At 44.0% G+C, this 72,089-nt stretch overlaps 2 protein-coding genes across 3 annotated transcripts; one reads left to right on the plus strand and one right to left on the minus strand.

Moving 5' to 3' along the window:
- Positions 1-6,442: 6,442 nt before the first annotated feature.
- Positions 6,443-31,317, minus strand: ZNF512 (zinc finger protein 512). Of its 2 annotated transcripts, none has more exons than XM_070735012.1 (14): positions 31,074-31,317; positions 28,174-28,292; positions 25,935-26,027; positions 25,633-25,716; positions 19,613-19,737; positions 17,070-17,156; positions 15,964-16,062; positions 14,628-14,795; positions 13,506-13,700; positions 10,673-10,774; positions 10,204-10,266; positions 8,847-8,945; positions 7,910-8,229; positions 6,443-6,703 (listed from the first exon to the last, which is right to left on the minus strand). In XM_070735012.1, the coding sequence occupies exons 2-13, from the start codon at positions 28,223-28,225 to the stop codon at positions 7,942-7,944; spliced, it is 1,455 nt and encodes a 484-aa protein (XP_070591113.1). In that variant the 5' UTR covers positions 28,226-28,292; positions 31,074-31,317; the 3' UTR covers positions 6,443-6,703; positions 7,910-7,941. The 2 variants fall into 2 exon arrangements, with proteins under 2 accessions (XP_070591113.1, XP_070591112.1); XM_070735011.1 differs by having other exon boundaries at positions 30,846-31,099.
- Positions 31,318-31,831: 514 nt separating this feature from the next.
- Positions 31,832-55,289, plus strand: GPN1 (GPN-loop GTPase 1). The gene is made up of 14 exons (XM_070735013.1): positions 31,832-32,429; positions 32,552-32,645; positions 34,734-34,773; positions 34,979-35,045; positions 36,427-36,464; positions 38,341-38,419; positions 38,515-38,609; positions 39,142-39,187; positions 39,688-39,834; positions 41,522-41,604; positions 43,729-43,768; positions 44,270-44,363; positions 54,156-54,272; positions 54,885-55,289. The coding sequence occupies exons 1-14, from the start codon at positions 32,331-32,333 to the stop codon at positions 54,968-54,970; spliced, it is 1,125 nt and encodes a 374-aa protein (XP_070591114.1). The 5' UTR covers positions 31,832-32,330; the 3' UTR covers positions 54,971-55,289.
- Positions 55,290-72,089: the final 16,800 nt, after the last annotated feature.

Genomic DNA, 72,089 nt, shown 5'->3' on the forward strand with positions numbered 1-72,089 from the left:
GGGTCCCCAAACTTGGCAATTTTAAGACCTGTGGACTTCAACTCCCAGAATTCTCCAGCCAGTTATGCTGGCTAGAGAATTCTGGGAGTTTAAGTCCACAAGTCTTAAAGTTGCCAAGTTTGAAGACCTCTGCTCTGGAGGTTGAAACGGGCCTGTTTTCCAACTTCTGGTGGGCCCAGTAGGCTCGTGTTTTGCCCTCCCCAGGCTCCAAAGGCTTCCCTGGAGCCAGGGGAGGGTAAAAATGCCCTCCTCCTGGAGGCTTTCTGGAGGCCAAAAATGCCCTCACAGAGCCTCTGTGCGAGCCTCTGTGCGAGCCAAAACTCAGCTGGCTAGCACACACATGCACATTGAAGCTGAGCTAGAGCAATGGCTCATGTGGCAGCAGATATGGCTATGATATATAGCAGTGTTTCCCAACCTTGGCAACTTGAAGATATTTGGACTTCAACTCCCAGAATTCCCCAGCCAGCATTCGCTGGCTGGGGAATTCTGGGAGTTGAAGTCCAAATATCTTCAAGTTGCCAAGGTTGGGAAACACTGATATATAGAATGTAAAGCATGCTCATGCTGAGTCATTGGGTGTGAACTGCAATGTGATTGGGCCAGAGCATTATAATATGCAGATCAACTTCACTAGTCTCTTGTTGGTCTTGTTGGTTTGTTCGTCATTGTTGAGCATTTGCTGTTGATGGTGGGGGCTGGAGCAGTTTGAGCGTTAGATAGAATAGAATAGAATTCTTTATTGGCCAAGTGTGATTGGACACACAAGGAATTTGTCTTGGTGCATATGCTCTCAGTGTACATTAAAAAAAATATAGATTTGTCAAAAAACATGTGGTACAACACTTGATGATTGTCATAGGGATCAAATAAGCAATGAAGGAACAATTAACATTAATAAAAATCTTAGGATACAAGCAACACGTTACAGTCATACAGTGATAAGTGGGAGGTAAAGGACGATAGGAATTATGAGAAAAACTATTAGAAATAGAAGTGCAGATTTAGTAAAAAGTTTGACAGTGTTGAGGGAATTATTTGTTTAGTAGAATCATGGCATTCGGGAAAAAACTGTTCTTGTGTCTAGTTGTCTTATTGTGCAGTGCTCTATAGCAACGTTTTGAGGATAGGAGTTGAAACAGTTTGTGTCCAGGATGTGAAGGGTCAGTGAGATATTGAGTAGAACTGAGATAGTGATACAAAGAAACCTGGATAGGTTTGAAATTTAAGATTTATTAGATTTGTATGCTGCCCCTCTCCGAAGATTCAGGGCAGCTCACAACAACAATACAATACATAGAATACAAATCCAATAAAGTTAAAAACGAAATTTAAAACCCATAGATATTAAAAGCAATCATACTGCACAATCACATCGTTCTCATATATTACAGTCAGGAAAAAGATGGTGGTGGGGGAAGAGATAGTTATTCCCCCCATGCCTGGTGACATAGATAGGTCTTCAACGTCTTGTGGAAGGCGGGAAGGGTAGGGGCAATTCGAATCTCCGGGGGGAGTTGATTCCAGAGGGCCGGGGCCGCCACAGAGAAGGCTCTTCCCTTGGGTCCCGCCAAACGGCATTGTTTAGTCGATGAAACCTGGAGAAGGCCAACTCTGTGGGACCTGATTGGCTGCTGGGATTCGTGCGGCAGAAGGCGGTCCCGGAGGTATTCTGGTCCGATGCCATGTAGGGCTCCTTTAGTATACTTTAATATTTACTTGTAACCTGGATTGATTGATTTTCTAGTTGTAAGTAAGCTGAATATAGCTGTTGTACAGTTCCTGTATATTGAAGACTGAAGATATTTTCCACTGAAGAGTAAATTACTCTTTTATACAAACGTGTCTTCATTCATTTATCTGGTTCATTAACAGCCATAGTATACAGTATTCTGGTATTTTATCTAGTTCTCCTGCATTACTCTACTTATATAAATCTGGACATGAAATGCAAAGGCCAGAGACACTATACTGTATTCAGCCAAGACAGCCAAACAAGACACTTGAACACTTAAGAGAGGGGCTGGCACAGCATTCATTCGTTGGTGTGGTTTGGATTATTTTTGGAAGGAAAAATGATCTTGTAAATCCCTGCAGTAATCCAATTAGAAAGTGACCAAAAGGCGATTGTATGATTCCATGGGGAAATAACTTTGGTTGCAATATAATGCTTGATCAATAGGAAAAAAATGTGGACAAATGAAGTTTCTATTGAACTGCAGTCTAAAAGAAAACAGTTTGAAAATGATGCATCATTAGTACTTAATGCCTAAGAAATGCTCAAAGATTTCTAAAGAAATTTCAAATGTATTTGTAAAAATACATTTTCTACCATCTCTAGTAGACCTATGACAAAACAAAGAAATATTGAGACTAGATCTTTAATTCAGAAGTTTATTAAAACAAATAAAAAACTGAAACCAGAAGTCCTTGATAAAGAATTTGGGGTGGGGTCTGGAACTGTGTTACTATCATATATATGTTGACAGCAGCAAGATTTTTATTTACATGAAGATGGAAAGATCTATCAATTCCCACAATGAAAGGACAAATAGTAAATAAGTGATGGAATTTGTTCTGTCGGGCTCTCTGGTAGACTCCTCCCAAAAATTCACAGGTACAAATTTCAGACACACACACGTTTGAGAATTCAAAACAATGTTCTTTATAATGAAAATTCACTTAAACTAAGCCCTCTTTTGTTATAGCAAAGAGCACTCGTCTCCAAACAAACTGGTAATTTGTACAAGTCCCTTATCAGTTCTGTGATACTTATCTTGCAGCTGTGAAGCAATTCAGAGTCCTTCTTCTTTCACAAAGTGAAACACACTTTGCTCTGGTTTAGTTTCAAAGCGGAGAAAAATCAGCACCCAAAAAGTCAAAGTCAGTAAAGCAGTCACGAAACACAACGATCAGATAATCCTCCACGATGGCCAAACCCACAGGCTGCTATTTATAGCAGCCTCACTAATTACCACAGCCCCACCCAACCACAGGTGGCCTCATTTTCTTTGATAATAATATCTCAGTTGTTGTTGCCTATGCATCGCTCTCCGCATGCGTGGCTGTATCATTAACTCTTGTTCTGAATCCAAGGAGGAACTAGATAATTGATCTCCTTCTGAGCTGTCTGCCACACTCTCCTCCCTGTCACTCATGTCTTCTTGGTCAGAGGAGCCTTCATCAGCAGATTCCATCGGGGGCAAAACAGGCCTGCAGCATGTCTCCCCCACATCCACACTCCTTGGGGCAGGAGCTGGGCCAGAGCTAACCACAACAGAATTGAGATGGCAAAATTGACAATAGAATAGAATAGAATTGGAGGCAACTAATTTGACTAGTTAAAAAGAATAATTTATTTAATTTTGTTTCCATTTGGAAGCCACTTCTGGACTTTACTCTTAAAACAGAAAATAATGAAATTTCAATTTTAAGTTTTGACTTTGTTGTTATAGAAATGGTTTGAATTAATTGAGGTTATTACTTTTTTTTAATAATAAACACTGATAAAAAAATCAAAGAAAGTGATTGGAATGTGGATCACCACCCCCATTCATAACTGCTAAGTGAAACCAGCCTTCTCATTCCCTCACTTAAGAAAAATGAGAGACTACCAAACATTCTCCAGGCATATAACCAGGAGAGCATTGCAAATCTCCTCAAATTTATCCTTTCTCTATGATTGGTGGATCATTGCTTTTCATCTCTCCGGTCAAATAGCATATATGCAAATATCTCAATTTCAGAAACCTGCCCTCCAAAACAGTATCTCAGCTGATATTAACTCAATAAAAGACTAGAAAAGGCATTGACACAGCATATGGTGTGTGGCATCAACTTAGGCTTTCCAAATGTAGCATATTGATGAGAGCTTCTATTATACACTTTTTAAAAAATGGATTCATTCAGAAATCAAGTTAAGCATGTGTGAATATGAGAGGGCATCAAATTCTTCTTTCCCATCATCATAGAAATCATTTTCAAAATGGAATTCTTCTGAGTATTGACACTGATTTGTGTAGCCTGCTTATACTAATAGATTTAATAGCTCTTTGTGTTTACATCATTTAATGTTTAACTTGTTCATTTATGTTGTCTGATTATTTTCTTTTCCCGGGGCTAATAAAATGTTAATACGAACCAATTGGCCTTGACTGAATACTTTGCCCAAGAGAATTTGTTCTACTGCATGACTCTACAGAAGTTTCGCAGTGCCAGAGAAAGACTCAGGATTCAAAGGGAAGGACAGGTTAATATATAAAGGCTGAGGATAAAGCCGAAATAGCAGTCTTGTTCTGGACTGTTTTACAGAAAGGGGAAAGTAATGCCAGGCCTACTGAGGTTAATGCTTTCCTGACATTTTAACCATCCCAAATGATCTTCCCAATGCCCAGAACGTGTTTTCGAACTCCTTGAGGCTCAATCCTTATCTGCAAGTGGTCCTGAATAAAAACCTAAGAGTTACAATGATCAGTCAGAGAAATCATCCCATTGTATGCTCCCTTGAGAAGCTCTATTAGCATTACCGCATGTGATGGGGGACCGTAACAGAGTCTGCCAATTATGATTGCAGGTTGTGTCGATTATTAAGTGAAACGCTTGCGTGATCGCCTCACTTTATGACCCTGCTTTTGCCATTGGAGTTGTTAAACAACTGTTACTGTGAAGGTTGTTAGGAGGAGCATGGGGTGCCTCAGAGGTAGGGAAACGCCAGAGAGGCCTAGTGCATCTTTCCACTTGAAATGGAGCCTGCTTCCAAAATGGCGCCCACTTCCAAGTTGGTACCACACATGCTGTGGATTGGCTGCTTCCCGAAGATCTATAGGAAAAATAACTGATCCATATTAAGAGGGATGGAGGGTGGGACCCAAAGAGGTGGCAACAGAATAGAGTTCCTAAAAAGGCTCAATTAATCATTCGGGAAATGAGCGAGATCATCCAGGGGCATGGGGTGAGGTCATAGTTCCCTCTAAGCTGAGCAGTGAGCAATCGCTCACTTAAAAATCATCATCAACTCAGAGTTTTCCAAACCTGCCCAGAAGCTGAGAGGGAAATTTTATTATTATTTCTGTGCTGCCCAGTCCCGAAGGGACTGCCGCTCAGACACTATACTTTTCCGCCCACCCCCCAAAAAATTAGAGGGAACACTGGGTGAGGTATCATCAGTATGCAGATGATAGATACCCAGTTGTACATCTCCACCCCATGTCCAGTCGGTGAAGCAGTGGAAGTGATGTGCCAGTGCCTGGACGCTGTTAAGGTCTGGGTGGGTGTCAACAGACTCAAACTCAACCCTGATAAGATGGAGTGACTGTGGGTTCTGCCTGCCAGGGACAACTCCATCTGTCCATCCATTACCCTGGGGGGGGGGGAGAATCACTAACCCCCTCAGAGAAGGTCTGCAACTTGGGTGTCCTCCTCGATCCACAGCTTACATTAGAGAACCATCTTTCAGCTGTGGCGAGGGGGGCATTTGCCCAGGTTCGCCTGGTGCACCAGTTGCGACCCTATCTGGACCGGGACTCACTGCTCACAGTCACTCATGCCCTCCTCACTTCGAGGTTCGACTACTGTAATGCTCTCTACATGGGCTACCTTTGAAGAGTGTTCGGAAACTACAGATCGTGCAGAATGCAGCTGCGAGAGCAGTCATGGGCTTTCCCAAATATGCCCATGTTACACCAACACTCCGCAGTCTGCATTGGTTGCCGATCAGTTTCCGGTCACAATTCAAAGTGTTGGTTATGACCTATAAAGCCCTTCATGGCATCGGACGAGAATATCTCTGAGACCGCCTTCTGCCGCACAAATCCCAGTGACCGGTTAGGTCTCACAAAGTTGGCCTTCCCCGGGTCCCATCAATGAAATGTTGTCTGGCAGGACCCAGGGGAAGAGCCTTCTCTGTGGCCGCACTGACCCTCTGGAATCAACTTCCCCCAGAGATTAGGATTGCCACCACTCTCCTTGCCTTTTGCAAACTCCTTAAAACCCACCTCTGTCGGCAGACATGGGGAAATTGATTCCCCCTGGACCATTTTTGTTTTATGCATGGTTTGTGTGAGATGTATGATTGCTTTTTATATGAAGGGGTTTTAAATTCTTTTAAATATTGGAATTGTACTGTTTTTATTTTTGTGAGCTGCCCCGAGTCTTCAGAGAGGAGCGGCATACAAATCTAATTAATAATAATAATAATAATAATAATAATAATAATAATAATAATAAATACTTTTGCACAATATAAGGGGACTTAATTTAGCCATAAGCAAGGCCAGATCAATTTGATTTAAATGTAATTTCTTGCTAGAGGAGTCCAGCCGATTGTGAAGGTTCCCTACTGTTGTGCTAAATTCACTGGAAGGAATTTAATTCTTGTTTGCTTTTTATTATATAATAACGCTAAATGATAATTTTGACACTAAAAAAAACCTCCACACACAACTAGAGTGATTAGTAAGTTTATTTCTTTATGTGTATAATATTTCATAAGCATATGTTGCAACTTAATCCTATTCAAGCGCTTGGCTCAGTATGTAACAGTATATAACAGATCTTGTTTTACTGCGACTGGAACAGTGGAATTTCAGGAAAGTCTTCTTACTCAAGCTGTTAACCAGTTCTTCTCCCAGATACTCTCCTCTCCATCTTCACTGAACTTGCAAGAGGTGAATTCAAGCCAACAATTTCTTCCCTTTCCTGTTTCCTGTGAATTAAGAAACACGTCTTTCTTATTTTCAAGTGAAAAAAGCTATAGCTGCAGTCACTTTTACGGTCCTTTAAAAAGAAAATGTGGACTGTTTGCTATGGAAAAATCTTATATCTGTACCAATTTACTGATATCTGTTGTTTCTTAGTGAAGATGGAAAATCCCCCCTTTCCCCTTTCCAAAATGGGAAAGTACTTTCCAGCATTTTGGAATTGCAGATGCTGAAACATTTCAAGGGGGGGGGGGAGCCTCCAATAGTTGAAGTCAGGATTTGGGGAGCAATTTGAGATCAACTGACTCCCAAGTACTGTGTCTCTGCTAGATTCTTACATATTGCATTTGAGAATTTAATATGTTTTCTCCTCTAGCACGCAATGGAATGTCTCTGAAAAACCAGGGAAAATTTTATATTTCCAAACAGCCAGAATTCCTCTAGAACAGCATTTTTCAATCTTGGCAATTTTAAGAAGGGTGGACGTTAACTCTCAAAATTCTTCAGGCACCAAGTCCATATCTCTTAAAGCTAGCTAACTAGTAACTAGCAGGGTTATTAATACAGTGGTACCTCTACTTACGAACTTAATTCGTTCCGTGACCAGGTTCTTAGGTAGAAAAGTTTGTAAGAAGAAGCAATTTTTCCCATAGGAATCAATGTAAAAGCAAATAATGTGTGTGATTGGGGAAACCACAGGGAGGGTGGAGGCCCCGTTTCCTCCCAGGAGATTCCTAGAGAGGCCCCAGGAAGGCTTCTCTCTGCCATTTCCAGCCCCGTTTCCTCCCAGGAGATTCCTAGAGTAGCCTCACGGATGCTTGGGTTTGTAAGTGGAAAACTTACTTAGTTTTATAATGTTTTAGTTTTAGCAAATGTTTGATTTTTTTTATCCCTTTGTATCTATTTATATGGTATTTTTATTATTGTTGTAAACCGCCCTGAGTCCTTTGGGATTGAGCGACATAGAAGTCAAATAAATGAATGAATGAATGAATGAATAAATAAATAAATAAATGGTTCTTGAGAAGAGGCAAAAAAATCTTGAACACCCGGTTCTTATCTAGAAAAGTTCGTAAACAGAGACGTTTGTAGGTAGAGGTACCACTGTATTTCGATTTCACTGCTCAAACTGATCCCCTCTCTCTTCTCTCTTCCTATTTCCAACTTTTGCTAAATACATGCTCCCTAAGTATAAGATACTCCCGCTGTACCTGTCCTGCAAAGCAGACGTTCCCGCAAGAGGCTATTTCTTCGCCCTCCGGTGGCTGTATTTCAAAGGGAGAGAATCCTCTTCTTCCAGGCTCCTAGCATCGCAGTCTGCCATCTTAGAATGGCTGACTTTGCCCCCCTGCCGTTGGTTCTGATCTGGTCCTAGCCTTGGCGACTTCTTTGCGGTGGAGTTCCGCAGCTTCTTCTTACGGCTCCGACTGGAGGCGTGCTTCTTGCGTTGCCTTTTTTGCTCCGCCTCCTTTTGCTGCATCTTCACCAGTTTTTCAAAGCTCTTGGTGGGGTTTGTGTTATCAAACCAATCCTGAAGGGAAGAGGCACAATACAAATGCTGGGCACACAATTGATGACACTGACTCTCAGCACAGGAAACATAGAAACATAGAAGTCTGACGGCAGAAAAAGACCTCCTGGTCCATCTAGTCTGCCCTTATGCTATTTTCTGTATTTTATCTTAGGATGGATATATGTTTATCCCAGGCTTGTTTAAATTCAGTTACTGTGGATTTATCAACCACGTCTGCTGGAAGTTTGTTCCAAGGATGTACTACTCTTTCAGTAAAATAATATTTTCTCATGTTGCTTTTGATCTTTCCCCCAACTAACTTCAGATTGTGCCCCCTTGTTCTTGTGTTCACTTTCCTATTAAAAACACTTCCCTCCTGGACCTTATTTAAGCATTTAACATATTTAAATGTTTCGATCACGTCCCCCCTTTTCCTTCTGTCCTCCAGACTATACAGATTGAGTTCATTAAGTCTTTCCTGATACGTTTTATGTTTAAGACCTTCCACCATTCTTGTAGCCCGTCTGAATATTTGTCCCTCTCCCACCCGTGAAGAGTAGGCAGGAATAAAAAGGCCTAAAACCATGGATTGTGTAAACACACGCAGGTCCATGCTTTTGAGGCTGGGTCCTCACCTCGGAGTGCACGGTGTTTATATGGTATTTGACCCCACTCTCAGAGACAAACTCCTTCTCACAAATCAAACACTTGTACTTCCCAGCCACAAACTCGCCCTGTAATTAAGGAAAAAGACAAAATCGTGACCATTCCCAGCACTGATGGTGAACATTAAGGAAAAGAAGTGAAAATTAGCAAAGAGGTTTTGCTTTGGGGAATTTTGTCATACGGTGGTCCCTTGTTTTTCGCGGGGGATGCGTTCCGTGGAGTAGAGGAAAGATATTTTTAAATGTATTTAACAAGTATTTGGACTTTTAAAACCCACCCTTTGCATTAAACAATCATTCTATAATGTTTCTCAGCTGGAACTACTGTACATGTGATATCCTACCAGTTTCTTTAATAGAGTACAGTAGTACTCTAGAAGAATTTTATGAATTTTTAATGGATTTAAAATTTTCAAATGGATTTAAGCCCCCTCTGAAAACTCATGAAGTAGCATATCCGCAAAACATGAACCGCAAAGTAGCAAGGGATTACTGTATTGTGGCTTTCCTCTTGATGCTGACCACATCAAAAGTATCACAAACCTTTTTTATTCATGGAGAAATGAGAGTGAAACGGTCTGGAGGAAAAACAAAATGTTCTTTCTGTCCTCAAATGCTTTCCACAAACTAAGTGAGGGAGCCATGCAGGTATCACTTAAAGGGGGCAAAGCCTTACATGCAAAATATGAATCTTTTGGAGAGGACCAGCTCCCACCAGAGATTAGAATTGCCCCCACCCTCCTCGCCTTTCGTAAGCTCCTTAAAACCCACCTCTGCCGTCAGGCATGGGGGAACTGAGATATTCCTTCCCCCTAGGCCTTACAATTTATGCATGGTATGTTTGCGTGTATGTTTGGTATTATAATAAGGGTTTTTTAGTTGTTTTAGTATTGGATTGCTACATGCTGTTTTCATCATTGTTGTTAGCCCCGCTGAGTCTACGGAGAGGGGCGGCATACAAATCCAATAAATAAATAAATAAGGACCGATCTGTCAGAATTTTTTTTTTTAATTATTTGTTTCGTCAAGTATGTATTGGTGGTATACAAAGATATAACAATGATACATGATACCACTAAGAGAGAAACATTAGGACCAGAAGGCAGGCTGGTACACTTATGCACACCCCTTACTGACCTCTTAGGAATCGGGAGATAGTCTAATGTTAGTGGATAGCATAAGGGTAAAGGTTTAGGGGTTAGGTGATGATACTACAGAGTGTGGTAGTGAGGTGGAATTGACTGTTTGCCTAAGTTCCCCTGCTTCCTAGGACTTTTTTTGACAACAACTGAGAAGGCCTCCATGCAGCTTTTCAACTGATACATACCAGGGTGCAATTGCCCAGATGGGCCTTAAGACCAGAGATGCTGCCGTAGACACACTCACAACCCTTGAGAGAAACAAAACAGAAATAAGGTCGCTATGTAAAGGCCGAGTGATCTAGGCTGATAACTATAAGGAAAAAGGATTTCACACAAGCTATAACAACCACACTCATGCATTCATCAGTTGGTGTGCTTTTGGGAAAGAGGCTTTCCTTTGTGCCTGTAGAGGATATATGACAAAAAGACAGATATAAAACATTCACAGATCTTCAGACTGTGCAACAGAGTCCAAGGAGCACTTCACAGATTTGTCTTATATAATGGACCAAGTTTGGAAATAGGATGAAACTGCCCCACTTAATCAGGATCATATTTCTAATGAAACTAGGATGGGGAAAAGAACTAGTTTTAGCTGCAAACCCTACTCCTTGCTCACCAAATCCAATCTTACCTGGCGGGGGCTATAGTTACCTGGTTGGGGCAATGGACCCGTCTGTAAGTCTTTATTTCTGACCTCCACTTGCACAGAACCTCCTGGCTCACAGCAGGCATCCCCGGTCGCGTATATTTCAGCTGAGACAGGAGAACAGAACAAAAGCAAAGACTAGAGTTCAGAAGCTGGTAAGGTCATCTCTGTGTATTCTTTTTAAATGAAACTTCTCTTTCTACTTATAATTTTCGAGCCAATCATCCTCTCCTAAAGAGCTTTGATGTCAGGCAAGATCAATACCTAATCAAGTTCACACATACTGTACATTCAGGCAGATGGCTCCCAATTTGCCAGCAACTATACATATTAGGGCTAGCGTTAGGGTTAGAAAAATCTAACATAAAAGACAGAACCTGTTAGCAAGGCTAAAGTCAACTGGAATGGGTTATTGATCACATGTCAAGGATGCCCAACTTGTAAAAAGACTCTGGGTAGTTTACAATTAAAAAAAAAGCATTTCAAAAAATCATGAGTCTTGGGAATGATGCACAAAGTCCTTCCAATGATAGATTCTAATCATAAATATTATCCCAAATAGCCTTGCATGTCCCACAGAAAGCATGGCAAACATTACATCAAGACATAAGAGCTGTTTTTGTACATATAATTTAAACAAAGCATGGCTTGCACTAACTCATTTTTTATTTAATAATTTAACAATCTTCCATCTGCCTCTATTTAGTTCAGGTCTAGTTGCTGAGGATTATACAGCAAATCGATAGTGTCTCTGTTTCTCTCCACGTACGCAACATTCCAAGAAGGATGTAATATCTTTGTGAGTGACATGGGGGAAGGTTTGGTAGGGAAGGTTTGCCTATTTGCCGATGACTCTAAAGTTTGCAATAGGGTTGATATTCCTGGAGGCGTCTGTAATATGGCAAATGATTTAGCTTTACTAGATAAGTGGTCAAAGCAATGGAAACTGCAGTTTAATGTTTCCAAATGTAAAATAATGCACTTGGGCAAAAGGAATCCTCAATCTGAGTATTGTATTGGCAGTTCTGTGCTAGCAAAAACTTCAGAAGAGAAGGACAGTCACAAAATGGGTGAACAGTGTGGTCAGGCAGTAGGGAAAGCAAGTAGAATGCTTGGCTGCATAGTTAGAGGTATAACAAGCAGGAAGTGGGAGATTGTGATCCCGTTGTACAGAGCGCTGGTGAGACCACACATTTGGAATACTGTGTGGTCTCACCAGTGCTCTGTACAACGGGATCACAATCTCCCCCTTCACAATTCTGGAGACCTCACCTACAAAAAGATATTGATAAAATTGAACGGGTCCAAAGATGGGCTACAAAAATGGAAGGTCAAGCATAAAACCTATCAGGAAAGACTTAATGAACTCAATCTGCATAGTCTGGAGGACAGAAGGGAAAAGGGGTGCATGATCTAAACATTTAAATATGTTAAATCGTTAAATAAGGTTCAGGAGAGAAGTGTTTTTAATAAAAAAGTGAACACAAGAACAAGGGGCACAATCTGAGGTTGGTTGGGGGAAAGATTAGAAGTAACGTGAGAAAATATTATTTTACTGAAAAAGTAGTAGATGCTTAGAACAAAGTTCCAGCAGACGGGGTTGGTAAATCCACAGTAACTGAATTTAAACATCCCTGGGATAAACATATATCCATCCTAAGATAAAATACAGGAAATAGTATAAGGACCACGAGGTCTTTTTCTGCCATCAATCTTCTATGTTTCTATATAAATAAATCAGCTCGGATACCCAAGTCATGAACAAAATTTGGGATGATTTTGTAATCTCAAAAACAAGGCAAATTATACCTCGAGAACTGCAAATATCCCTCTCATTTTGGAAAGGCTCAATCATTGTCTGAGGGAATAAGGAAAGGTAGCTCTTCCCAGAACTTTATATACAGTCATAGCTAGTAACAGAGCTGTTACCATGGATGCTCCACTGATCTGAAGTAACAAAGCTGCAATAAAACTAATGTATTTTTCAGAATATAAAATGCACCGGGGTATAAGATGAGCATATATTTTAGAGGTGGAAAACAAGGAAAAAAGTATTCTGAACCAAATGGTGTAGAAACATATTATTTAATAAAATACCAGGGTAGCAGAATACTTTTTACAAACATGTATACTGTACTTATAACCATGCACACCTTTTATTTCAAAGCTGACAGCTTTAAGACTTGTGGACTTCAACTCCCAGAATTCCTCCTCCAGTCATGCTAGATGTGGTAATTACAAGGCAAAACCACCCATGTTTATGTGAAAAACGGGCCATTTTTTGCCTGGTTTGTTTGCAATAACGGGGTGGGCAAAGGTCTTGGAAGTCTGCAGAGAGCTCCTGGGGACTGGCAAAATTCCATTTTTGCAAAATAAGAGCCATTTTTCAGCTGGTTTTGGGTTTTTTTTTTGCAAAAATGAAGTGGGCAAAGGATCTGGGAAGCCTGCAGAGAACTCCTGGGTGCTGGGGAATGGCAAATGCTCCCATTTCTGTGAAAAGCAGGCCAGTTTTTGCCATCCCCCAGCACTTCTGAGCTCTCTGCAGGCTTCCCAGATCCTCTGTCCATCCCAGTTTTGCAAGAAACTGGTCCATTTTTTGCAAAAATGGGATGCATGGGCGGGGCTTCGGAACAGCAAAATTGGCGGTATTTGATGTATAAGATGCACCAATATTTCCACTCTCTTTTAGGGGGAAATGGTGCGTATTCCAAAATATATGGTTTGTGCCCCAAGCACCGATTTGCTCCTCTCAGTTAGTATTTTTACTTGTGATATTTCATTTCTTAGCTACCCAGACCTTGGACATTTCCCTCTTTACAGAACATGCAAATCCTGTACCTTCCGATCATCAGGAACAAGATCCTGCAAGACCTTCCTCTTTGGCCATTCTTTTACAAGTTCTTCATTAGCCAATTCATGCAGGTAGTAGGCAGCCACCTTAGCGGACTTCCTCTGGATTCTGCCTATGCTGCTTGATTCCATGCTTGGGTCCTTCAGAGGAGTCGTCCTGCTGTCTTCATGGAGAAATGACACCTGAGAGGAAAAGCCAAGGTAACATTTTTTTCAGTCACTGACTGTTTACACTATTCAAAGACCTGGAATTGGTTAAAGGAAAGAGCAACAAAGAAATAAATAAAAATTCAAGCAAAGCAACACGTCGAATAAGATAATTCAAAAATTAATACTATGTGAAAGAAGTAAAATTCTCTGATCGAACACCTAAAAAGTGGGGAAACTTGTATTTCCCCAAATGTTGTATGTGTATGTTTCTGTGTATGTCTTTTCTTTTTATGTTATATTTGAAAAAAAATAAAAATAATAAAAAACAAACAAACAAAGACCTGGGAAGAGAATTGAACAATAAGAATGTTCTCTTTCTTTCTTTCTTTCTTTCTTTCTTTCTTTCTTTCTTTCTTCTTTCCTTCCCTTCTTTTTCTTTCTTTTTCTTTCTCTCTCTCTCTTTCTTATTTTTAAAATTTCTATGCTGCCCATTCCCGAAGCAATCTGGGTGGCTTACAACAATAAATTATTGATATTATTTATTATTTTTTTGGATTTATATGCCGCCTCTTTCCAAAGACACAAGATGGCAGGAATTATTATAGAACAGGAGGCCCGCGGACAGGAAGTATCTCATGCAGGCCACGCCTAACCCAGCTCCACAAAAGGGAAAAAATGTCGCGATACATCACGCGATGGCAACGTGAGGTGGCGAGTGTTATAGAATCTGAAATACTGTGCCACAAGAGCATTTCTGAATATTGTTGTGGGCCTCGGGTTTTTCCTCCCCATGTCACAATTATCTTGTGCCCTAGGATGTCCTTTTTAGGGGGGGGGGAAGAAAGATTTGAAATCCTTGTGATGACTTGTGAAGGCGAAGAAGACAAGAGACAAGATTTAAAGGCTGCTCAGAAGCTTATCTGTTTCCCCTCCCCAGGTTCAGCACCCAAAGAAACTTACAGGTCCATGCTCGGATTTCAAGTGGTAAACAAGGCCTGCCTTGGACCGATATGCCTTATTGCAGTGGTGGCATTTTAAAGCCATCTTCTCCAGTTCGGCAGCTGCTTTGCCACATTTCTGTGTGTGGTAGAGATACCCCATTATGCTGGTGAAGCTGCCTGTACATCCCTGTAGAAGCAGGGCAGAGAAAAACAGTGGTCAATTCCTGAGACTTGAACCGGGGGAGGGGGGGAGAGAAGGGAGGGAGGGAGGGAGAAACAGATGCATTATTTTTTTTCCTACATATGGTCAGAAATTCAGAAGACAAGTCTAATCCACTGGCCCACCACTCCCCAAGAACAGGCAAAGGTACTCTTCTTGGGACTTGGAAAAGTCCATCTGGACAACTTGGAAAAGTCCATCAGAGCTGTAAAGATGTATTATTCTAATGTATTATCTCATTCTGACCATATTATTGTATATAAGCTGGTGTGCCCTAACCAGAACTTCAAAAGACAAAGATAGCATGGTTTGGGATGTGTGAGGGAAATACCGTATTTTTCCTAGTACAGTGGTACCTCTACCTAAGAACACCTCTACTTACAAACTTTTCTAGATAAGAACCGGGTGTTCAAGATTTTTTTGCCTCTTCTCAAGAACCATTTTCCACTTACAAATCCGAGCCTCCGAAACTGTAACCAGAAAAGGCAGGGAGAAGCCTCCTTGGGGCCTCTCTATGAATCCCCTGGCAGGAAACAGGGCCGGAAAAGGTGGGGAGAAGCCTTCATTGGGCCTCTCTAGGAATCTCCTGGAAGGAAACAGGGCTGGAAAAGGTGGGGAGAAGCCTCTGTGGGGCCTCTCTAGCAATCTCCTAGGAGGAAACAGGGCTGGAAAAGGAATCTCCTGGAAGGAAACAGGGCTGGAGAAGCCTCTGTGGGGCCTCTCTAGGAATCTCCTGGGAGAAAACAGGGCCGGAAAAGGTGGGGAGAATCCTCAGTGGGGCCTCTCTAGTAATCTCCTGAGAGGAAATAGGGCCTCCACCCTCCCTGTGGTTTCCCCAATTATATGCATTATTTTCTTTTACATTGATTCCTATGGGAAAAATGGCTTCTTCTTACAAACTTTTCTACTTAAGAACCTGGTCACGGAACGAATTAAGTTCGTAGAGGTACCACTGTACCGCGTACCTTTCTGAGTATAAGACACACTCCCCCCCCCCAATAAGAGGGTGAAAATTTGGGTGTGTCTTATACCCTGAATGTAGCCCCGCCCACCAGCCACCATCCTTTGCCCTCTGCCTCCCAGCAATTTACCTCCTTGCAGTAAACAGCAAACAGCCTTAGTAGCTGAAGCTCACCTCTCTTGTGCACTTGAGCTTCCCCATGCGCTTCAGGACTCTCCGCAAACACTCTCGCTCGCTCTGCTTATCCAACTGGCTGGCTTCCTTCCTAATGGGCTGCACAAAAGCAGAGAACAGAAAAACGAACCCAAGGCTATTATCCGCAGCATATCCAAGGAGGTTTAGCTTGGAAAGAACCAAGGAGACAGGCAATGGGAATTTAAAATCCTGCTCGTCAGTCACAGGGGGAACTTGGATTTCAGTCCATTCTCCCAACTGAGCTCCGTGAAGAATTTCTGGTTTCTGAGTGCCGCTGAGGCATGGGACCTGTCAGGGGTTTCCGAACAAAGCACTGAGCTATTATTTTAACAATGCAACCAGTTGCTGCATAGGGGGTCACACCCAACTTCCAAGTGTTAGGTAGCCTAAATGTTTACATAGAAACATAGAAGTCTGACGGCAGAAAAAGACCTCATGGTCCATCTAGTCTGCCCTTATACTATTTCCTGTATTTTATCTTAGGATAGATATATGTTTATCCTAGGCATGTTTAAATTCAGTTACTGTGGATTTATCAACCACGTCTGCTGGAAGTTTGTTCCAAGGATCTACTACTCTTTCAGTAAAATAATATTTTCTCATGTTGCTTTTGATCTTTCCCCCAACTAACCTCAGATTGTGCCCCCTTGTTCTTGTGTTCACTTTCCTATTAAAAACACTTCCCTCCTGGACCTTATTTAACCCTTTAATATATTTAAATGTTTCGATCATGTCCCCCCTTTTCCTTCTGTCCTCCAGACTATACAGATTGAGTTCATTAAGTCTTTCCTGATACGTTTAAGCGGTTTATCCTGGGAGCCACCAAGATCCTTCCTAGACAAGACTTTTTATAGATATATGGATATATAGATATTTGATTTTGTAGATTTTCACGGGTATAGGTATGTAGGTCTTGGCATATTCGTGTCTTTTTGTCATCTTCAGGCTGGTGAGCACAAAGCCAAAAGCACTAGCTAAAGATGAGGAGTGGGTCCTTGTCGAAATGTCACCAGGATTTACATGGGAAAAGACCCAAACATGCCAAGACCTACATATATAAAATATATATATATTTTGCATCATACCAGGCTGTTGTGATCTGCCATGATGTGATACTTCATTCCTGCAAGAGATCGCAGCTGTTTCCCACAGTGTTGACATGTGAACATTTCCTAGGAATAGAAAGTGTTAAGACAGCCAAGAGATTAAGCTGCAATGGTTATGTGCTATCCCAGCTCTCCTTCCATTCAATGTTACTGTACAATGTGTCCGATCTTAGCGTTATAGTATCCTCGTTCAATATCAGGGATCTCTAATCTTGGCAACTTTAAACCTGTCGGATTTCAACTCCCAGCTTTGTTAGCTGGGGAATTCTGGGAGTTGAAGTCAGCCAGGCTTAAAGTTACCAAGGTTGGAGACCCCTGTTCTATACAATTTAGGGGAGTTTCACCTAAAACAACATTCTCGCACACATGTACACATTTGCAAAATATGGATTTCGAACTAAAGGGTAAATACAGTGATACTTCGTCTTACAAACCCCTCATCATACAAACTTTTTGAGATACAAACCCGGGGTTTAAGTTTTTTTGCCTCTTCTTCCAAACTATTTTCACCTTACAAACCCAAGCCGCCGCCACTGGGATGCCCCGCCTCTGGATTTCTGTTGCCAGCGAAGCGCTCGTTTTTGCGCTGCTGGGATTCCCCTGAGGCTCCCCTCCATGGGAAACACCACCTCTGGACTTCCGTGTTTTTGCAATGCTGCAGGGGAATCCCAGCAGCGCAAAAACGGGCGCTTCGCTGGCAATGGAAATCCGGAGGTGGGGTTTCCCAGCGAGGGGAGCCTCAGAGAAATTGCAGCATCAGAAAAACACGGAAGTCCAGAGGTGGGGTTTCGAGGACTTCCGTGTTTTTGCGATGCTGCAATTTGGGAAACCCCACCTCCGGACTTCCATTGCCAGCGAAGTACCAGTTTATGTGATGCTGGGATTCCCCTGCTGGGATTTCCCTGCAGCATCACAAAAAAACACAGAAATCTGGAGGTGGGGTTTCCCATGGAAGGGAGCCTCGGGGGAATCCCAGCTGCGCAAAAAAGGGCGCTTCAGCTGGCAAAAGGGGTGAGTTTTGGACTTGCACGCATTAATCGCTTTTCCATTGATTCCTATGGGAAACATTGTTTCATCTTACAAACATTTCACCTTACAAACCTCATCTCGGAACCAATTAAGTTTGTAAGACAAGGTATCACTGTACCACTAAATAAAGAAACAGTACATAAAGGGAATGGGTGGGAATTCCAGTCTTACATTTGCATTGTTGAATCTGAACTAATGATGTCTCAGCAGGGAATATTCCACTCAATATGCACTAACAATAAAGTAGAATTTCACTTTGGAGAACCACATTTAAAATAAAGCTGAAAATCTAATACCGTTAAGCATGTTTATCATGCGATGGCACTTTTTTACACTGTGCAGTTATGGTAAAAAGAATACTTTAAAACTGAAAATAAGCAATCCAAACAATCAACTTTTGGATCTCTTCCACATGAGGAAATACATCTTTTGTATATTTTAGTGTGATAAAAAATCAATAAAGAGGAAAGGGCACACCAGAAACACATATACAGTGTTCCCTCGATTTTTGTGGGTTCGAACTTCACGAAAAGTCTATACCATGGTTTTTCAAAAATATTAATTAAAAAATACTTTGCAATTTTTTCCCCCTATAACAAGGTTTTTCCCACCCAATGACATCATATGTCATCGCAAAACTTTCATCCGCCTTTAATAAATATTTTTTTGAATAAACTTTAATAAATAAACATGGTGAGTAATAATCGAAATGGTTGCTCAGGGAATGGGAAATTGCAATTTAGGGGTTTAAAGTGTTAAGGGAAGGCTTGTGATACTGTTCATAGCCAAAAATAGTGTATTTACTTCCGCATCTCTACTTCGTGGAAATTCGACTTTCGCGGGCGGTCTCGGAACGCATCCCCCGCGAAAACTGAGGGAACACTGTAAGGTTAAAATTCTAATGTATGATCTCTTTCTGACCATTTCATTGTATATAAGCTGGTGTGCCCTACCAGAACTTCAAAAGACAAAGGAAGCATGGTTTGGGATGTGTAAGGGAAATACCATATTTTTGGAGTATAAGACGCACTCCCCCCATAAGTGAGTGACAATTTGGGTGCGTCTTATTACACTGAATGTAGCCCCACCCTCCAGCCACCAACGTTAGGCTTCTGCCTCCCAGCAACTTACCTCCTTGCAGTAAACAGGAAGTTTCAGTTTCAGCAAAGCCTGATTGGTACACGCAGGAGAGGCCTCCTGACCACCACCAGCTGTTTCAGATTGTAGGGAGGCAGATCCCCCCTCCCTTGTGCTAATCAGGCTGTTCTGAAACTGAAAGCAAAACTGAAACAGGCTGGAGGCAAATTGCTGGGGGGCAGAGGTAGATTTTTTTCCTAATTTTTCTTCTCCAAAAAGAGTAGGTGCATCTTATAGTCTGAAAAATACGGTTAACTGTCTGAACACCCAGACTAAAGATGAAATGTTGAAAGGGTTGGACCTTCTTTGGATGCCCTAACGGAATTCACAAGGACATGTATTCCCCATCTCCTCACCTGGTGGCAATTTGCCATATGCTTTTTCAATCCTTCCACCGTCTTCCTCACTACACACCGGCAGATTGGGCAAGTGACACGGCCCTTGTCCAGAATCTCCAAGTACCACTGCTCTTCTAAGCTTCCTGCCAGAGCACAGGATGGTGATGATTCAACATTTTAATCTTCTCTGTAGGTAACCCAACTGGGCCTTCCTTTTGAAGAGTGACAAGGTCAGAACAGAACCACCAAAACGGCAGGCTTATAGCACCTCCAGCATAATAAAAATGGTGGGCGCGGGGGGGCAGAGGGGGCAATTCAATTTAGAGAAGTGGCAAGGGGGGGAGATATGAATACAAAATCAGGCATAGGTGCAAAAGCCTGGAAGATTGAGGAAAGGCAAAGGAAGCATATATTCATTATGCCTGAATGAACTACTTCCTGTTTAGAGGCAGAGTACTTCTACTTTTCAGCCACTGCAGAGGGACAAAGTTCATGTCCTGCTTATGGAAGCATAACCATAATAACCAAAATAATTTTTTTACAGAGTATATTTGCCGAAACAAGAAAACAAAAGAATATAAGGAAGGTGTTTGATATAATGTTTTTGTAAATATATTTATTGTGATGTGTATTTATGTATTTGTTTGGTTTCTCTTATGTTTTCTTTTTTGTGTTTTGTCTTTTTGTATGTCTATATTTTTTTTTAATTAAATTTCAATAAAAAATTTTTTTTTTTAAAGGAAGCAGAGCCAATGCATTTTGGATGATCTCAGAAGTGATCTAGATCAAACCTTGATGAATACAGGAGCATTATTAAAGGAGAAGCCAGCCAGTTTTTGTCAAATAAATTCCAGTAAGACAACCCAGTGTCTCCCAATGTGTTCATCTATCAAACAAGAATTTGGTAAAGCATTATTGACATTAAATACATTATTGGTATGTCTTTTGTCTAAGCCAGCTACAGAAGTGCTCAGAAGTGAGGTTATTCTCTCAGAAAGATTTGGGCTGCAATTTGCTATGTAAAGGAATAGGTTCTAATGCAGTGTTTCCCAACCTTGGCAGCTTGGAGCTATCTGGACTTCAACTCCCAGAATTCCCCAGCCAGCGAATGCTGGCTGGGTAATTCTGGGAGTTGAAGTCCAGATAGCTTCAAGTTGCCAAGGTTGGGAAACACTGTTCTAATGAATGTCAGAGAAAATTTGTATTGGCTCTGTTTGCCTCTAGGGCAGGGGTGTCAAAGTCAAGACCCGGAAGCTGGATTCGGTCCACTGGATGCCTAGATCTCGCCTAGGGGGCCACTCTGGAAAGAGCAAAGGACCAGTCGCGGTGTCACTGCCAGTGAAAACCCGGTCACTGTCGGTCTGCAACTCCCACCGTTGTTAGGGAAGACACAACCGGCTTTCCACAGCAGTCTCTTCTGTCCAGTCCGGATGTTTCAATTACAGGAATCACCACCAAAGCTCCGTTTTCAGCTGCAACAGGCTCTGTTCCAGGGTGGCGCCGTGGTTAGACTGCAGCACTGCAGGCTATTTCAGTTAACTGATAGCTGTAGTTCAGCAGTTCAAATCTCACCACCGGCTCAAGGTTGACTCAGCCTTCCATCCCTCCGAGGTGAGTAAAATGAGGACCCGGATTGTTGGGGGCAATATCCTGATTCTGTAAACCGCTTAGGGAGGGCTGCAAAAGCACTATGAAGCAGTATATAAGTCTAAATGCTATTGCAACCCTTTGTCAGAGAAAACGGAGTTTGGGGGGGTCACTATTTTACTGGCAGAGTACTTAGACCAACACAGGGTCCCCCAGCATGAGTGATGTTGAGCTGGCCCTGCCCCACCCTGCCCACTTGGCTCCCCGAGATCAAACACAACCCTGATACAGCCCTCAATGAAATCAAGTTTGATACTCTAGGGCAGTGATGGCGAACCCTATGGCACGGGTGCCAAAGGTGGCACGCAGAGCCTTATCTGCTGGCACGTGAGCCATTGCCTTAGCTCAGCTCCAACGTGCATGTGTGTGCTGACCAGCTGATTTTTTGGCTCACAGAGGCTCTGGAGGGCATTTCTGGCTTCCAGAGAGCCTCCTGGAGGATGGGGGAGGGCATTTTTACCCTCCCCCGGCTCCAGGGAGCATGGGGAGGGTGAAATATGAGCCTACTGGACCCAGCAGAAGTTGGGAAATTGTCTGTTTCCAGCCTCCAGGGGAGTGGGGGAGCTTTTTTCACCCTCCCCAGGCACCGAATTATGTGTGTGGGCACTTGCGCATTCGTGATAGCACGCATGCACGCTCTTTCGGCACCCAAGGGAAAAAAAGTTTTGCCATAACTGCTCTAGGGCATCTTTCTTTCCTAAAAATTGCTGTGCCATTATCTGCAAAAATAGTTTTGTCTGAAAATGTCCCAAAGGTGCTTTTTTTTTAAAAAAAAGGCAACTGGACTTTCTTGCTTTTTCTTGGAGATGATGATGATGATGATTATTATTATTATTATTATTATTTATTAGATTTGTATGCCGCCCCTCTCCAATAACAAAGACAATGTAAGAACAAATCTAATAATTTAAAAAACACTAAAACCCCCATTATTAAAAGCAAGCATACACACAAACATACCATGTATAAACTGTATAGCAGTGATTTTCAACCTTTTTTGAGCCGCGGCACATTTTTTACATTTACAAAATCCTGGGGCACACCACCAACCAAAATGACACAAATCTAATAAATAAATAAATAAATAAATAAATAAATAAATAAATAAATAAATAAATACATACATACATACATACATACATACATACATACATACATACATACATAAATAACCCCCTCATATATACAATCCCATGTAACATCCCCTTATAAATACAGTCAATCATCAATCATCCCTCCTGAAATTTATACCACTGTCTCATTTATGGGTACTTCTCCTGTCTTTCCCCCTTTTCTCTCTCATGTTTCTCATTTCTCTCTCTTCCTCCCTTTTCCCCTCATTCCTTCTCCCTCTCACTTCTCCTCCTTTTCCATCCCTGTCTCTCTCTCCCCCTTATGTGTGTGTGTGTATACACACTCCAACCATTTCCAAAACCAGTTGAGGGCTGGGTTTTTTTTCTCTTTTATCCTTTTCAAAAACAGGTGTGGGCTGGGGTTTTTTTCTTATTATTTGGATGCTTTTTACCATATGCTTCAAGAATCACCCCTCTCTCTCTCTTTTGTTTCACTCTCCTCTTATTCTCTGCCTCAATCATTTTCTCATTTCTCCTTTTTTCTCCCCTTTTTGTTCTCATTTCTCTCACTCTCCTTTTCTCTCCCTATCTGTCTTGCTTTCTCTCTCTCTTGCTATCTTTTTCTCTCTCTTGTTCTCTTATTTTCTCTCTCTCTCTCTTGTTCTTTCTCTCTCTCATGCTTTCTCTCTCTTGTTCTTTCTCTCTCTGTTGCTCTCTCTCTCTTATTTTCTCTCTCTCTCTTTCCTTTCTCTCATTCCCTTTCTCTCTATCCTTTCTATCTCTCACTCTTTCCTTCTCTCCCTCCCTTTCTCTTTCCATTCCCTCTTTCTCTCTATCCTTTCTATCTCTCACTCTTTCCTTCTCCCCCTCTCTTTCTCTCTCTTTCCTTTCTCTCATTCCCTTTCTCTCTATCCTTTCTATCTCTCACTTTTTCTTTCTCTCCCTCCCTTTCTCTCTCTTTCCTTTCTCTCATTCCATCTTTGTCTCCTGGGGCTGACTGCGCCTGCCCTGCACCCCCCACCGCGGAGGGAAAGCATTTGGCATCGGCACCGCCAACCCCCCCCCTCCACAAGCAGCAAAAGCCTCTGCGACTGAGCCGGAAGGCAAACGGCGCACCCCGCCGCTTAGGCTTTTGCTGCTCGGGGGGGGGGGAGGATTTTCTCCTCCCCGCCCCCCCTGGCAGCCAAACGTCGCTGGTGCAGGAAAGCAGCGTGTTAAAAGGCGCGCTGCTTTCACGGAAAACAAACCCGGCTTTCCTGGCAACGGAGGATGACAAGCAGGACGAAGCGGGGTGGAGCAACGCGAGGCTCAAGCAGGCAGCTTCCGCGCGTTTCTTTCAGCGGAAGAGGAGGAGAGGGAGCGGATCGGGCGGGCGGGGGCAGCGCCTTCTACTGCCGGCGCCTCCCCGCCCCCGCCCCCCCCCAGGCAGGCAGGGGAATGGGGACTGCGCGCCCATGGAAAAGGGCACGCAGGGGGGGTATTTTGGGGTGCGCGGGTAGCGGCGGCGGCGGGCAATAGCCGGGGGGGCGGCTTCTGCAAGTGGGAGCTCCAGGGCTGAAGCCTCAGCCCTGGAGCTCCCACTTGCAGGAGCCACCTCGCGGCACACCTGGCCATGTCTCGCGGCACACTAGTGTGCCGCGGCACACCGGTTGAAAAACACTGCTGTATAGGCCCGGGGGAGATGTCTCAGTTTCCCCATGCCTGACGGCAGAGATGGGTCTTAAGAACTTTACGAAAGGCAAGGAGGGTGGGGGCAGTTCTGATCTCTGGGGGGAACTGGTTCCAGAGGGTCGGGACCACCACAGAGAAGGCTCTTCCCCTGGGTCCCGCCAGATGACATTGTTTCGTCGACGGGACCCGGAGAAGGCCAACTCTGTGGGACCTAACCAGTCGCTGGGATTCGTGCGGCAGAAGGCAGTCCCGGAGATATTCTGGTCCGATGTTTCAACTTCTCCGAGAGCCTCCTTCAGTTCTAAGTGGGAAAGGAAGGGTTTACACTCTTTTTCAATCAGCTGGTTCTTAACACTGTGAGAGTTATTGAAATCACTTGGGGGTTCACCTGTGTTTCCAGGGTACCTGAATAAGAGGGCAAATGAGTATGGAAGCGACTTTGGGAATGCATTGTGAACAAGAGATTTTGTACAAGTCTGCACAAGCCTCACTGCATCACACTGCATCTACCACACTGCGCTTGGGACTTTTGCCTTTGGAGTGGACAACCTCTTTTCTCGTAGCGAAAGGAAAAAGAGAAAGAACAAAAACTCATCCACGCAGCATTCAAAACATGCGGCTATCCCAACTGGGCATTTGTCAAAGCCACAAAAAGATCTAGTAGGAGCTCTTCCACTACGGACAGAGAAGAGAAGCAACTTTGTCATTTCATTCCATTGGAAGAGCATCATAAATCCTTCCTTTCTCACCAGTTAGTTAGAATCGAAGAAGCTACTTGGAGGAGAAATGAAATGCCTTCAAGAAAAATCAAGGAAGTCTAGTTGCTGTTTGAAAAAAAGCTCCTTTGGGACAACCATGACTTGAATGATGGAGAATCTCCATAGACCTTTGCCTGAAAACCACTAGGTATTATTATTATTATTATTATTAATATTAATATTATTATTTAGATTTGTATGCTGCCATTCTCTGAAGACTCGGAGAGGTAGGATATCTCTTCTTATAGAATTTTGAATTTTGTAGTATCTCTAGTATTGTATTTATATAGATGACTATTTATTTATTTTATTTATTTATTAGATTTGTATGCCGCCCCTCTCCATAGACTCGGGGCGGCTCACAACAAAATAAAACAGTTCATAACAAATCTAATAATTTACAATTTAAAATATTTAAAAAACCCCATTATTAAGCAGACATACATACAAACATACCATACATAAATTGCATAGGCCAGGGGGAGATATCTCAATTCCCCCATGCCTGACGACAAAGGTGGGTTTTGAGGAGTTTACGAAAGGCAAGGAGGGTAGGGGCAGTTCTAATCTCTGGGGGGAGCTGGTTCCAGAGAGTCGGGGCCGCCACAGAGAAGGCTCTTCCCCTGGGGCCCGCCAACCGACATTGTTTAGTTGACGGGACCCGGAGAAGGCCCACTCTGACTATACTGCCAAAGGTTTAGTAATAATATCTTTTTTGGGCTGCACATGTAAAATGCCTCCTTTTTCAATTCTGCTGGAAAATGGAAAGATGTATGAGCTTTTTCCAATACTGTTAAGTTCTAAATTCTGATAGCTCTTAACTGTTATTTCTACAATGCTTGTATATTCTTTCTTACCATGATTTTTTAAATGGGATTCTGCATCTTACCTGCCGCATATGTTGACGGTTCTGACTTTCTAGAGCACTTTTTAGACTTTGGGCTAGGTTGTTTTTCCACTGACTGTCTTTTTCCTGGGAGAAAGGCAAGCAATTGTGAGATTTTTCATTTACACCTGAGAAAAACTCAACTAAATACTGAACATCCTCCAAATCAGCGTTAGGGAAAGATAGAAGAAACAGCAAAAGTAGCATCCAGAGACTGGATCAACTGAGAATCCATCAAAGGAAACAAATATATGGGGTTTCCTAATCTATGCCAAACAGAAAACTGGGGATACTACTCGACTCACCAGAAACTTTTTGCTTCTTTTTGGGAAGTTGTTTGTAATCCTCGTCATCATCTTGTTCCATCTTATGCTTTGCCTTGGAATGGGAATCACCAGCTTGAGAGAGATAGCAAGAGAGCTTTTTTATGTTTATAGGTTTTAAAAAGCAAATACAGGTTCAAAACATATGCAACTAGAGCCTAAATGATTTTGTGTATCTGTGTGCATTCAAGTCAATGCTGACTTTTGATGACTCCTTGAACTAGTCCCTATAGCTTCCTTGGCAATATTTTTTAATTTTTTTAATTGACACTTCCTCCTTTGCTATGGGTAAGAGAAAGTAACTAGTACAAAATCACCTAGGTGAAATCATGGCCAAGATGGGCATAGAATTTACAGAGCTAACCCTAACTTCAACCATTATACTAAACCAACTCTTCTAATAAAAACATTATTTATTTATTTGTTTGTTTGTTTGTTTGTTTATTTATTTAGTTATTTATTTAATTTGATTTGTATGCCGCCCCTCTCCGAAGACTCGGGGCAGCTAACAACAATAAAAAGACAATGTAAACAAATCTAATATTAAAAATAATCTTAAAAAAACCCCAATTTAAAGAACCACTCATACAGACAAGCATACCATGGATAAATTCTATAAGCCTAGGGGGAAGGGAAATTTCAATTCCCCCATGCCTGACAACAGAGGTGGGTTTTAAGGAGCTTGCGAAAGGCAAGGAGGGTGGGGGCAACTCTGATATCTGGGGGGAGCTGTTTCCAGAGGGTCGGGGCCGCCACAGAGAAGGCTCTTCTCCTGGGTCCCGCCAAACGACATTGCTTAGTCGACGGGACCCGGAGAAGGCCAACTTTGTGGGACCTAACTGGTCGCTGGGATTCATGCGGCAGAAGGTGGTCCCGGAGATATTCTGGTCCGATGCCATGAAGGGCTTTATAGGTCATAACCAACACTTTGAATTGTGACCGGAAATTGATCGGCAACCAATGCAGACTGCGGAGTCTTGGTGTAACATGGACATACCTTGGGAAGCACAGGTATTGTCCCAGACAGGTGGACAAGTAAATATTAATCAAATAATATCTACATTTTGTAGTTGTTTACCTAGCCTCTCTTAAAAAGATTGAATTTAACACAAAAATAAGATGAACTACAAAGTAGCTATGCAAAATGCCAAGAAGAAACAATCTTATTAATCTGAGCTCATGACTTCAAGTTTGTGTCAATTAGTTAGCCAGCTAAAGTATCCATCGCTGCAGTTACATTGTAAATAATATTTTTAGGCGTAGACAATTTTATTTTGCTTCCTTTCCTTTTCCCTTTAAGAATAGAATAGAATTATTTTATTGGCTGTGTGATTGGACACACAAGGGATTTGCCTTTGGTGCGTATGCTCTCAGTGTACATAAAAGAAAATATAGATTTGCCAAGAATCATGTGGTACAACACTTAATAATTATCAGAGGGGTCAAATAAGCAAAGAAACAATATCTTAAGGATACAAACAACAAGTTGCAGTCATACAGTCATAAGTGGGAGGAAATGGTGATAGGAATGATGAGAAAAAAATAGTAGTAATAATAGTGCAAAGTCAGTAAATAGTTTGACAGTGTTGACAGAATTAGTTGTTTAGCAGAGTGATGGCATTGGGAAAATCAGACTCTTGATTCATAATTAATTGCTAAGTTAAAAAGAAGCAGTGACAGAATATGTCATTTGCACTCACAGACAAAGAATGCTATGCAGTATCTATTTCTACATGGGATTATTATACATGAACATGATTTTAACAAATCATTTGAGACTTACAACTCTCTAATCAAGAGAGAGCAGAAAAACATGATATACAGTATTACAAATGGAGAAATGTCTTTCTAATTCTAAGGAGAGACCCACCAAATATATTTGTTGTTATTATTGTTATTGCTGTCCTTGTCATTATCATTCTAATTTACCACCAGATTCTCCCAAACATCCCCAATGGTTTACAACTGTGTTTCCCAACCTTGGCAACTTGAAGATATCTGGACTTCAACTCCCAGAATTCCCCAGCCAGCGAATGCTGGCTGGGGAATTCTGGGAGTTGAAGTCCAAATATCTTCAAGTTGCCAAGGTTGGGAAATACTGGTTTACAATATATCCAATAAAAACATAAAATCAGTACACATTAAACATACATACATAAAATTCAAAACTCCATTATGCCCACACTATTAAGTTCTTTTTGCCTTCAAAGCTCATTCATACCTTTCTTCTCCTCTTCCATAACAGCCTTGACAGAAGGCTTCATCCCTTTCATCTCAAATCAGTACCTGGCCCATAAATGGCTTCATTATGTGCAAGGCCTGTCCCTCTAATTGCTGGCTCTGAGAAAAGGAGAAAGCATCACTATTCATATAGTACTTCATCAAACCATATATAAATCTGGCAGATGCCATTTACACAAGCTAAGCTTCATTACTTTTAATATGAGGTCTGCTTTTTTGGTGTTCTACTGAGTAAGCAAACTAAGCCTATGTGGTCAACTTGTGGTTCAATTTATCATCCAAGCTCAGAAAATGGTTTAATTCAATTGCAGCCAAAGGGTCAAAACAACTTCAGATGATAATCAGTATGTTTATTATTGGAAAGAGGATTTAAGCTGAAATTATAAGAAGCTGCGTTCTCCAATCTTTTACTAGTTCCTTGGTGACTACAAACACCTTTCCATCCTGCCCCACCATCAAATGAAATAACTGGTTTCTAACCAAATAGCACCTTGAATTGGAGCTGAAGTTAAATAAATGAAGTTCCTTCAGAACATGATTACTGATGTAATCCTTGAACTGAGAGAGGCCTTTTAACTTCAGAGTCCCAGCCAGTAGTCAACAGACATAAATTTAATTTAATTTAATTAATTTGACTTCTATGCTGTCCAACCTCAATGGGACTCAGGGCGCCTTACAACAGCAAATAGTACATACAATAAACAAAGTCAAATATTAAACCATCTGGTTATATGTATGTGCATGTACAATTTTACACATTTTTTAAAAACAATGTATTTTATTGGCAATTTTGGAAGGGCATGGAACCTGAGCTTTGGTAGTTATAAACCGATTGGTTTCATTAATTATTATTGGTTTCATAATTCATTAATTATGCTTTTTCTATTTTTTTTTTACTGTACAAAGGCATGTAATTATTGGTTATCTTAAATTTTAATGATTTTTATCGATTAATTAATTAATTAAATTATTTTTCAACTGGCTACATGCTGGAAGGCAAACTATGAAAATTATCATTAGAATTTAGGAAGGTAGACTCAGCCTTCCATCCTTTTGAGGTCAGTAAAATGAGGACCTAGATTGTTGGTGGTGGGCAATATGCTGACTCTGTAAAAAAATTAGACAGGGCTATATAGCACTATGAAGCGGTATATAAGTCTAAGTGCTATTGCTGTATTACTAATAATACCGGTAAAATGAAAGCGTTCTTAAGCTATCTAGTCTCCACCTGAACACATCCAATGATTGATTCATTTATTCTATGCCAGTGTTTCTCAACCTCAGTAGTTTGAAGATGGGTGGACTTCAACTCCCCAAATCCCCCTGCTGGTGGGAGAATTCTGGGAGTTGAAGTCCACCCATTTTCAAGGTGCCGAGGTTGAGAAACACTACTCTATGCACATTACCTAAAATTTCAAAAGCTACATGTAATAGAAGAACCACTCTGATGCTCTGGTTAATACATGAGGATGGAAATGGGAAGACCATGGATTTTAATTCCACCTAAGGCACAAAGCCATCTGGGATAACCTTGGGTCAGTCCCACTCTCTGAGCCCTAGGAAAGAAGCAAAGGTAGTCCTTGACTTGACAAACACAATTGAGCCCAAAAATTCTGTTGCCAAATGAGATGTTTGTTAAGTGAGCTTTGCCCCATTTTTACAATCTTTCTTGCCACACTTGTTAAGCCAGGGGTAGGCAAAGTTGGCTCTTCTATGATTTGTGGACTTCAACTCCCAGAATTCCTTAGTTAGCATGATTGGCTCAGGAATTCTGGGAGTTGAAGTCCACAAGTCATAGAAGAGCCAACTTTGCCTACCCCTGAGTTAAATGAATTCACTACAATTCCTAAGTTAGTAACCCGGTTGTTAAGTGAACCCAGCTTCCCCATCATCAACTTTTGCCTGTCAGAAGGTCACAAAAGGCAATCCCATGACTCCGAGACACAGTAACCGTCATTAATACGAAGCAGATGCCAAGCGTCTGAATTTTGGATCACAATGACCATCTGCAAAAATCAAAATTGTGACTAATTACTATAATGGTCAATGGTGGCGGGGGGAGGGAGGGCGCAGTGGTTAGAGCGCTGTAGTTCAGCAGTTCAAATCTCACCACCAGCTCAAGTTTGACTCAGCCTTCCATCCTTCCGAGGTGGGTAAAATGAGGACCCAGATTGTTGGGGGCAAGAGGCTGATTCTGCAAACCGCTTAGAAGGGGCTGTAAAAGCACTATGAAGCTGTATATAAGTTTAAATGCTATTATAAGTCTAAAAGGCTAGCCGATTGCTATAAATACGAAGCAGGTGCCAAGCGTCCGAATATCAGATCACAATGATCGATCTGCAAAAGTCGACCCAGTAACCGATGGCTATGAAGTCCTATTGTCCGGTTGCCGTCGTCACTAAGCGAACGGTTGCAAACCGAGGACGACCCGCAATCGCAACCCACTTTCCGGAAAAAACCTCGCTGCAAAAATGAAATAAAATAAAAATGCAGGCGCCCACCCCACCCTCCAAGAACCAAAACCGATCCGAAAGCACAAAATAACGCCGTGTAAATTAATTCGTTATTTAAGATTCCCGAAACTGCCGAAAATTTCGACAGCAAGGCTAATGATTCGGGTTAAAATAGGAAGGTTAGACGTTACCAACGCACCCAGCGAGCGTCGCTAACCGAAGAAGATCGGGGGGGAAACCACCGCGGAAATGGACGGTTCCAGGGCGGAACGAGTGGGCGGCCGGTTGAACTGCGCAATCTTCCGCTCCCCAAAACGGGCCACGAGCGTCGCTCTTTCTTAACGGACCCCCCCTCCGCCCCCACCCCGGTTTAAGGGGACGGGGGAGCTCCGATCTCCTTCCCGGCAGCCATCCGGGTGTGACTCACCTTTGCGACGGGTTTGTTTTTTCCCCTGCGCGGGCGATCCAGGCGCGGGATCCCGCGATCAAGGAAACGGGGGTGGGAGGTGGGGGCGGGAATCGGAAGCTATAGAGAAGCCACGCAAAAGGAGGCGGTCCTTGAAAAACAGCACCCAGCCCAGCCGAGTCCTCCTACCCCCCTCCCTTCGAGTCCTCGGAGGAAGCGGAAAGAAGAGAGGCGGTTGTTTCCCCTTCCTGGTTGCCTAGGGGACGCAAAGTTTCCCTTTACGCAGAGCACGTCGCTGTGCCCCGCCCCCTCGTTATTCTCGCTACCCGCTAAGAACGTCATTTCTCTTTTGTCAGAATGGGGGTTCTTAACGAGTCCGTGACGACGGCTCATTTTAGAATGGGCCCACTCTAATTATCGCAGCTCTATGCTTTGAAAAGGAGGGGCGGGTCAAAGTTCATCGGGGAATACTGTGTACGGGGGTGGTGTGTGTGTGGAGATGGCCCTTTGATGACTTTGTGGGACTTCAACTCCCAGAATTCATTGAACCAGCCATATGAATTCTGGGAGTTGAAGTTTCCACAAGTCAATAATTAGGGCAGTCCTCGTCGTCCTCTCCCGGTTTCTTCGGAGAGGGGCTGCATGCAAATCTAATGAATTATTATTATTAATAATAATAATTATCATCATTATTACTATTATTATTATTTTTCTCTGTATTAAAGTGTTGTAATACAGAGAAAAAGGCGGAACAGACGTTAATATCTCATCTCGGTGAAGAACGAATGCGTAGCAAGACTCAGGCCGGTGCCGGTATCAGGATGGCACCTTTGAAAAATGTTCTCTAAGGCAGTGTTTCCCAACCTTGGCAACTTGGAGATACAGTATTTGGACGTCAACTCCCAGAATTCGCCAGCCAGCATTCGCTGGCTAGGGGGTTCTGGGAGTTGAAGTCCAAATATCTCCAAGTTGCCAAGGTTGGGAAATACTGCTCTAAGGGACGGTTACAGGGGTAGAAGAACAATATGGCGGCGTGGTTTGTTCGGCAGCCTAATTTTGCGAGAGGAGAAGCCCTTTCGGTTTGAGGAAAACGTTTCGAATAATTCCCATGCCTCACCACTAGAGGCGATGTCTACGGAGTCGTTCTTTTCCAACTTATATTTTTTTCATCCTTCGTATCTCTATGGTCAAAAGCTCGGCTTCCTTTCCATTTTTTTTCTTTTTAACCAAGAGGAAAAAGCCCCGGAAGTCAAAGAAAACAGATGAGACGGCGGCAAAATGGCAGCTGCCGGCGAGGCAGCGAGTTCTGCATCCGGAGCCCCAATATGCGTCCTGGTGCTGGGAATGGCTGGCTCTGGCAAGACGGCGCTGGTGCAGGTGCGGGCGGAGCGGGAAGCAAGGGGGGGATCGGGCCGGGGGGAAGGAGGCCCTTTAAGAGGGCTGCTTGATCCCCTTTGCTGGCTTCATTTTGGACTGACCTGCGGTTTGTTTTCCCATAGAGACTGAATGCCTACCTACATAGTAAGAATTCTCCCCCGTATGTCATCAATCTGGATCCCGCGGTTTACGAGCTGCCTTTCCAGGCCAATATCGGTGAGTACATACGGTGGTGGTCTTGCGTTGCTTTGCCAGAATTTATTTTCTTCAGGAAAAAAATATGAGAGCATTTATTCGTTTCGCTATAAAGGACAAACATGTAAGGTCTTTGGTTCAGCATAAAATTTGGGGACTGCAGATATGCAAGCAATTGCACAGTGTTGTAAGCTGCTACGTGTTTAGGATATACAGAGGAAAACGTGGAAGTGGCAGATATTTTTATTTATTTGATTGATTGATTGATTGATTGATTGATTGATTGATTGATTGATTGCTTGATTGATTTTGTCCAATACACAATGAGGGTTTTAGTGGGTATACACATAGTAAAATACATGATGATGGTTTTAGAGGATATACTAGCAGTAAAATATATCTAAGAAAGAATAGAAAAGAAATTATAGGAATAGAACATATCAATGAAAGAATAGAAGAAGAGATATAGGAATAGAAGAAAGGTATAGGAGATATAGAACAATAGGACAGGGGATGGAAGGCACTCTAGTGCACTTGTACTTGCCCCTTCCTGACCTCTTAGGAATCTGGATAGGTAACTGTGGATAATCCAAGGGTAAAGTGTTGGGGATTTGGGGATGACACTATTGAGTCCGGTAATGAGTTCCATGCTTCGACAACTCGGTTACTAAAGTCATATTTTTTACAGTCAAGTTTGGAGCGGTTAATATTATGTTTAAATCTGTTGTGTGCTCTTGTGTTGTTGTGGTTGAAGCTGAAGTAGTCGCCGACAGGCAGGATGTTGCAGCATATGATCTTGTGGGTAATACTTAGATCTTGTTTAAGGCGTCTTAGTTCTAGGCTTTCTAGGCCGAGGATTGAAAGTCTAGTCTCGTAGGGTATTCTGTTTCAAGTGATATACACATTAGATATACAGCTAATGACCCAGAGATATAAATAATATTGCATATAATAAGACCAGATAGCTTAAGTATGTAAATATTATTTACTTTTATCGAATATCGTAGTCAGTAACAATCCTAGACATTCACAAATACATCTATCTTCTCAATTCATGTACATACACAATCTAACATGAGAACACATAGTTCTTACTACACATAGTAGTTCCTACAACAATTCTCCCCCAAGAGAGATGGTGCTAGCTCCCTCTTATGGCTTACTGCATCACCAGTTCTTAAAGCAACAATGTATTAAATCCTTAAACATACATTGCTGGTTTGCTTTACATATTGTAACACACAACTAGTTATGCACATGGTTGCTCCTTTGCTTTCCCTTAGCTCAATGCTTCTCAAATATTTATTATTTTATTTTATTTTAATTAAATGTATAGGCTGCCCAACTCCTTCCGGACTCTGGGTGGCTCACAATATCTAAAAAACAATATAAAAGACAGTTTAAAACCCATAAAAACCTTTCATTTATTTTTTTGGCTGGATCTAAGTGGTGCCGCATTGATCAACAGCCTCAGGCCTGCCGGCAAAGCCAGGTCTTCACAGCTTTCTGGAAGGCCAGTAGGGTGGGGGCAGTATGGATCTCAGGAGGTAGCTGGTTCCAGAGAGCTGGAGCTACCACAGAGAAGGCCCTCTTCCGCGGCCCTGCCAACCGACACTGCTTAGCCAACGGGACCCGGAGAAGGCTAACCCTGTGGGCCCTTATCGGTTGCTGGGAGCTATGCAGCAGAAGGCAGTCCTGAAGATAGTTGGCCCTTTGTGGGTCTTTATAGGTGATAACCAATACCTTGAATTGTGTCCGAGACTGGCTCCCAGTGCAGTTCACGGACAGTTGGTATGATGTGGGTGTACTTAGGTGCACCCACAACAGCTCACACAGCTGCATTCTGCTATTGGAAATCTCTGTGTTTAAATTATTATTTCCATATTTACCTGAGATGAAATTACCTAGACAGTCTTAAGGAAATATTAGAGCTGCACTTAAGATGATGAACTTGAGAAAGTAGAAAAAATTGAGGAGGGCGTTGCATTTAAATGTTAATTAAATTCTGTTTCAAGCGGAATATTAAACCAACAATGTTATGTTCCCTTTTAAATTTGTTTTAAAATCAGGCTTTGTATAATTTTCATCCTCTCTGTTTTCCTTTTTAAGATATCCGGGACACAGTGAATTACAAAGAAGTCATGAAGCAGTATCCTTGCCTTATTTGGCTATTCCTTCAAAATGTAGCCTTATCACTTTTTATTTACATGTGTGTATATTGATGGATGTACCTGCTGTTCCATTCATGCCTGACTATGTAGTATAGCTTTCTATTGATCTCTTGTGGGATTGCACTGGGGAATATGCTGACCCAGTGAATTGGATTTCTTCAAATTTTCCTGACCTAGCTCCAGATATGCACTGGGCCCAAATGGTGGCATTGTTACATCTCTCAATCTTTTTGCTACAAGATTTGACCAGGTATGTGTTTTGCTTAACTGATTTTGCTAGTATACAGTATATCATATGGGTAAGATGATGAATATTCTTTTCTGAAAATTTCAGCATTTTTGGCAGAGTTTAGCAATAGCAAAGCCTTCCCATTGAGCTTTGCAGCGCACTCTAACCAGTTTACAGAGTCAGCTTTATTGCCCACAACAATCTGCTTCATAAGACAACAACTTTTGAACCAAGGTATCTTCAAATGGGCTCACTTACAAAATGTGTCCAAAATCTGAAACTAATGATTCCTGTGGAATTGAAATTTGGCAAATTTTATAAAACTCTGATGACCCAAGGTACGGCAAAGAGATAACACACACAGCTGGCAGTTCAGTCCACCATTTTATTGCTCCATATCTCCCCAAATACTGCCACGTTTCTAACAAGTCCCAGAGTAAAGTGAGAACAAACACACCCACCCACCCCACCCACATACACAAACCTCAAGCAGCCTCTGGCTTCAGCTAGCCCAGCCCAGCGCAATCTGCACCCCGGCTGCATGGCAATAAATCCCCAGTGTATATGGATGTATATGGCAAAACATGAGCCAATCAAGGAGTTCAGGGAGCAAAACTTCCAGATAGTTATGCCAACAAGGAATGCAAGGACTCTTCGCAAGTTCAAATATTGGCACACAACATTTCAGGAGCTCAGTGTTTGCTGCTGACAAATGCCCTTCCTTAAGTCTTATTCCCCAGGCGTGCCTGATGAACTTGGGCGTGGCACTCTCTGAGCCTTGCACCAGGTAGATCTTGTGTCTGAGCTCTGCCTCTCCTCCCTGCCCAACTAAGTCTGGGAGAAAGCCTCAGACGGGGAAACAGGGCGCATGCAGGGCGGGTCGTTTTGGTTGTGGTGGAATTTCCTGTCGGAGAGCATTGGTAGTTTGCAGAAGTAGTTAGTTGGGCACTGGTCATTGGCAGAAGGCAAAGCGGGGTCTGTCCATCGCTTCGACTGGTGGGTGAAAAAGTCTTCCTGGTGTTGCTTGTCTGTTTAAATAAATCATTGGGAAGAGAGTACATGGCTGTCTCTCTTCCCCACTCCCCCTGTTGCCACACTTAAACACACACACACCATCTTCCATTCCAACTGGAGCATTACACAACTCTGCCGCTTTGGCAGACAATGCCGAACAGAGGCGGTGGCAGTGGTGGCTTCGAAACTGTCCCCGGGTTGTCGTAACAACGAAACATCATACGTCGGGGACGACGTAACCAGGGGACTACCTGTATATCTCATTGCTCCAGCTTCAAAATTGAATGTCACTATAGATATTTTGTGAAACTAAGAGCCCCTTTCAGTAGCTCTTCTGCACACTTTTATTTCTGTATGCAAACTGTATTTTCTCTTGAATTTTTATCAGGTCATGAAGTTCATTGAAAAAAGACAGACGGCATCCCAGTGAGTCAATGATAAATCTGATGTTGGGTGGAAGTGGGTGACACTGGGAGGACCTTTTTTAAGAAGGGACATACATGGCATCCCTTATTTTAAGTAGACCTGCCTTGCATAGAAAAAGTTACCTTTTTTCCTTTATAGATCTTATTAACATTGTTAACGTTAACATTGCACTGGAGTATAAGACGCACCTTAGTTTTCGGGGAGGAAAATAGGGGAAAGAATCTGCTTACCAGGTATTCATCTGGCTAGTGTCCTTACTCTGGTCAGCTTCAGCGCATTATTTTATCCCCTGGTTAAGGGCTTTAAAAAACCTTATTTGGAGAGAGTAACAATGAAAGAACTTGCAAGCCACTAAGAGCTGGGAACATCATTAGCACCTGAAAAGAAACATTTGGAGCAAGTAGAGCCATGAAAAAAAATCCGCAAAGACTTAGGGCTTGGAAAACATTCTTTGCAGAGAGTAACAATGAAAGAGCTTGCAAGCCGGAAAGAGCTGTGAACATCGTTAGCACCTGGTTAGGTCTGGAAAGAAACTTAGAGCAATGAAAAAAATCCTGCAAAGACTTAGGGCTTGGAAAACATTATTCGTAGAGAGAAATGAAAGAGCCTGCGTTAAAATCTGGGAAGATCGTTAGCAGCTAGTTAGGGCTAAAAAAAATAGCTACATTCACAGTATAGGACACACCCAAATCATCAGCCTCTTTGACAGAGGAAAAAGATGTATCTTATACTCCAAAAATACGGTATGCCTCATCTCTCCTAAGACAGTGGTCTTGGACTAGAATGATCATGAGTGTCTGTGAGACTTGTCATGCCCCCGCCACTGCCTTGTAGAGCAGGACTCTGCAAGACTTGTGATGTTGCATGCATGAAGGGCAGCAGGGCCCCAGCTGTGCTGTGGCAGTCCTGTAGTTCGTGCATGCAATGGCACAAGAAGCCTTGCAGAGTCCTTCTCCGCAAGGTGGTTGTGGCAGGCCAGATGCTCGGCCGGCACCAAGAACAGGAAGAAGAGAGAGCGGTGATGGGACATACAGCCTCAGGCTCGCCGCCTATTACACCCCCAAAATAATACCACCATCACCAATAATAAGGTCAAGGCCATATTTTGGGATTCAAAAAAATATAAGGCCATGTCTTATTTTGGGGGAAACACGGTAATTAAACCTGGACTCTGCTCTGTGGGTAGTACCTCTGTCTTGAATTTCAGAGACCGCACTGGATAAGTACACACTGCTGTCTGACTCCTGTGTGTGCAATCTGAATAAAATATCTTCTGTATAAACAACACATGGCACATATTACCCCATGTGGACATGCCCAGAAGCGAGAAACTTTTGGGCTATGATTCAAAATGGGTTAAAAGAAACATTAAATTACGATTTAGAATTAAAACCTGAAATATATTTACTGTATTAGGAATCATTAGAGGGCAACATAAAAAAGAAAATGTATATCTAATAATCCACACACTCGCAGGGGCAAGACTGAACTTTGTACAAAACTGGAAAAAAGAAAACATACTAACAGAACAAATGGTAATTAGAAAAATACTAGAATGTGCAAAAATGAATAAAATCACACTGGAATTGCAGAATATATAGGAGAATGAATACTGTACCATATGGGGGGAAATTTACAAATGGATAGAGGAGAAAACAGAAACCAAACAACTAAGTAAATTAAAGGGGGAAATGTATAAACAAATGTAAAAGCAACCTCATTTTATATCTGTAAATGCTTTTGTAATTTTGTGTATTGTCTATTTTCTGTCTTTGCTTTTGTCTATGTTTTTATGTTTCAAAAAATTAATAAATTATTTTTAAAATGTCTTCTGTATATTCTGAGTGTTTTAGAGAACAAATCTTTTATCTTGCAGGTATGTCCTAATTGATACACCTGGACAGATTGAAGTATTTACTTGGTCTGCCTCTGGCACTATCATCACAGAAGCTCTGGTTAGTGACTTCTATTCATCTGATGTTGGGGCTTAATTAAGGATGGGGGAAACATGCTTTGCTTCATTAACAAAACTCCTCCTATGTCTATTTAGGCTTCCTCTTTCCCATCGGTGGTGGTTTATGTGATGGACACGTCTCGCAGCACTAATCCTGTCACCTTCATGTCTAACATGCTGTATGCTTGCAGGTAGGAGGCACTTTCCCTACAATTTGTCTTTTTCTTTGTGGGATAAAGGTCTGTCTTTTTTTTTATTCTAATGTAGTTCTTGTTCTCCCAGACTTTTTATTTACACTCAGCAACTGCTTTCCCAGCACTGACGTTTACTGTATTAAATTGGTTTATATCTGGTTTCCTAAACAAAAATGTAAATCACCTTACAATAGATGATTTAGAAAAAGTATATTATAAATTTAAAAGCCAGGGGAAATCCAAGCATCCATACCAGGAAAGCTGACTTTATAGGAGGAAGGATATTGTGGGATATAATTTTGGAGGATGGAGATGGCAATAATTATGTCTGTACTGCAGTTACTTCCTTAGCTATCTTTCCTTTGTCTTTTGCTGTCCATAACCTTTTCTTTTATAATTTTTTTTCTTGTTTGCTTACGTTTCTGTAGTTTTGAATGGTGTGTAAAATTCTCTTTCAGTAAAAATATTTTTAAAAAACTGTTTCATACCTGTACCATCGGTTCATCTCTAATCTCCATTCTTTTTTCAGCATCCTATACAAAACAAAGCTCCCATTCATAGTGGTCATGAACAAGGTGAGTGGAGTCTTCCAAAGTCCTCATTATATGCTGGATGTCAATGAGACCATCTGTTAATATTAAACCAACACTGTCTTTCTCCCCTACCTTCTTGTTCCTCTTTAAAAAAAAAAAGTGAAGGCTATCTATTCAAACTCGACTCCTGATGAGGTTGTGGCGATGTCTCTAGTTTTGGCAGCATAATACATGTACTATACCAGGGGTTCCCAAACTTGGCAACTTTAAGACTTGTGGACTCCAACCCCCAGAATTCTGGAAGTTGAAGTCCAAAAGTCTTGAAAGTTGCCAAGCTTGAAGACCTCTGTGCTGCAGCCTTGTTGCACAATTGAATGGGGATGGGGGTGGGTGGGATCTTTATTTCCAATTTTAATTGTAGCTATGGGATTTCTAGGTTGTCTCCCATTGAAATATTCACCAGATTCTGGCATAGAAGCTGTTTCTATGTTTTGCTCAAATGTATACTGAGGTACCCTATCTATTTTTCTTTTTCAACTCAGACAGACATCATTGACCACAGCTTCGCACTTGAATGGATGCAGGACTTTGAAGCTTTTCAAGATGCCCTCAGTCAGGAAACCAGCTATGCCAGTAATTTAACTCGGTCGATGAGTCTTGTTTTAGATGAGTTCTACAACTCACTTCAGGTGGGTGTTCTCTCTTGGGCTGCAAAGGGTGTAGTAAGTTATGTATGCAGGCGGTTTTGCTAAAATGTTATTGTGTAATGCAGTTTTTGGTGCTGAATGGGAAGAGACAGGTCGAAATTAAGCAAGTCAAGCAAGGCAGAATTTTACATTTTATTTAAATCCACATTTCTAAAGCTGCCCAATTTATGAACAACTTTCTAACAGAAATGGTTGCAGACAAATGCAATATATGCATATTTGAATGAAAGAGAGAATAAAGAAGTACTAAGAGAAGAGACAGAATTAGAGAAAATTCTAAGAAATAAACATGATAATGTAAGGTCACAGGCAGGTAATATATATATACGATGTTAACGCAGGCAGATGGGTGTGTAATTCAAGCATTAACTAGTTGGTGGCAAAGTGAACTTCGAATAGATGTACAAGAGGTGAAGAATATAGTGGAGAATATAAGGAAAATTAAGAATACAAGGGTTAAAGAAATGAAAAGGAAAATATTACATAAGTGGTATTATACACCTGTACAACTTGCGCACATTTCTAAGAATGCTAAGGCACTCTGTTGGCATGGATGTCTGCATTGGTTGCCGATCAGTTTCTGGTCACAATTCAAAGTGTTGGTTATGACCTATAAAGCCCTTCATGGCACCAGACCAGATTATCTCAGGGACCGCCTTCTGCTGCACGAATCCCAGCGACCAGTTAGGTCCCACAGAGTTGCCCTTCTCCGGGTCCCGTAAACTAAACAATGTCGTTTGGCGGGACCCAGGGGAAATGCCTTCTCTGTGGCGGCCATGGCCCTTTGGAACCAACTCCCCCCAGAGATTAGAATTTCCCCCACCCTCCTTGCCTTTCGTAAGCTCCTTAAAACCCACCTCTGCCATCAGGCATGGGGGAACTGAGATATTCTTTTCCCCTAAGCCTTACAATTTACGCATGGTATGTTTGTATGTATGTTTTTTGGTTTTATAATAAGGTTTTTTTTAGTTGTTTAGTATTGGATTGTTACATGCTGTTTTTTGTCACTGTTGTTAGCCACCCCGAGTCTGCGGAGAGGGGCGGCATACAAATCCAATAAATGAATGAATGAATGAATGAATGAATGAATGTAAGGAGAGAGGGTTTTTATGCATATGTTTTGGGAGTTGTCCGGTAGTACAGAAATTTTGGAAAGAGATGCAAGATGAGATTAATAGGATGCTGAATATAAAATGGGTGATTACAAAGGAGATGGCATTATTAATAATGAGGAGGGACATGGGCGAGTTTAGAGAAATTAAAGAAGCAGCTATAGAAAGCACCCAAGCGGTAATTGTTTTAGGTTGGAAGGATGCAACAAAATGGACATTACAAAATGGTGGAACACATTCAATGTGAAATTATGGAAATTAAAATGAATACGATCGATGAAAATAAACTGGAAAAACTGATGGGGAGATGGGACAGAGTCAGAGGTTTTATGGCTAGTAGAATTCGAGACCGAGCCATAAATAATAAATTGGAATCACTCTACACTTTGTAAATACGTTGATGTTCCTGGTTGTAAAAAAATATAAACTAGTACACCCTCACTTGGTGGAGGGTCTGAATTAATGTTGTTGGGTGGCGGGAGCACATTTCACTGTGCACTGTTTTGTGTTGTGTGTATTCTTTATATTACAGAAATCAATAAAAAATTCTCTTGCAGGTGGTGGGTGTTTCTGCTGTACAAGGAACAGGCATGGATGCATTTTTTGAACATTTATCCAAAGCTGTTGATGAATATGAAAAGTGAGTCTTTTTCAGGAAAGGAAAGAAAATAGCAAGAGCAACCCGGCATGCTATGCATTATCTTTAGGGGTATCTGAGGTTTGGGACAAACTGAATTTGAGTTTGTAAGATACTTTTACAAAAGGCAACTTTTTTCTTGAAGACATTTCACTTCTCATCCAAGAAGCTTCATTGGTTCTGGCAGGATGGTGTGTGGGGAAGTGGAAGGATTAGCTCTGAAAGGATGGGGAAGGGGGAAATTGAAGGGCCGCTCCAAATCTAATAAATAATAATAATAATAATAAAAATCTAATTAATAATAATAATAATTATTATTATTGTTATTATTCTATTTCTTTGCAGTCATCTGGTCATTAGTACTCTCTGAGAGCCATTGAGGCCACTTGGGGTTTTATCTGTGCCCTTAGGTCACCTGAATGGGAATTTACACTCTGCAGACCTCAAAAGAATTTGAGGTTGCCTAGAAATTCTAGAGAGAGAGTCCATTTTGTTTATTGATTAAAACATCAAGCTAGAAACGGGGAGATTGTGGAGTTGTAGTTCTATTTTAGGCACAAAAGCATCTGGATGGTCTTGGGCCAGTCAAATTGTGTCAGCCCTAAGAAGGAGGCAATGGCAAACCATTTCCAAAAAAATAGTCACCCGGACTCATGCTGACTCAACGGCATTAAAATAAAGAAAGAGTGAGTTTAGACAGTTGTACCCTGTGGATATACAGTCAAACCTCGTCTTACGAACCTAATTGGTTCCAGGGGGAGGTTCGTAAGACGAAAGGTTCGTAAGACGAAACATTGTTTCCCATAGGAAACAATGTAAAGTCAATTAATCCGTGCAACCAAAAAAAACCCCCGCAAAAAAAACCGCTGCCGCCCGGCTGTCACCTTGTTTTAAAAGGTGACAGCCGGGCGGCGGGGCTTCCCAGCACCCTCCCCCCAACCCCGAACTTTTGCCGAACTTTCGGGGTTGGGGGGTGCTGGGAAGCCATGCGGCTGTTTTAAAAGGTCACAGCCGGGCTGGGGGGCTTCCAGCTGTCTCCCGAAGCCGAACTTTTGCCGAACCTCCGGGTTCGGGGTTGGGGGGGTGCTGGGAAGCCCCCCAGCGCGGCTGTGACCTTTTAAAACAGCCACGCGGCTTCCCAGCTGTCTCCGAATGCCGAACGGGGAAGTTCGGTTTTGGCTTTCGGCTTCGGGAGACAGCTGGGAAGCCGCGCGGCTGTTTTAAAAGGTCACAGCCGCGCTGGGGGGCTTCCCAGCACCCCCCCGAACCCCGAACCTTTGCCGAACAGCCACGCAGCTTCCCAGCTGTCTCCCGAAGCCGAACGCCAAAGCCGAACTTCCACGTTCGGCATTCGGAGACAGTTGGGAAGCCGCGCGGCTATTTTAAAAGGTCACAGCCACGCTGGGGGGCTTCCCAGCAACCTCCCGAACCGAACCCGGGGTTCAGAAAAATTTTGTCTCTTCTTACGAACTTTTTTCGAGTTACAAACCGGCGTTCGGGAGGCTGCTGGGAAGCCCCGCCGCCCGGCTGTCACCTTTTAAAACAGCCGCGCGGCTTCCCAGCTGTCTCCGAACGCCAGTTCGTAACTCGAAAAAAGTTCGTAAGAAGAGGCAAAATTTTTCTGAACCCCGGGTTCGTATCACGAGTTGTTCGTAAGACGAGGGGTTCGTATCTTGAGGTACCACTGTATTAGATTTCACAACAATCTTCAGAAATCAATTATTTGCTCTTTCTATTAGAGACCCCAACTGTTGAGCAGTTCCATATCACATTTTTTGATGTATTGAAGAGTAGACAGAGCTGATGGGTTTTCACGGGGCACCCCCAAATAATTTTTGGTGCAAATATTAGGCTTATAGGAAAAAAATTCTCTCTTTCTATAGCATTAAATAAAACTGAGTACACATACTGATTACTTGTAACAGTGATGTCTGTTCAGTACTGCGAGAAGAACTTTATTGTGTGAAATGGTTTTTAATGGTTTGTAAGCTGTCTAGAGTTCCCACCAGACAAAATGGGCAGTGTATATGTTTAACAAATAAATACATTATTGATTTTATATACATATATATAGATATAGATAAATAGATAGATATAGATATACACATACATTTTTTCCTCTTGCAGAGAATATCGACCAGAATATGAGCGCCTAAGAAAGCAATTGGTAAGTACATGCATATACTTTGATGCTCTGAGCTGTATGGATAAAAGTCCACCCAATTGCATAGCAATAGCGATAGTGCTTAGACTTAGACTTATATACTGCTTCACAGTGCTTTACCTCCCTCTCTAAGCGGTTTGCTTACTTTGCTCCCCCAAAACTAAGGTGCATCTTATACTCCGCTGTATCTTATAGTCCGAAAAATACGGTATGTGTTTCTTGCCATTTCTGACAACTTCATCATTCAAAATATCTTCCTTCTTAGTTTTAGTCCATAAGGCAGGGTTGAATTTCTGTTCATTTTTTGCCTCTCTTGAAAGGGGATGGGCTATAATTAAAACTAAAGATCCTCTGAAGGGTCAAGAGAATTTTATGGAAATTAAGAAGCTTGGAGATAATCTGAAAACTGCATTCATGTCATATTAAGTTCCAGCGCGAGAGCAAATTGAGATACAAATGCATGGGGGAAAACATGTCCTTGGAACGCTCTCTCTTCATTTACAGGAAAAAACTCAGAAGCAGCAGCAGGAAGAACAACTGAAAAATTTACGGAGAGATATGGGGCCTGTTGCTATGGAGAACAGCCCAGCAGTTTCAGGTACATGAGAACCTGAGTGGTTCCCAACCTTTCTCAAGCCGTGACCCCTTAATACAGTTCCTCATGTTGTGGTGACCTCCAACCATAAGTCTAGCACCAATTCTCCCAACAGAGCTTTACGCTGATTGGCAGGAAGGTCAGAGGGACACCCCCACTGTAAACACCTGATTGGTTGGGTTGTAAAAATATGTTCCAAGGTGCCAGAATAGAAGCTTTAGTTCCTAACACCAGGAGAAATTTGTCTTTTCCGATAGTCTTAGGTGACCCCTGTGAAACGGTCATTTGACCCCCAAAGGGGTCCCAATCTCCAGGTTGAGAACCACTGCTCTATGGAGACAGTTTATCCCTGAAAAGTACAGTGGTACCTCATGATACGAACTTAATTGGTTCCAGGAGGAGGTTCGTAAGGTGAAAAGTTCGTAAGATGAAACAATGTTTCCCATAGGAATCAATGTAAAAGCAAATAATGTGTGCAAATCCTTCAGGAAAATCCCAAACTTTAGAAGGGAGGCGAACAGAGGGCAGGGAGGAGCAGCTAAAGGGGGCGGGTGGAAGAAGCAAGGCTAGGCTAAAGGGTGAGTGGGAAGGAAGGAAGGCAAGGGGGGCGCCCCTCCCTTTTCTTTCTTCAAAAGACACCGTTTCAGTGCCTTTGCAAGCACGTTCTCTGCAAAAAATTTCCTCCCCCAAGCTGCCCCTCCCTCCTCCCTTTTCTTTCTTAAAAAGACACCGTTTCAGTTCCTTTGCAAGCACGTTGTTCTCTGCAAAATGTTTCCTACTCCAAACAGCCCCTCCCTTTTCTTTCTTCAAAAAAGGGGGGGGGAAGGAAACCCCTTGATCCCAGCAGCAGCTGCTTGGGTTCGTAAGGTGAAAATAGTTCGGAAGAAGAGGCAAAAAAATCTTAAACACCGGGTTCGTATCTCGAAAAGTTCGTTAGAAGAGGCATTCGTAAGATGAGGTACCACTGTATTTGTAAGCTTCAGCCTGTATGGGCAGTTCTGTACACTCCCAGAACACCATGTTACACCTCTACTATGTGAGCTGCGTTGGCTGCTAGTTTGCTTCCAAGTCCAATTCAAAATGCCACTTTTAACCTTTAAAGTCCTTCACGGTATGAGTCTCAGTGCCCCAAGAAATAAATCAGAGTCTAACCCTTGGCCTTCTTCTAAATTCCAATTTATTAACAGAGTCCTGTGGGAAAAGAACTGTAGTCAAACTGATACTATTTTTTCCTACAGTTCTCCACCCAGGTTCATGCTTCCTCCTCACACCCACAAGTTCGTCACATGGACCACTCTGGTTTTCTGAATGTCCACAGCCCTCCTGGTGCTGAACAAAGGATGACCTTGAATCTTTTAGAAGGAATTTGTTGTGGCTAGTACCTTTCCTCCTCACGCAGCCAATTCCCACAATACTATTCTATTTGTGACAGGCTGAAGTCTCTAATTCAAAACGATAGCTTCGGCCTGACAATGGGATCAGGCTCTTTGAAGGACTGCCTCTCCCTGGTTATATCAGACCCTCCCCCAGTAGATCTGGCATGTTGTGAGTCCCATCAACTAGGATCCCACTACATTTGGTTGATCCCAGGAGATGTGCCCTCTCTGCCATGACAGCTGCCATCCTTCCCCCCAAAATTAGCTCCATCCCTTTTTCATAGACCTCAAGACTGCATTACGTCATCAGGCCTTGGTCTCTTAAGACAGTGTTTCCCAAAACTTGGTAACTTGAAGATATTTGGACTTCAACTCCTAGAATTCCCCAGCCAGCAAATGCTGGCTGGGGAATTCTGGGAGTTGAAGTCCAAATATCTTCAAATTGCCAAGGTTGAGAAACACTGTCTTAAGGTACAGGAAACTTGCTGATATAGTTCAGATGTTGCGGTGAGCATTTTTATCCCTCTCATCACCTAGGGGCTGTATCTTATTTATTTATTTATTAGATTTGTATGCCGCCCCTCTCCGTTATTTTTTATGATATTTATTAGCATGGATTCTTTTTTAAAAAAATAGTATTTATTGAACAGTTTTTTTAAAAAAAAACATATAAAACAACCACAAATACAAAAAAAAGAATAACAATACATGCTAAAAATAACAAAACATTTTACAGCTTTCCATATTGAAATACTATTGGCTTTTGTACTTCTCTATTATATATTACCTTTCTATCCATTTACTTCTCCGTATCACCATAATGCAATAACAGGACAGTGATATAACAATTTTAACAATTTCTATTTATTTATTTATTTATTTATTTATTTATTTAATCAGATTTGTATGCCGCCCCTCTCCGCAGACTCGGGGCGGCTCACAGCAATAATAATACAATGTAAACAAATCTAATATTTAAGTCAATTTTTAAAAAACCCTAATTTAGAAACCAATCATACATACTAGCATACCATACATAAATTTTATAAGCCTAGGGGGAGGGAAAATGTCAATTCCCCCATGCCTGACGACAGAGGTGGGTTTTAAGGAGCTTACGAAAGGCTAGGAGGGTGGGGACAACTCTGATACCTGGGGGGAGTTGGTTCCAAAGGGTCGGGGCCGCCACAGAGAAGGCTCTTCCCCTGGGTCCCGCCAAACGACATTGTTTAGTTGACGGGACCCGGAGAAGGCCAACCGGTTCCGGTTCCGGGTGAGCAGTGAGGAGCATGGTGGGTCCGCTGCTCCTCTGAAACAACGGAATCATCAGGAAAAATGGGTCAATCCGGGCTCAAGTCGGTTGGAGACGGGTCAGAGTCCGCTGGCCACTTTGCCCCCCTACTTTTATGATCCTGAGGGCTGGGAAGGTTTCCCGCCTGCTGGGGGGCCGCCGAGAAAGACCGCGGCAATGAAAGGTGGCCAGCTGAGACGCGGAGATGGCGGCGGCGTTCGGCGTTTGGCGGAGCCTCACAGAGAACACAGCATCTGTGAGTTGCAGCTTTGCTGGAGAGAGGAGAGAGGAGAGGACGAAGGAACGCCAAGTCACTGCCGAGGGGGTGTCGAGGATGCCGAGGGAGAGCTGATAGAGAGCGCGGCATCGGAGGAACATCTGGCCAGCGCGGAAAATGGCAGCGGGACCGGACAGAGGTTGGAGGCTCGCAGCGCCGGCGGAGAGGTGTTGAGGTGTTGAGAGGAGCTATGGGGGGCTGTGGGGAGTGGAAACGGCAGAGGCAATATGGGGAAGAGAGTCAGCGGGGAAGAAATGGAGCCCAGTGGCGGAAGTCAACCGTAACGCCAAGAGATGAACGAGGACACTTAAGAGCAATCAACTTAGCCCCCTCCCGTTGGCACCAGTGGGTGAGAGCTACTGGGGGCCAAGGGGAGTTAAAAACTGGAAATTATTCCATGAACTCTCTTCCCCTCCCCCTTTTTCCCCCCCCTCTTAATCCTTAATTTTGTGATCTATGTATACTATTACTAAAAGACTATACCCCTTCCGGACTGTGGATAAATTGAAGAACTTCGCCCCCTTGTGGACTGTTTTAAAAAAGACATCAGGAAGAGAGAAAATTAAGATCAAGACTCTCTTAAATTAGATCAAGACCTAAGACCGTTGAAAACCAGAATACCATCATGCCTGGACTGACTAACTTCTGATGATTGAAGAGTTTTAAAGATCTGTTTATACCATCGATATCAATTTTTATACTAATTTATAAATTTAGCGTATATTTTATATATTTATATTTTAATGTTTTTAGTGTTTAAATTGCTGTTAACTGTCTTTTTATACTATTATTAATTTAATTGATTTTTAACGAAATTGGGGCTTTAAGTAATGGATGACTGGGATAAACACGAATGGAATGACTGGTACGGTTGGATGGACGGGGGCGGGGGGGGGGTATAGTATGGATGAATGTACCGATAGTAGTGTGAATGATATGTCTGGCCCACCTGACGCCCGGGAGACAGGAGAGGGAGGGGCACCGATCTCTGGGGTGGCAGGGGGTCGGAATATCCCTGTGTTGCTGGGGAGAGGCAGATATGGCGGGGGCCACAGAGTTAGCCGTTCCAGGGGAACGAGAGACCGTTGCTTAATAACGGTCCCCTGTTCTGGCTCTGTGAGCCCAATCTTGGGTACTGGTGATGAGTGTAACTCTGGCCCTGGGCTCAGGTGGCTGCTGTTGAATGCCAGGTCGGTGGTTAATAAAGCTCTCCTCATCCGGGATCTGATCCTGGATGAGGAGGCCGACCTGGCATGTATTACTGAAACCTGGCTGGGCCCGGAGGGAGGTGTTCCTCTCTCTGAAATTTGCCCAGCCGGGTTTCAGATATGGCATCAACCGCGACCCCAGGGGAGGGGGGGAGGAGTGGCTATTGTAGCCAGGGAGAGCCTTTGCCTGCGTAGACTCATTGCTCCGGAAATAGCGGGTTGCGAGTCTCTCTTGATGAAGTTGGACTTAGGAGTTCAGGTGGGCTTATTTCTCACGTACCTGCCTCCCAGCTGCGTGTCAAAAGCCCTGCCTGTGCTACTCGAGGAGGTAGCCGGGTTGGCGGTAGAGTTCCCCAGACTTATTGTCTTGGGGGACTTCAATCTGCCGTCACTCGGCGAAACCTCTGGGTTGGCACAGGAGTTCATGGCCACCATGACAGCCGTGGACCTGACTCAAGTAGTTCAGGGTCCGACTCATGAGGGGGGGCACGCACCTGACATGGTATTCCTTTCCGAGCAATTGAGTAATGGTCTGAGACTAAGGGGCTTAGAAGTGTTGCCTTTGTCATGGTCAGACCATTTTCTACTACGGCTTGACTTCCTGGCTCCAATCCTCCCCCGCAGGGAGGCGGAACCAATGAAGATGTTCCGCCCCAGGCGCCTGATGGACCCAGAGGGCTTTCAGACGGCGCTTGGGGTTATTCCAGAGGCACTCGTCCACAGTTCGGCGGAGTCTCTCGCGGAGGCCTGGAACAGGGCTGCAGCGGGGGCTCTTGACCGGATTGCGCCTTTGCGACCTCTCCATGGCGCTAGACCCCGTAGAGCCCCATGGTTCAACGAGGAGCTCCGGGAGTTGAAACGCCAAAAGAGACGTCTAGAGAAGCGATGGAGGAAGAGTAGGTCTGAATCCGATCGAACACTTGTAAGAGCTTTTATTAAGACTTACAAAGTGGCGCTCAAGGCGGCAAGATGCGCGTACCATGCCGCCTTGATTGCATCAGCGGAATCCCGCCCGGCCGCTCTGTTTAGGGTGACCCGCTCCCTTCTTAACCAGGGGGGAGTTGGGGAGCCCTTACAGAGTAGTGCCGAGGATTTTAACACGTTTTTCGCTGATAAAGTCGCTCGGATCCGGGCCGATCTCGACTCCAATTGTGTAACAGAGTCGACTGACAACGAGTCAGTCGAGGTGACTGGGGCACGTACTTGTCCACCTGTCTGGGAAGAGTTTGATCTGGTGACACCTGATGAAGTGGACAAGGCCATCGGAGCTGTGAGTTCCGCCACCTGCTTACTGGATCCGTGTCCCTCCTGGTTGGTTTCGGCCAGCAGGGAGGTGACACGGAGCTGGGCCCAGGAGATTACCAACGCTTCCTTGGGGAGGGGAGTTTTTTCCATCACTCTATAAAGAAGCGCTTGTGCGCCCCCTCCTCAAGAAGCCCTCCCTGGACCCAGCCGTACTTAACAACTATCGTCCAGTCTCCAACCTTCCCTTTATGGGGAAGGTTGTCGAGAAGGTGGTGGCACTCCAGCTCCAGCGGTCCTTGGAAGAAGCCGATTATCTAGGTCCCCGGCAGTCGGGTTTCAGGGCCGGTTACAGCACGGAAACCGCTTTGGTCGCGTTGATGGATGATCTCTGGCGGGCCCGGGACAGGGGGTTATCCTCTGTCCTGGTGCTCCTTGACCTCTCAGCGGCTTTCGATACCATCGACCATGGTATCCTTCTGCACCGGCTGGAGGGGTTGGGAGTGGGAGGCACTGTCCTTCAGTGGTTCTCCTCCTACCTCTCTGGCCGGTCGCAGTCGGTGTTAGTGGGGGGCCAGAGGTCGACTCCTAGGTTTCTCCCTTGTGGGGTGCCTCAGGGGTCGGTCCTCTCCCCCCTGCTATTCAACATCTACATGAAACCGCTGGGCGAGATCATCCAAGGACATGGGGTGAGGTATCATCAATATGCGGATGATACCCAGCTTTACATCTCCACCCCATGCCCAGTCAACGAAGCGGTGGAAGTGATGTGCCGGTGCCTGGAGGCTGTTGGGGCCTGGATGGGTGTCAACAGACTCAAGCTCAACCCGGATAAGACGGAGTGGCTGTGGGTTCTGCCTCCCAAGGACAATCCCATCTGTCCGTCCATCACCCTGGGGGGGGAATTATTGACCCCCTCAGAGAGGGTCCGCAACTTGGGCGTCCTCCTCGATCCACAGCTCACATTAGAACAACATCTTTCAGCTGTGGCGAGGGGGGCGTTTGCCCAGGTTCGCCTGGTGCACCAGTTGCGGCCCTATTTGGACCGGGACTCATTGCTCACAGTCACTCATGCCCTCATCACCTCGAGGTTCGACTACTGTAATGCTCTCTACATGGGGCTACCTTTGAAAAGTGTTCGGAAACTTCAGATCGTGCAAAATGCAGCTGCGAGAGCAGTCATGGGCCTACCTAGGTATGCCCATGTTTCACCATCACTCCGTAGTCTGCATTGGTTGCCGATCAATTTCCGGTCACAATTCAAAGTGTTGGTTATGACCTTTAAAGCCCTTCATGGCATCGGACCAGAATATCTCCGAGACCGCCTCCTGCCGCACGAATCCCAGCGACCGATTAGGTCCCACAGAGTGGGCCTTCTCCGGGTCCCGTCAACTAAACAATGTCGGTTGGCGGGCCCCAGGGGAAGAGCCTTCTCTGTGGCGGCACCGGCCCTCTGGAACCAACTCCCCCCGGAGATTAGAACTGCCCCTACTCTTCCTGCCTTCCGTAAACTCCTTAAAACCCACCTTTGCCGTCAGGCATGGGGGAACTGAAACATCTCCCCTGGGCACGTTTACTTTATGCATGGTATGTCTGTGTGTGTGACTGTTAGCATATGGGGTTTTTTAAATATTTAAATATTTTATATCTGTTCGATTGCTTATGATTTGTTTTTTACATGTTGTGAGCCGCCCCGAGTCTTCGGAGAGGGGCGGCATACAAATCTAAGTAATAAATAAATAAATAAATAAACTCTGTGGGACCTAACTGGTCGCTGGGATTCGTGCGGCAGAAGGCGGTCCCGGAGATATTCTGGTCCGGTGCCATGAAAGGCTTTATAGGTCATAACCAACACTTCTAAAGATACTAGTTATTTATATCTACAGTTCATTTACATTTATATCTTTATATTTGGTACTATTGGATAGTTTCAATTAAAAGTTCATCAATTACTCTCTCATTTTCTGTTTTCAAGCCAATTGTACACTTTATTCCATAATTCATAAAAATCCCAATTATCTCTATATTTCAACCCCATGGTCATTTTGTCCATTTCAGCACATTTAAGTATTTTCCTAGAGTGAATGCTTTCATTTAATTTTTTCCCCATTCTTTCTACCATTATTGTCATGAATAACTTATAATCTGCATTCAGCAGCAAAATTGGTCTATAGTTTTGAATTTTTTGTCCTTCAATATTATCTTTGAGGATAATGTCTATTTAGGTTTTAGCCAATCTTAAGTATAAACAGCAATTCCCCCCTTTTTTTGTTTCAGCTAGGGCCAAAAATAATTTACCTAATTTGGGGGCTTCCAGGAGATTACCTTTCTTTCCCTTTTAAAATATACACTTCATATACTATGTTCATGTTATGTTTATAAAGTTTAGAAGTTACTTGTCTTTTTTGTGTGTGAATTTAATCAATTTATGTTAACTGATAGTAATTTCACTTCTTCCTCCATTTGTCTATTTGTCACTTGTATTCCTTTCCTTTGTCTTGTTTCCTTTGGTTTCTTGTTCTCAATCCCTCTTTCTCTTGTGGTTCTGTATCACTCCTCTCTTTTGTGTCTTGTTCTAATTCCATTTGCTCTAGTTGCTCCTGTTGACTTTTAGACTCCAATTCTTCTCTACTATCCAATTCTTCCTCCATGTAGCACTCATAGGCCTTGTCTGTTGTATCAATCCTTATTTTCTTATCCTACCATGTTATTAACATGCCCTCAAGTATCAACCAGCAGAACATAATTTTACTTTTTATTGTCTTCTCTTTTCTCTAATTCTTTTTGGTATTTTTTTAAATTATAATCTCTGTTCCCTTATAAGTCAATTGCTCATCCCTCGTTCTTCTATACACCTCATCCCTAACAGCTTTTTTGGGTGAATCTGATGTGGATTTCACATGGCAGTCTGTGTCTCCTTTCATAGTTTGTATGCACCCTGTAAATTTTGTCTCTATTATTTATCTATTCATTTTTATCTAATTGCAAGGAATCAGCTAGTATATCCGCCATTACTTTAGGTAGATCCTCTTCCTTGGTTTCTGTATTTTGAAACCTCGAGTAAAAGGCGGTTTTTCTCTAATTCTAAGTGAGTTATTATGGATTCTTATAACTATAATTTTTTACGTTATTTTATTTATTTTATTTTATTTTGTTGTGTGCTGTCCGGGGTCACTTTTGGTGAGATGCACACCTATATAACTGATTAATAAATAAGACAACAAGTCATTGAGTAGTATTTAGAAGTGTGTTCATAGCTGGCATCATTTTATTTGCTCCACTAAATATTTGAAGATATAGTTAATAGGGGAAGCAGTTGTGTTTCACAGAGAAGCAGAGAGGAAGAAAGGAAGGACTGCTGTTAGAATTTGTGTAGAAACATAGAAACATAGAAGACTGACGGCAGAAAAAGACCTCATGGTCCATCTAGTCTGCCCTTATACTATTTCCTGTATTTTATCTTACAATGGATATATGTTTATCCCAGGCATGTTTAAATTCAGTTACTGTGGATTTACCAATCACATCTGCTGGAAGTTTGTTCCAAGGATCTACTACTCTTTCAGTAAAATAATATTTTCTCATGTTGCCTTTGATCATTCCCTCAACTAACTTCAGATTGTGTCCCCTTGTTCTTGTGTTCACTTTCCTATTAAAAACACTTCCCTCCTGAACCTTATTTAACCCTTTAACATATTTAAATGTTTCGATCATGTCCCCCCTTTTCCTTCTGTCCTCCAGACTATACAGATTGAGTTCGTTAAGTCTTTCCTGATACGTTTTATGCTTAAGACCTTCCACCATTCTTGTAGCCCCTCTTTGGACCCGTTCAATTTTGTCAATATCTTTTTGTAGGTGAGGTCTCCAGAACTGAACACAGTACTCCAAATGTGGTCTCACCAGCACTCTATATAAGGGGATCACAATCTCCCTCTTCCTGCTTGTTATACCTCTAGCTATGCAGCCAAGCATCCTACTTGCTTTCCCTACCGCCTGACTGCACTGTTCACCCATTTTGAGACTGTCAGAAATCACTACCCCTAAATCCTTCTCTTCTGAAGTTTTTGCTAACACAGAACTGCCAATGCAATACTCAGATTGAGGATTCCTTTTCCCCAAGTGCATTATTTTACATTTGGAAACATTAAACTGCAGTTGGCTTATTTAGAGTATTTACCTAGTGGGTATGGCACTTCATCAGGTAAGGTATTATGCTGTAGCTATAGGACTAAGCAACTGTTGTTGCTGCCTTTCTAATTTTCCAAAGCTTCCCAGAGCCCTCATTTAGGCATCACTTTTACCCACTCTCTTCCACCCTTGTAGAGTTTGAGGAGCTCCTGGACAACATCCTACTGCACAGAAAGAAATTGAAAAATTGCTTTTTGGTTTGATTTTGATCCAAAGGTTCAGTGGCAGAATCTTCATTAGGCCCATCAGAACTGATTTTGACACGAGGAACTTTGGATCCAGAAGAGGAGGAAGAGGCCCAAGACAGTGATACTGATGACATTGATCATAAAGGTAATAGGAAGAAATAGGAAGAATTATAAATTGCAAGAGGGAAGCTACGAGGGAGGGTGGTAGCATTTTCAATCCGTTGCTTTACATGGAGTTCTTAACAGTAATTACTTTTAAAGCCCGCTTAGGGCATGGGTCCAGGGAATCTGGGGTTGGCATTAACTTACCCACTTTTTCCAGTGGAAAGGGCCTACTTTGTATCCCATTGGCCCCATTGCTGAATATTGTCCTATCGGAGGTGAGATCCACCTCCAAACACCTGGTCTAAAAACTTGACTCTGCTGCTTGGCCCCAAAGGGGCTCCACTACATCGGGAGTGGCTGATGGGATAGAGAAGGTTCTCTGCACCAGGCTTCCCAACATTTTAGTTTTCAATTTGTAATTTTTAAATTCTTTTTATTAACTTTTATTATATTGGAAGCTGCCCAGAGTTACTGTATTCAAAAGATGGGTAGCGTAAAAAATTAATTAATAAATAAAAACCTCTGTATTATATCTTATTTCTACAATCCAGCAAAGTATTATGTTGATGCTGGTTTCTATCAGGGCATTTTGGATCCTAAGTCATTAGTGAGACTCACTTTACTAACACACCTCATCTCTTTTCTGCTATAGTGACGGAGGAAAGCCATGAAGAACCTGCCTTCCAAAACTTCTTGCAAGAAGCTAAGCTACACTATTCGACCAGAAGCAACCAGTAGAAGGGAACAAGGACAATTGCATGTTTGGACACAGAAACGGAAGAACCCAGAGCTATGAAACGGCCCCGACTCTTTGCCATCTGTGGCAACCACTCTGGTTCCCTTGACTCAAGGCTACCGAGTTCTTTCTATAACAACTTTTTTTCAGTGAGAGACTAAAGCATTTTGCCAGAGCCAGATGGTCATTTTCACAGATGAGACATAATCACTTGTTGGCCAAAGAATATGACTTTGAGGAAATCTTGTCTCTGTTGTGAATTTTGCCTCTAATGTATGTTTCTGTTTTGTAAATTATTAGCAAATAATCTATTCTGCTACATGTTCTTGGTGGCTGACATTTTCTTCTAGCTTAATCGTTGGCACTTCACCATTTTCACCCACTTGTATATGCTGGAATAAGATAAGACACAACTGGCATGGGAGTTTAGAGACGTAAAGAACATGATATGAGATAAGGGGTCATCTTGCTAACAAAAAAGGCTGGAAAATTACTTTTGGTCCCGTGTGTGCCTGTACAGCCTCACCCACGCACATGGAGAGGCAGAGTTCTTCCAAAAACTGAAAATATAAAGAGTGGAGATAAGAGCAACAAAGATAATTAGTGGACTGAAGGCTATAAAGCATATGAAGAACAGTTGCAGGAACTGGGCATTGCTAGTTTAATGAAGAGAAGGACCAGGGGAGACAGGGGAGCAGTGTTTCAATATCTCAGGGGTTGCCACAAAGAAGAGGGAGTCAAGCTATTCTCCAAAGAACCTGAGGGTAGAACAAAAAGCAATGGGTGGAAATTAATCAAAGGGAGAAGCAACTTAGAACCAAGGAGAAAATTCCTGATAGTTAGAACAATTGATCAGTGGAAACAGTTTGCCTCCAGAAGTTGTGAATGCCCAACAGTGGAAGTTTTTAAGATGATTTTGGAAGTAGTGTAGGGTCTCCTGCCCAAGCAGGGAGTTGGACTAGAAGACCTCCAAGATCCTTTCCAACTCTGTTGTTATTAGGTTGTCCAGTACATAGAAACATAGAAGACTGACGGCAGAAAAAGACCTCATGGTCCATCTAGTCTGCCCTTATACTATTTCCTGTGTTTTATCTTAGGATGGATATATGTTTATCCCAGGCATGTTTAAATTCAGTTACTGTGGATTTACCAACCACGTCTGCTGGAAGTTTGTTCCAAGGATCTACTACTCTTTCAGTGAAATAATATTTCCTCACGTTGCTTTTGATCTTTCCCCCAACTAACTTCAGATTGTGTCCCCTTGTTCTTGTGTTCACTTTCCTATTAAAAACACTTCCCTCCTGAACCTTATTTAACCCTTTAACATATTTAAATGTTTCGATCATGTCCCCCCTTTTCCTTCTGTCCTCCAGACTATACAGATTGAGTTCATCAAGTCTTTCCTGATACGTTTTATGCTTAAGACCTTCCACCATTCTTGTAGCCCGTCTTCGGACCCGTTCAATTTTGTCAATATCTTTTTGTAGGTGAGGTCTCCAGAACTGAACACAGTATTCCAAATGTGGTCTCACCAGCGCTCTGTATAAGGGGATCACAATCTCCCTCTTCCTGCTTGTTATACCTCTAGCTATGCAGCCAAGCATCCTACTTGCTTTTCCTACCGCCCGACTGGATTATGTTGTCCAGTACTTCTACTGGATTCTGTTAAAAGGAGTATGCGTGCAGGAGTTTATTTCTTCACAGAAAAGACCCGAGTGTCTACAGGTAGTCCTTGATTGACAAGACAGCTAAGTGGATTCTGTCCCATTTTATGACCTTTCTTGCCGCAGTTGTTAAGTGAATCATAGCAGTTGTGAAATGGGTAATTCAGTTGTTCACTGGGTTTGGCTCCCGGATTGACTTTGCTTCTCAGAAGGTCCCCAAAAGGTGTTCACGTGACCCCAGGATACTGCAGCTGTCATAATTATGAGTCCATTGGCAAGTACAGTGTTCCCTGGATTTTCGCGGGGGATGCGTTCCGAGACCGCCCGCGAAAGTCAAATTTCTGCGAAGTAGAGATGCGGAAGTAAATACAATGATACCTCGTCTTACAAACGCCTCATCATGCAAACTTTTCGAGATACAAACCAAGGGTTTAAGATTTTTTTTGCCTCATCTTACAAACTATTTTCACCTTACAAACCCACTGCTGCCGTTGGGATGCCCCGTCTCAAGACCTCTGTTGCCAGCGAGGCACCCATTTTTGCACTGCTGGGATTCCACTGAGGCTCCCCTCCATGGGAAACCCCACCTCCAGACTTCCGTGTTTTTGTGATGCTGCAGGGGAATCCCAGCAGGGGAATCCCAGCAGTACAAAAACGGGCGCTTTGCTGGCAACGGAAGTCCGGAGGTGGGGTTTCCCAGCGAGGGGAGCCTCAGTGAAATTACAGCATCACAAAAACACAGAAGTCCAGAGGTGGGGTTTCCCATGGAGGGGAGCCTCAGGGCAATCCCAGCAGCGAAAAAGCGGGTGCTTCGGCTGGCAAAAGGGGTGAATTTTGGGCTTGCACACATTAATCGCTTTTCCATTAATTCCTATGGGAAACATTGTTTCGTCTTACAAACTTTTCACCTTAAGAACCTCATCCCGGAACCAATTAAGTTTTTAAGACAAGGTATCACTGTACACCATTTTTGGCTATGGACAGTATCACAAGCCTTCCCTTAACACTTTAAATCCCTAAATTACCATTTCCCATTCCCTTAACAACCATTTACTCACTATTATTACTTATACTCACCATTGAATAAGACACTTAGTGATCCTGATATTTATAAACATAATTATTTATTAACTTTTTTTGTTATTTATTTTCAAATATTAGTTTGGCGATGATGTATGACATCATCGGGCGGGGGAAAACCGTGGTATAGAAAAAAACCCGTGAAGTATTTTTTAATTCATATTTTTTGAAAAATCGTGGTATAGGCTATTCGCGAAGTTCGAACCCGCAAAAATCGAGGGAACACTGTATCTGAATTTTGATCATGTGACCATGAGGGATGCTACAGTGGTCATAAGTGAAAAACAGTCACACTTTTCAGCGATGTAACTTTGAAAGGTCACAAAATACAGTAGAACCTCGACATACGAGCAGCTCTACTTACGAGCTACTCGAGATAAGAGCTGGGAGGGGAGCGACATTTTTGTTCGCCTCCCGAGCTCACATTCGGGATACTAGCGCCAAGGAGCTGTCTCCTGAAGCCGAACGCTAACTTCCGCGTTCGGCTTCAGGAGACAGCTCCTTGGCGCTCGTATCCCGCGTGTTTTAAAAGGTTGCAGCCGGCCTGGGGGGCTCGGGGGGGTGCTGGCAAGCCCCCCAGGCCGGCTGCAACCTTTTAAAGCACGCGCGCTGCTTCGCAGCTGTCTCCTGAAGCCGAACGCTAACTTCCGCGTTCGGCTTCAGGAGACAGCTGCGAAGCGGCGCGCGTGTTTTAAAACGGCGCAGCCAGCCTGGGGGGCTCGGGGGGAAGCCCCCGAGCCCCCCAGGCCGGCTGCGACGTTTTAAAACACCCGCGCCGCTTCGCAGCTGTCTCCTGAAGCCGAACGCTAACTTCCGCGTTCGGCGGCAGCGGTTTTTTTTTGTTGTTGCACGGATTAATTGACTTTACATTGTTTCCTATGGGAAACAATGTTTCATCATACGAGCGTTCCGACTTACGAGCCTCCTTCCGGAACCAATTAGTCTCGTAAATCGGGGTTCTACTGTACTCTTAAGTATGAGATTTGAGTTATGACTGAACATTTCCGGGGGATGGGGAATGTAACTATTTATTTATTCGATTTTTTTTTAATGTGGCCCTTCTCCTTAGACTCAGGGTGGCTTACAATATTGCCCCTACAATCTGGGTCCCCATTCTACCCACCTCGGAAGGATGGAAGGCTGAGTCAACTCTGCATCAGTATGCTTCTTTCTACCCCTTTGTAATATGGAAGGGATAATTTGATAACGCAGGAAAGTGGATTGCAGTTGAAATGGACTCTTTCAATCCACTGAGAATGCCAAAAGAGGTTAGGCTCAGAACTAAATGGTGCTGAATGAATGATTGTAAATGTGTAAATGATTTAGCTTTACTAGATAAATGGTCAAAGCAATGGAAACTGCAGTTTAATGTTTCCAAATGTAAAATAACGCACTTGGGGAAAAGGAATCCTCAATCTGAGTATTGTATTGGCAGTTCTGTGTTAGCAAATACTTCAGAAGAAAAGGATTTAGGGGTAGTGATTTCTGACAGTTCTCAAAATGGGTGAACAGTGCAGTCAGGCGGTAGGGAAAGCAAGTAGGATGCTTGGCTGCATAGCTAGAGGTATAACAAGCAGGAAGAGGGAGATTATGATCCCGCTATATAGAATGCTGGTGAGACCACATTTGGAATACTGTGTTCAGTTCTGGAGACCTCACCTACAAAAAGATATTGACAAAATTGAACGGGTCCAAAGACGGGAAACAAGAATGGTGGAAGGTCTTAAGCATAAAACGTATCAGGAAAGACTTAATGAACTCAATCTGTATAGTCTGGAGGACAGAAGGAAAAGGGGGGACATGATCGAAACATTTAAATATATTAAAGGGTTAAATAAGGTCCAAGAGGGAAGTGTTTTTAATAGGAAAGTGAACACAAGAACAAGGAGACACAATCTGAAGTTAGTTGGGGGAAAGATCAAAAGCAACATGAGAAAATATTATTTTACTGAAAGAGTAGTGGATCCTTGGAACAAACTCCCAGCAGACGTGGTAGATAAATCCACAGTAACTGAATTTAAACATGCCTGGGATAAACATACTGTATATCCATCCTAAGATAAAATACAGAAAATAGTATAAGGGCAGACTAGATGGACCAGGAGGTCTTTTTCTGCCGTCAGACTTCTATGTTTCTATGTTTCTATGAATGTAGATTCAATGCAATGATTTAGGCAAAATGAATGAGAACCAAACATATCAAGGAAGAGCAAAATAGCAAAGGAGAAAAGTGATGTTTTATAACATCGAAGCGAAGGAGAAAAGTGATGATTTATAATATCTCCAGAAGCAGGCAAAAAGTTTAAAGGTGAAAGCAAGGTATGGATATAGCGGGAATAATCAATATTTGCAGACGGTACAGAGTGCTATTTATTTTATTTATTTATTAGATTTATATGCCGCCCCTCTCCGAAGACTCGGGGCGGCTAACAACAATAAAGAAGACAATACAAACAAATCTAATATTAAAAAATAATCTAAAAAACCCCCCAATTTAAGAGACCAATCATACAAACAAGCATACCATGTATAAATTCTATAAGCCTAGGGGGAAGAGAAAAATTTCAATTCCCCCATGCCTGACGACAGAGGTGGGTTTTAAGGAGCTTGCGAAAGGCAAGGGTGGGGGAACTCTGATATCTGGGGGGAGCTGGTTCCAGAGGGTCGGGGCCACCACAGAGAAGGCTCTTCTCCTGGGTCCCGCCAAATGACATTGTTTAGTCGACGGGACCCGGAGAAGGCCAACTCTGTGGGACCTAACCGGTCGCTGGGATTCGTGCGGCTATATTGAGCACTTCATATAAATTAGATGTAGTATAATATTTTATATTTGTTTAGCTTTTGGTTTTTTGCAAGAGTGTTCCTTTTCTTCTTATTGTGTCTTACTATGTAGAGTACATTACTAAAGCAGCAGTCACCAAGTGCTGGTCTGCAGAAAAACTTTGGCGGTCTGCAGAAAAATTATTTGCATTTTTTATATTGCACTAAACCAGGGGTCCTCAAACTATATGGCCCCTGGGACGGATATGTGCAATGAACGTGTGTTACTGCAGAGAGTCTCCTTCTTTGGAGTCTTTTTATATGGGTCAGAAGGGGACAGACTTGGGGTCTGCTTCAACCTCCTGGTGCAGCGAAGGCTGGATGGAAACACCATTGGTGGTGAAGTGGGGCTGTATCATGGCCTGGAATTGGCTGACATCTCAGCCTGCTGAGCCTCCAGGCGCTGGTACCTGGCCTTACCCTCCCGCAGGTCCTCCCTCTGCTTGGAAAGCCTATGCTCGTAGTCCTCAGTGAGGTACTTCTGCTGAGCCTCCTGTTTGGTCATATCCAATTTGAACTGAGCCAGCTATTTTGCCAGCTCTTTCTCATAGTGGCTGCTTAGCTCCAACAAAAAACACAGAGAAACAGAAACATAGAAGATTGACGGCAGAAAAAGACCTCATTTCCTGTATTTTATGGATATGTGTATCCCAGGCATGTTTAAATTCATTTACTGTGGATTTACCAACCACGTCTGCTGGAAGTTTGTTCCAAGCATCTACTACTCTCAGTAAAATAATATTTTCTCATGTTACTTCTTCCCCCGTCTAACCTCAGATTGTGCCCCCTTGTTCTTGTGTTCACTTTCCTATTAAAAACACTTCCCTCCTGAACCTTATTTAACCATTTAACATATTTAAATGTTTCAATCATGTCCCCCCTTTTCCTTCTGTCCTCCAGACTACACAGATTGAGTTCATGAAGTCTTTCCTGATACGTTTTATGCTTAAGACCTTCCACCATTCTTGTAGCCCGTCTTTGGACCCGTTCAATTTTGTCAATATCTTTTTGTAGGTGAGGTCTCCAGAACTGAACACAGTATTCCAAATGTGTCATCTCACCAGCGCTCTATACAGCAGAGTCGCAATTTCCTTCTTCCTGCTTGTTATACCTCTAGCTATGCAGCCAAGCATCCTACTTGCTTTTCCTACTGCCCGACCACACTGCTCACCCATTTTGAGGCTGTCTTGGAATAGCAATAGCCCACACACCCACACTCACACTCTGCCGGGAATTACCTGTAACCGAAGACAAGATAGGATAAAAGAAATAATGTATTCTACAAAATCAACCAACAGTTGCAACCGATTCTATGTGGGAGTCAATTAAAAAACAGGATCCACAAATATCGGCGGACAGTCAAATGCCACGATCCCAAATCCTTCCTTTCTATTCATCCTGATACCAAACAGCACCGGTTTGAGTGGAGCAGCACCAAAATCATCGGCTACACTATATCAAAGCCTGGCACTCCAGAAGCAATTCCATCAACAGACACATTGATCTATAACCAGAGGTGGGAATCAGCAGGTTCTGACTAGTTCTGGAGAACCGGTAGCGGAAATTTTGAGTAGTTCGGAGAACTGGTAAATACCACGTCTGACTGGCCCTGCCCCCATCTATTCTCTGCCTCCCGAGTCCCAGCTGATGGGGAGGGAATGGAGATTTTACAGTATGCTTTTCGTACCACGCCCACCAAGCCAAGTCCACAGAACTGGTGGCAACAAAAATTGAATCCTACCACCACTGCCTATAACGATCGTATGAACCCCGCAGGATCCAAATCAAATCACAGAGCTAACCAGAGACAGCGCTGACACTCACCCAAATCCAGGGAATTCCTCCCCCACTCCACCTCCAGCACTTCACACTTGGTCCATCCCAAGACCCTAACTTGACACACCCACACTTGGTCCATCCCAAGACCCTCACTTGACACACCCACACTTGGTCCATCCCAAGACCCTCACTTGACACACCCACACTTGGTCCATCCCAAGACCCTCACTTGACACACCCACACTTGGTCCATCCCAAGATTCTCACTTGACACACCCACACTTGGTCCATCCCAAGATCCCCAACTGACACACCCACACTTGGTCCATCCCAAGATTCTCACTTGACACACCCACACTTGGTCCATCCCAAGACCCTCACTTGACACACCCACACTTGGTCCATCCCAAGACCCTCAATTGACACACCCACACTTGGTCCATCCCAAGACCCTCACTTGACACACCCACACTTGGTCCATCCCAAGACCCTCACTTGACACACCCACACTTGGTCCATCCCAAGACCCTCACTTGACACACCCACACTTGGTCCATCCCAAGATTCTCACTTGACACACCCACACTTGGTCCATCCCAAGACCCTCAATTGACACACCCACACTTGGTCCATCCCAAGACCCTCAATTGACACACCCACACTTGGTCCATCCCAAGACCCTCAATTGACACACCCACACTTGGTCCATCCCAAGACCCTCACTTGACACACCCACACTTGGTCCATCCCAAGACCCTCACTTGACACACCCACACTTGGTCCATCCCAAGACCCTCACTTGACACACCCACACTTGGTCCATCCCAAGACCCTCACTTGACACACCCACACTTGGTCCATCCCAAGACCCTCACTTGACACACCCACACTTGGTCCATCCCAAGATCCCCAACTGACACACCCACACTTGGTCCATCCCAAGACCCTCACTTGACACACCCACACTTGGTCCATCCCAAGACCCTCACTTGACACACCCACACTTGGTCCATCCCAAGACCCTCAATTGACACACCCACACTTGGTCCATCCCAAGACCCTCAATTGACACACCCACACTTGGTCCATCCCAAGACCCTCACTTGACACACCCACACTTGGTCCATCCCAAGACCCTCACTTGACACACCCACACTTGGTCCATCCCAAGATCCCCAACTGACACACCCACACTTGGTCCATCCCAAGATTCTCACTTGACACACCCACACTTGGTCCATCCCAAGACCCTCACTTGACACACCCACACTTGGTCCATCCCAAGACCCTCACTTGACACACCCACACTTGGTCCATCCCAAGACCCTCAATTGACACACCCACACTTGGTCCATCCCAAGACCCTCACTTGACACACCCACACTTGGTCCATCCCAAGACCCTCACTTGGCACACCCACACTTGGTCCATCCCAAGATTCTCACTTGACACACCCACACATGGTCCATCCCAAGACCCTCACTTGACACACCCACACTTGGTCCATCCCAAGACCATCACTTGACACACCCACACTTGGTCCATCCCAAGACCCTCACTTGACACACCCACACTTGGTCCATCCCAAGACCCTCACTTGGCACACCCACACTTGTTGCATCCCAAGACCCTCACTTGGCACACCCACACTTGGTCCATCCCAAGACCCTCACTTGACACACCCACACTTGGTCCATCCCAAGACCCTCACTTGACACACCCACACTTGGTCCATCCCAAGATCCCCAACTGACACACCCACACTTGGTCCATCCCAAGATTCTCACTTGACACACCCACACTTGGTCCATCCCAAGACCCTCACTTGACACACCCACACTTGGTCCATCCCAAGACCCTCACTTGACACACCCACACTTGGTCCATCCCAAGACCCTCACTTGACACACCCACACTTGGTCCATCCCAAGACCCTCACTTGACACACCCACACTTGGTCCATCCCAAGACCCTCACTTGACACACCCACACTTGGTCCATCCCAAGACCCTCACTTGACACACCCACACTTGGTCCATCCCAAGACCCTCACTTGACACACCCACACTTGGTCCATCCCAAGACCCTCACTTGACACACCCACACTTGGTCCATCCCAAGACCCTCACTTGACACACCCACACTTGGTCCATCCCAAGACCCTCACTTGGCACACCCACACTTGGTCCATCCCAAGATTCTCACTTGACACACCCACACATGGTCCATCCCAAGACCCTCACTTGACACACCCACACTTGGTCCATCCCAAGACCCTCACTTGGCACACCCACACTTGGTCCATCCCAAGACCCTCACTTGGCACACCCACACTTGTTGCATCCCAAGACCCTCACTTGGCACACCCACACTTGGTCCATCCCAAGGTCCCCAACTGACACACACACACTTGGTCTATCCCAAGATTCTCACTTGACACACCCACACATGGTCCATCCCAAGATTCTCATTTGACACACCCACACTTGGTCCATCCCAAGATCCCCAACTGACACACACACACTTGGTCTATCCCAAGATTCTCACTTGACACACCCACACATGGTCCATCCCAAGATTCTCACTTGACACACCCACACTTGGTCCATCCCAAGATCCCCAACTGACACACACACACTTGGTCTATCCCAAGATTCTCACTTGACACACCCACACATGGTCCATCCCAAGACCCTCACTTGACACACCCACACTTGGTCCATCCCAAGACCCTCACTTGGCACACCCACACTTGGTCCATCCCAAGATTCTCACTTGACACACCCACACATGGTCCATCCCAAGACCCTCACTTGACACACCCACACTTGGTCCATCCCAAGACCCTCACTTGACACACCCACACTTGGTCCATCCCAAGACCCTCACTTGGCACACCCACACTTGTTGCATCCCAAGACCCTCACTTGACACACCCACACTTGGTCCATCCCAAGACCCTCACTTGGCACACCCACACTTGGTCCATCCCAAGATTCTCACTTGACACACCCACACATGGTCCATCCCAAGACCCTCACTTGACACACCCACACTTGGTCCATCCCAAGACCCTCACTTGACACACCCACACTTGGTCCATCCCAAGACCCTCACTTGGCACACCCACACTTGTTGCATCCCAAGACCCTCACTTGGCACACCCACACTTGGTCCATCCCAAGGTCCCCAACTGACACACACACACTTGGTCTATCCCAAGATTCTCACTTGACACACCCACACATGGTCCATCCCAAGATTCTCATTTGACACACCCACACATGGTCCATCCCAAGATTCTCATTTGACACACCCACACTTGGTCCATCCCAAGATTCTCACTTGACACACCCACACATGGTCCATCCCAAGACCCTCACTTGACACACCCACACTTGGTCCATCCCAAGACCATCACTTGACACACCCACACTTGGTCCATCCCAAGACCCTCACTTGACACACCCACACTTGGTCCATCCCAAGACCCTCACTTGGCACACCCACACTTGTTGCATCCCAAGACCCTCACTTGGCACACCCACACTTGGTCCATCCCAAGACCCTCACTTGACACACCCACACTTGGTCCATCCCAAGACCCTCACTTGACACACCCACACTTGGTCCATCCCAAGATCCCCAACTGACACACCCACACTTGGTCCATCCCAAGATTCTCACTTGACACACCCACACTTGGTCCATCCCAAGACCCTCACTTGACACACCCACACTTGGTCCATCCCAAGACCCTCACTTGACACACCCACACTTGGTCCATCCCAAGACCCTCACTTGACACACCCACACTTGGTCCATCCCAAGACCCTCACTTGACACACCCACACTTGGTCCATCCCAAGACCCTCACTTGACACACCCACACTTGGTCCATCCCAAGACCCTCACTTGACACACCCACACTTGGTCCATCCCAAGACCCTCACTTGACACACCCACACTTGGTCCATCCCAAGACCCTCACTTGACACACCCACACTTGGTCCATCCCAAGACCCTCACTTGGCACACCCACACTTGGTCCATCCCAAGATTCTCACTTGACACACCCACACATGGTCCATCCCAAGACCCTCACTTGACACACCCACACTTGGTCCAACCCAAGACCCTCACTTGGCACACCCACACTTGGTCCATCCCAAGACCCTCACTTGGCACACCCACACTTGTTGCATCCCAAGACCCTCACTTGGCACACCCACACTTGGTCCATCCCAAGGTCCCCAACTGACACACACACACTTGGTCTATCCCAAGATTCTCACTTGACACACCCACACATGGTCCATCCCAAGATTCTCATTTGACACACCCACACTTGGTCCATCCCAAGATCCCCAACTGACACACACACACTTGGTCTATCCCAAGATTCTCACTTGACACACCCACACATGGTCCATCCCAAGATTCTCACTTGACACACCCACACTTGGTCCATCCCAAGATCCCCAACTGACACACACACACTTGGTCTATCCCAAGATTCTCACTTGACACACCCACACATGGTCCATCCCAAGACCCTCACTTGACACACCCACACTTGGTCCATCCCAAGACCCTCACTTGGCACACCCACACTTGGTCCATCCCAAGATTCTCACTTGACACACCCACACATGGTCCATCCCAAGACCCTCACTTGACACACCCACACTTGGTCCATCCCAAGACCCTCACTTGACACACCCACACTTGGTCCATCCCAAGACCCTCACTTGGCACACCCACACTTGTTGCATCCCAAGACCCTCACTTGACACACCCACACTTGGTCCATCCCAAGACCCTCACTTGGCACACCCACACTTGGTCCATCCCAAGATTCTCACTTGACACACCCACACATGGTCCATCCCAAGACCCTCACTTGACACACCCACACTTGGTCCATCCCAAGACCCTCACTTGACACACCCACACTTGGTCCATCCCAAGACCCTCACTTGGCACACCCACACTTGGTCCATCCCAAGGTCCCCAACTGACACACACACACTTGGTCTATCCCAAGATTCTCACTTGACACACCCACACATGGTCCATCCCAAGATTCTCACTTGACACACCCACACTTGGTCCATCCCAAGATCCCCAACTGACACACACACACTTGGTCTATCCCAAGATTCTCACTTGACACACCCACACATGGTCCATCCCAAGACCCTCACTTGACACACCCACACTTGGTCCATCCCAAGACCCTCACTTGGCACACCCACACTTGGTCCATCCCAAGATTCTCACTTGACACACCCACACATGGTCCATCCCAAGACCCTCACTTGACACACACACACTTGGTCTATCCCAAGATTCTCACTTGACACACCCACACTTGGTCCATCCCAAGACCCTCACTTGGCACACCCACACTTGGTCCATCCCAAGATTCTCACTTGACACACCCACACTTGGTCCATCCCAAGACCCTCACTTGACACACCCACACTTGGTCCATCCCAAGATTCTCACTTGACACACCCACACTTGGTCTATCCCAAGATTCTCACTTGACACACCCACACTTGGTCCATCCCAAGATTCTCACTTGACACACCCACACTTGGTCCATCCCAAGACCCTCACTTGGCACACCCACACTTGGTCTATCCCAAGATTCTCACTTGACACACCCACACTTGGTCCATCCCAAGACCCTCACTTGACACACCCACACTTGGTCCATCCCAAGACCCTCACTTGACACACACACACTTGGTCTATCCCAAGATTCTCACTTGACACACCCACACTTGTTGCATCCCAAGACCCTCACTTGGCACACCCACACTTGGTCCATCCCAAGATCCCCAACTGACACACACACACTTGGTCAATCCCAAGATTCTCACTTGACACACCCACACTTGTTGCATCCCAAGATCCCCAACTGACACACACACACTTGGTCTATCCCAAGATTCTCACTTGACACACCCACACATGGTCCATCCCAAGATTCTCATTTGACACACCCACACTTGGTCCATCCCAAGATCCCCAACTGACACACACACACTTGGTCTATCCCAAGATTCTCACTTGACACACCCACACATGGTCCATCCCAAGACCCTCACTTGACACACCCACACTTGGTCCATCCCAAGATCCCCAACTGACACACACACACTTGGTCAATCCCAAGATTCTCACTTGACACACCCACACTTGGTCCATCCCAAGACCCTCACTTGGCACACCCACACTTGGTCTATCCCAAGATTCTCACTTGACACACCCACACTTGGTCCATCCCAAGACCCTCACTTGACACACCCACACTTGGTCCATCCCAAGACCCTCACTTGACACACACACACTTGGTCTATCCCAAGATTCTCACTTGACACACCCACACTTGTTGCATCCCAAGACCCTCACTTGGCACACCCACACTTGGTCCATCCCAAGATCCCCAACTGACACACACACACTTGGTCAATCCCAAGATTCTCACTTGACACACCCACACTTGTTGCATCCCAAGATCCCCAACTGACACACACACACTTGGTCTATCCCAAGATTCTCACTTGACACACCCACACATGGTCCATCCCAAGATTCTCATTTGACACACCCACACTTGGTCCATCCCAAGATTCCCAACTGACACACACACACTTGGTCTATCCCAAGATTCTCACTTGACACACCCACACATGGTCCATCCCAAGATTCTCATTTGACACACCCACATTTGGTCCATCCCAAGATCCCCAACTGACACACACACACTTGGTCCATCCCAAGACTCCCACCTTACACTCCAGACCTGGCTCCTTCCAAGATCCTCACTTGACACATCCACACCTGGCCCATTCCAAGACCTACTGACCACACAAAGCCCATTATCAAGTGGAAGAGCCCTGACATCACCTAAGCTTTGGAGGTGTTACCTCGCCCGTTATAACGGAACGTTCAGAAACCAACCCACAAAGGAGATCGATGAAGGAACCTTCGCCCTCTTCAAATTCCGCCCGTCCCTAGCCAGGAGCAGGGATCCGTCTGACATTCCTGGATGACTTTGCAGGGGGAGAGAGCAGCAGCTCTCCGGCTCTCAGCAGCGCCGCTTGTCTCCTGGCTGAGTACCGCCTCGTGACCCAGAAACCTTCCCTCCGGACCCAGCGCGGTTCGGACTCCCTTGAGGAGAGATGCTGATGCGGAGAAGGTAAGAACAGAGATATGTCTACTGTTGACCGCCCCCTCCCTCTACAAGAGGAACTCCTGGAGACTTTAGGAGTGGGACAGGAGCAAAATCCGAAGGAACCAGGAGGCCAGCGGTCCAGAGAAGCCCATCCTTTGTCCTTGCAAGCCTAGAAGGTCCCTATAGTGGCCTGAGCAACTCGGGGTGCCAATAAGACCTGGTAGGAGCCTTTGCTTGGGCAGGTGCCTAGAACGGCCTCTCCCCCCGCCCCCCCGCCCCCAGGTCTCCGAAATCGAAGCGTTGGGCGCGGTTGATCCGGCTGCCGAGTCGCAGGATCGGGGCTTTCCTGAGCCCGGAGAGACCAGAGATGGTTTCCCGAAGGAGACGAGTCTTGGGGTTGAGAGCTTCTGCAACGAATCCCACCTCCGCTGCATCCCAACAAGGCCGGGCTGCGTCTCTTGTCCCCCTCCCTCCGCCAAACTCCGGAGGGGGACAAGCCGGCGCAGCGCCTCATCGGAGAGAAAAATCCTCCCGGTCCCCTGCATCTCCCCCACCCCAAATCCTTCTGGGTTCGGATTTGCCGAGAGCAAGGAAGAAGAAGGGGAAGGGGAGGGGAGGGAGGGAGGAGAGGAGAGGAGGGAAGAGAAGAGGAGAGGAGAGAAGGGAAGAGAGGAGAGGAGAGGAGAGGAGAAGAGAAGAGAAGAGAAGAGAGGAGAAGAGGATCCCTAGCACAAGCCCCCCAGTAGCAGAGCAGGTGATTCCCTTCCAGCCTTCGCATTCCTCCCCAAAAAAGGGCATCGGCTAGTTTCCATCGCACCCTCCAAGGCCTTCGTGTCTGATCCCAGCTTCTGGCTTCGTAACCCGTTAGCCCAGTCTCCCTTCCTCTTATTCCGGGACCTTTCTCACCACCAAATCCTTTCCAGGGAGGGGAAGGGTTGGAGTGGGAACCTCAAAAAGTGTTTTGGGACAAGATCCCCTGAAGTATTAGTACCACTTTATAAATGTATCTATTTATTTATTTACCGTATACTGCTAAAAAAAGTAAAGGGAACACTCAAATAACACGTCTTAGATCTGAATGAATGAAATATTCTCATAATTTGCACAACTATTCCATTTGCACAACAGCACATGAAATTGATTGTCAATCAGTACTGCTTCCTAAGTGGATAGTTTGATTTCACAGAAGTTTAATTTACTTGGAGTTATATTGTGTTGTTTAAGTGTTCCCTTTATTTTTTTCAGCAGTGTATTTATTTGTTTGTTTGTTTGTTTATTCAAACATGCACAAGATTTTTATCTATCTATCTATCTATCTATCTATCTATCTATCTATCAATCATTTATCTATCTATCTACCGTATCTATCTATCTATCTATCTATCTATCTATCTATCTATCTATCTATCATCTATCTATCTATCTATCTATGTATCTATCATCTATCTATGTATCTATCATCTATCTATGTATCTATCACCTATCTATCTATCTATCTATCTATCTATCTATCTATCTATCTATCTATCTATCTATCATCTATCTATCTATCATCTATCTATCTATCTATCTATCTATCATCTATCTATCTATCTATCTATCATCTATCTATCTATCTATCATCTATCTATCTATCATCTATCTATCTATCTATCATCTATCTATCTATCTATCATCTATCTATCTATCTATCTATCTATCTATCTATCTATCTATCATCTATCTATCTATCTATCTATCTATCTATCTATCATCTATCTATCTATCATCTATCTATCTATCTATCTATCTATCTATCTATCTATCTATCTATCTATCACAGTTGGAAGGGACCTTGTAGGTCAGTGATTCGCAACCATTCCAATGCCCTGACCCCTTGATACAGTTCCTCATGTTGTGGTGACCCCCAACCATAAATCTAGCGCCAATACTCCCAACAGAGCTATAAGCTGATTGGCAGGGAGGTCGGAGGGATGCCCCCATTGTAATCGCCTGATTGGCCGGATTGTAAAAATATGTTCCAAGACTCCAGAATAGAAGCTTTAGTTCCTAACACTGTGAAAAATTTGTCTTTTCCCATGGTCTTAGGCAACCCCTGTGAAACGGTCATTCGACCCCCAAAGGGGTCCCGACTCCCAGGCTGAGAACCACTGTTGTAGGTCATCTAGTCCAACCCTTTCACTTGAGCAGGGGACCCTATACCACCCAAGACAAATCTCCCCTTGAAAATCTCAAGTTGAAGCTCTCACAACCTCCACAGGCAAGCTGTTCCACTGGTTGATCGCTCTCACCGTCAGAAAGTTCCTCCTTATTTCCATGTTGAATTTGGTCAGTTTCCATCCGTTGTTCTTTCTCTGACTTTCTGGTGTTTTGGAAAACAGCCTGACTCCCTCCTCTCTGTGGCAACCCCCCTATTATTGGAAGAGTGCTATCCTATCTCCCCTGGTCCTTCTATTCGCCAGACTGGCCATGCCCAGTTCCTGCAACCTCTCTTCGTATGTTTTAGTTTTCCATTCTCCTTATCATCCTGGTTGCTCTCTTCTGTACTTTCTCTAGAGTTTCAATGTCTTTTTTGTAATGTGGAAGATA

The sequence above is a fragment of the Erythrolamprus reginae genome, chromosome 1, assembly GCF_031021105.1.
Source record: "Erythrolamprus reginae isolate rEryReg1 chromosome 1, rEryReg1.hap1, whole genome shotgun sequence".
In the NCBI taxonomy this organism is placed as follows: domain Eukaryota; kingdom Metazoa; phylum Chordata; class Lepidosauria; order Squamata; family Dipsadidae; genus Erythrolamprus; species Erythrolamprus reginae.

What these genes read in the sequence shown, in the direction of transcription:
- ZNF512 (XM_070735012.1), bottom strand. Translation starts at nt 28,225, where the DNA reads ATGAAAGGGATGAAGCCTTCTGTCAAGGCTGTTATGGAAGAGGAGAAG. An exon ending in TATGGAAGAGGAGAAGAAAG is followed by an intron (nt 26,028 to 28,173) that starts GTATGAATGAGC and finishes ATCTCTCTCAAG; the next exon opens with CTGGTGATTCCCATTCCAAG. An exon ending in TTGTTCCTGATGATCGGAAG is followed by an intron (nt 10,775 to 13,505) that starts GTACAGGATTTG and finishes CTCCTGTCTCAG; the next exon opens with CTGAAATATACGCGACCGGG.
- GPN1 (XM_070735013.1), top strand. Translation starts at nt 32,331, where the DNA reads ATGGCAGCTGCCGGCGAGGCAGCGAGTTCTGCATCCGGAGCCCCAATA. An exon ending in CTATCATCACAGAAGCTCTG is followed by an intron (nt 38,420 to 38,514) that starts GTTAGTGACTTC and finishes ATGTCTATTTAG; the next exon opens with GCTTCCTCTTTCCCATCGGT. An exon ending in AGTTCTACAACTCACTTCAG is followed by an intron (nt 39,835 to 41,521) that starts GTGGGTGTTCTC and finishes ATTCTCTTGCAG; the next exon opens with GTGGTGGGTGTTTCTGCTGT.